Here is a 72,089-nt window from a genome sequence, read left to right as displayed (position 1 = left end):
GTCAATGACTGGATCAAAAAACTATGGTACATTTACACAATGGAATTCTATGCTGCAGAAAGGAAGAGGGAGCTCCTACCCTTTGCAACGTCATGGATGGAGCTGGAAAGCATTATGCTGAGTGAAATAAGCCAGGCGGTGAAAGACAAATATCATATGATCTCACCTTTAACAGGAACCTAAACAACAAAACAAGCAAGCAAGCAAAATATGACCAAAGACACTGAAATAGGAACAGGCTGACCGGGACCAGAGGGGAGAGGGGAGAGAATCATAGGGGAAAAGGGGTGGACTCACATGAACAAGAATAAAGGACACATGGACAATAACTAAGGTAGGGGGTGGAAATGGGAGGGAGGTGGGGAGCACTGGGGGGGGGTGGCAGGCAGGGCTGGGAATATAAGACAGAAAACTGTACTTGAACAAGAATTAAATTTAAAAAAATTTAAAAAATAACTACTTCTCAAAACAAAAATCCAATTATTTACAAAATTTTAAATGCATGCCATATATTTTTGTATCTAAATCATTAAGATACAAGATTTTCTCTTATTTAAAATAATAATACTATGTATTGTGGTCTTTCTACCTGTCAGTGAGTATGCTAAGGTCTGTAGCAATAGTCCCTTCACATGTCCTGAGACAGATGCAGGTTCTTTCTGCAGGGAGGAATCTAAGTATCCAACGTCTCTTGAGTATTGTATGGTGGCCCAAGATCGGTGCCTTGGGCTGCAAAGACCATACTCTTGCATTAGGAATTTTACCGCTCTGATTTGAATGTAGCATTGAGGCCAGAAAAGAAAGAATGATAGTTAAAAGAAGAAGCATCTAGAGCATTGTGCCTGGGTCAAAAAGGTTGAACTAATTGCAGATCAAGTTCAAGCAAAGGCAGTACTTACAAGCTGGTCAGTACTTACAGGCCCAGACAAAATCACTGAAATTAAATAAATGGTGAAGCGGAGTCAGTGAGGGAAAGGAACTTCAGGAGAGGGAGGGTTTATACTCATATATAACTTCTAAGCCAGTAAGAAATATAAGGTGACATTACTTTATTTCTAAAACACTTACTGACAGTATCCTGTGTGCCAGGGAGAACCAGATGCCATGGTTAGAGATGAGACTTACAGGGAAAGGCAGACAACATATCAGTTAGGGCTCCTTTGGTTACCAGTAATGGAATTCCTGACCGAAGCTAGTTCAAGTACGAAGAGATGACGCTGAGANGCAAAGGCAGTACTTACAAGCTGGTCAGTTCACCAAGCCCAGACAAAATCACTGAAATCAAATAAATGGTGAAGCGGAGTCAGTGAGGGAAAGGAACTTCAGGAGAGGGAGGGTTTATACTCATATATAACTTCTAAGCCAGTAAGAAATATAAGGTGACATTACTTTATTTCTAAAACACTTACTGACAGTATCCTGTGTGCCAGGGAGAACCAGATGCCATGGTTAGAGATGAGACTTACAGGGAAAGGCAGACAACATATCAGTTAGGGCTCCTTTGGTTGCCAGTAATGGAATTCCTGACCGATGCTAGTTCAAGTATGAAGAGATCACACTGAGACGTTAATTGAGATCATTAACATATTCAAGGGACCATTTGGTTACAGGTGTGGCTTGATTGGGGACTCAAACAATGTCACCAGGTACTCCCCTCCACCTGCCCCCACAGCAATTTCAGGCTTATGTTGGCCTTTATTTTGGCCTTCAGGTGAGAGGTTGAGAGAACTCGAACAACCTACCAGGAGGACAAAGTTCTGGAGTTGAGTCTTACTGGCTGTAATGTGCAGGACTAGTAGTAAATGTCTATGAAGCAGTCATGACGGCTAAAGGAACAGAACACAACCACTGGCTCAGTCCAAAGCAGGTGCTTCAGCCTGGAGCCTGCAGGCGGTGAGTTAGCACAGGAGACAAGAAAGTGGAGGCTAGACAACCAAAACCAGCATCTTAATGTCACAAGGAGAGGAAACGCACCATTCACCACCTGTACGCAAATAAATATTCCAACGTGATCACCCATGTAGTGAGGGAGTACAGTCGGAGAAGAGGAAGTTTCAGAGTTGATTAGACACCTTTATGCTGAGCCCTGGAGATCAGTGGCAATAAGTCAGACAAACAGGTAAAAAGGGGAATGTTACAGCAGTGGTAAAAACAAAAATGCAGGGTAGTTTTGGGGAATGATAAGGACTGTGTGCCTGGAGAACCAGGTGTTGAAACTGTGTGACACAGAGAGGAGGAGAAAGTAGAGAAGATAAGCAGGCTTATGATCACTTCATGGGAAAAGACCATGCATGGCTGGATTTTATTTATTGAGTAATGCGGTTCACTGAAGTTTTTCTTTTTCTTTTTTTTTTTCCAATTTTTTTATTTAATTATTTTTCACTGAAGTTTTTCTAACAGTGCTCTACGACAGGAGTCGGCAAACTTTTCCTATAGAGGGCCAGTTAGTAAATGTACTGTGTTTGCAGGCCATGTGGTTTCTCCTGCTCATCTCTGCCTCTGTAGCACAAAAGCAGCCATAGACACTGTGTAAATTCATGATCGTGGTTCTGTTTCAGCAACACTGCATTTATGGACACTGAAAACTGAGTTTCATGCCATTTTCATGTCTCATACAATGTTATTCTTTCAACCATTGAAAACATTTTCAACCATTGAAAAAATGTAAAACCAATCTTTAGCTTGAGGATGACAAAAAATTATAATTAATAAAAGAAGAGATGAGCCAGATTTTGTCTGTGCACCCCCTGTTCATCGTCTACAAACCCTGTTCTGTGTTTCCAGATTCCTTAGAGAAAATATGAAAGAAGTGTTGTCATGAAAAGGGAGGAGGCAATGAGAGCTATTCAGGAGACCATTGCACTAATCCGGGTTGGAGTTGGTGCGTTACAGATAAGTCATTGAAAGTCTTAAGAAAGGTGACAAGGTGGCCCTTGCTAGGCCCATCGGAAAATTAACGTGGAGTCATTAGAAAGAGGGTAGACGAAGGGTGATGATTCAAGCCAGGAAGAAGGGAATTATACAGCAGTGCCCCTTAGCCAGTTTTGCTTGCTGCAGTTGTGTTTCCTGCAGTTTCAGTACTCATGGTCAACTGGGGTCTGGAAATATTAAATGGAAATTTTCAGAAATGAACAATTCATCATTTTTTAATTGCACTGTTCTAAGTAGTCTATGAAATCTTGAGCCACCCTGCTCTGTCCTCCACAGGACCTGAGTGATGCGTTTGCCCAGCGGACCCACACGGCATACACCACCCAGCCTGGCGTCACCTCGTGGCCATCTTGATTATCAGAGCTATGGTTGCAGCATCACAGGGCTTGTGTCCAACTCACCCTTATTTTACTTAACACTGGCCCCAAAGCACAAGAGTAGTGATGTTGGCAATTTGTACAGAGTGGGGCAAAAGTAGGTTACAGTTGTGCATATGAAAAATAATATAATAATTAACAAATAGTAACAATATAAAAATATGTTTTACGTACTCACAAATGTAAACCTACTTTTGTCCCACCCTAATATGCTAAAGAAAAGCAGTAAAGTGTTTTCTTTAAGTGAAAATGTGAATACAATAAATAGTGCAATAAGTGCAATAAGATACTCAGAGAGATAGAGAGACACATGTTCACATACTTTTATTAGAGTATATTGTTATACTTGTTCTATTTCTTATTAATTATTGTTATCAATCTCTTAAACCTACCTTAATAATATACTAATAATATCTTAGTTAATATATTAATAATGCCTAATTTATAAGTTAAACTTTATGTTAGGTATATATGTATATGAAAATTATGGTATATATAGGTTCAATACTATATATGGTTTCAGGCATTCACTAGGGGTCTTGAAACATATTCCCTGCAGGTAACAGGGTAGGATATATTTCCTGAGACTTGAGGGATGTGGCCAGGGGAGAGGGTCTGTTCTGTGGTGAAAATATAGGAGACCGTAAGGTGAGGGAGGTTGTAGACAGCTGTGTAGATATTTAGAGTCAGTGATTGAGCTTGGTGCAGCGGGAATGGATGCTTTTAGGGGAAAAGATGATTTCAACTGCTCTTCAGTGGCTTGGGGAAGAAGAATCTCAACAGTGGCCATAACTGACTGAATACCAAACGTCTTTCCTCTTACCGTAGATTTCTATAAACCCCTGTGTTCTTTAATAGTTTTAAGAGAAGTGAAAGTATCTTTAGAAACACACTGACTTGGACTTTCACTATCTGGGTGGGTAGATTCTGAGCCAGATCAAATTTCTGGAGATGGGATATTTCTGAACTTTAGTGCTGTGGACAATTCATGTCAATGACGAATAGAATATTTGAATTTTTGCTAACAATATTTTAACTGAGAGACCACACTAAATTTCTGCTTATTGAATCTAGTTAGTTGGAATATACCACAGGATAAGCATATTCATCCTCAACCAGGTCAAAAATTCCAACTTTATATGGCAGCAAAGAAGCACCCCTGTCTCTTGAAAATGTAGTCACTTTGTGTAAAGTGAGAAAGTAAAGACCGCTTGATAGAATAATGGCCCATCCTGGAAAAAGAAACTCCAAGCAGGGGTCCTTCACCCTCCAAACTGAAACAGAACCCACCCATGTCACCTATAGTCTGGAACAGAAGTGTTCATATTTGAAGCACAACATGGTGCTACAATGAACATAGAATACCTTTGTAAGGTGATTTATCAAATAGAAAATAATTCATAGACATAATAAAAGAATGCTTACTATAATGCATTTGGAACTTCTTTATGATTCGTAATATTCATTATATTAAAGTTAAATTCAATAGGCTTTATACAAAAACATTTTTTCTGAGGTTTTTTTCCAAAGGGCCTATTCAATGAAGTACTGCTAATGCCCACTTAACCACCCAACTAAGGCCCAAATACAGTACGATGGGAAGTAAAACAGTTGTTCAAGGCTACTTTATTCATGTAAACCTTGAAAAGTAAATGGATGTCTTCAGATTCCCAACTTAACTCTCATCTCTACCATTATTATTGTCTCTGTGGGCGTCTCTCCCACAATGTATACAAACACATGCACCTTTATTCTTTGGGGTAATTTCTTCTTTCTTTCTCATTGAGATAAAAACCTTTTACCAAAAAATAAAAGCAAAATTTACCATATATAACATATTGACTCCAGTTTCACGTAATGAGCTCTTAATGCACTTTAGTTGTCTGTTCCATTGTAGGCAACAAATATCAAACTCAATATTTCCAGATAAAAAGGAAGAAGCTCAGCAGTTGAATTTTTGAGAAGGCAGTCTGCAGACATCTACAACTAAACACAGGCTTGAGAAGGATAGAGAGATTCTTAGAAAACCTTTCCCTGTTAAGTCTTTATGTACATTCTTACATTCAGACTTGGCGATGGAAGTTAATGTTACACAGACATTCTATGATAACTGTAAAAGAAAACATTAAGCAAAGGCTCAAAAATACATTCAATTCTTGTAAAGTGTTAAGGGTTTGTCAGCCATTAGATTCACCTCTACAGGCTGGTAAAGAGAGTTCCTCTAACTGCCAGTCATGTACCTACCATTGCCTGAGGTAGCTGCGTGAAGAAGTGCACTTGTGTCTCACAGAAACACGTGTAAGAATTTGGTACGCTCAGGGTCCTTGGTGGGTAGCTCTTTGCAGGAGGGTGCTGTCCATTCCTGGGGAGGAGCTGCGGGGACGAAGGCAGAGTGATGTGTGTGACAGCTGGCTGCAGGTCACACCAGACCTCAGAAGCTTAAAGGTGGCCCATGTGGGACTGCAGTTCAGACTGAAGTGGAAATTCAGGAGAAGGCATGCAGGGTCTTGATGAGAGACAGATGTGGGTAGCAACATGACACTATGGCAGGACTGTGCCCGGCGTGGCCACATGCTGCCCACGATCTGCAGCTCCATGGGGAAGCTGCAGGGGCAGCTGTGCAAGGATGCATTTGGCAAGTTCAAGCACATTCCCATGTTTGAGAGTGGCTTCATCTAGATCAGCAAAGGAGAAGTGATCAATGGGCACAGTGGTGTGCAGATGATCGCTGTGGGCATCACATACACCAGCTGTAACCTCACAACACCTGATGTCACACTGCTGGGATGACCAGCTGTCAGCTGTGTATTTGGTGCCAAATACAACCAATACATCTGGGCAAGGGGACTCAAGTCAGTGAAGAGCCTGGAGCTGACCAGGCTGCTTCCCTGGAAGTTTGCAAAGTCGCCCTCTACAATCGCGAGAAAAAACAGCGCCACTTGAAGCTGGACACCGGCAGCTCTTTTTACCTACAGTTATTCCCCCTTCAGATGCAAAAGATCTGTTTGTGCACTGGGAAGACCTGGTGTTCTCCCCAAGACTTCCGGGGTGGGGGGGTCTACAATGTCACACCAGCCAGACATACCAGTGTTGGAGGCAGGGGACAGGCAGGGCCCAGCAGAAAGCTTTTGCAGAGACTCTGAGAGACGGGGCCTGAATACCACAGGAGCACAACTGAAGGCTCTCAGGCTGCTCTCCTGGGCCAACAGGGAACAGGTTGCATATGGAAGAGCCGCTATGGGAAGGCCTTGCCACATTAGCAGAGGTCCCTTAAATCGGGGTCACACCCCATAACAACCCAATGTTGTTATGCTGTCAGCAGCATCCTGACGGTCCAGTCTGTTCTGGACACTTCCATCCTACTGTGGAGTCAGGCCTTTTTAACTATGAGAAAGCTCTTTCTTTATCTGAGCCATGAGCTGATTTTTGTATAAATCTGTGGCTTTGCAGCATGCTTTGCCTCCAGGTGCACAGCTTGTTAGTAGCTATTAGCGTGTAAAATCGACATAGCTCTTGACTAGCAGGCTCCCTTTAGAAATGTGTTTTGTAGAAATGCTAAGACTAGTGTATAAAATAAAAGTGTGAGAATGCTCCCTGGTGAATCACACGGTGTTCTCCTTGGCACTGGACTGTCCAAGCAAAGCGGCAGTGACCCTTGTGTGGGTGCTCGGTGGATTCCTCACCCACTGGGAAGCTAGACGTGACTTCAAAGGTTCTTCTAATGACAGGCTCCTGAAGACAAGTGACAGCCCCATCTTGTCTTACTTATTTTTTTCTCTCCTTACCTGCTTCTTTTCTCGGCACAGGCCAGGGAACTCCATGGAGAAGGTGACCAAGACTGGGCCAGCACCAAGAACTTTCCCACAGTTGCCAAGGTGTCTGGAGCCACCTCTCTGCTTATGCTGGTGGGGAAGGGGTCCAACCACGTGCCTCACACCAATGCTGTGCTTAGGGACACACTGTTTTCCTGCCTCAGCACTGGCGGGGCCTGACCACAGGCAGCACCAGGGGTGACAGCAGTAACACCCACAGGTGGTGTGAGTGTGGTGGCAGGAGGGGAGGTGACCAGCAGCCCTGATGCAGAGGCCTTGGAAGGCCCTGGAGCTGGACCTTGCATCTCAGTCTGGCTGAGTAAAGACCATACAAATGAACAGGATGGAGGCAGAGAGCCTGTCTCCCAGCGCCAGGCTGAAGCCCATAGGAAGAGAAAGGAAAAGGAGAAAACTCCCACGGAAAAGGCCTCTCATTCTGGTAGGAAGTGGGAGGACAAGTTAATCCTGAAGTCCCATGGAACCACACAGGGAGAGCAAAGGAGAAGGGCCAGAGCAGCGCAGAAGGCCACGGCCAGGGCTCCTTGCCCCGGAAGTACAACAGACTTAGTGACACCCAAACAGGGTCTAGAGTATCTCAGAAATCAAGGAGGAGCTGATCTAGAGCTAGTTTGGGGAGAGGGAGCACAACCTGGAGACCCATTTCCCTGTCCCACCCCCACGCTGCAGCTCCCCCAAGTCCAGGAGGGAGGCCTCTAACAAGACATGGGACTCGTGGGTATCTATTCCAGTGGGTCTCCAGTGTGATGATCCACCACCGTTTCAAGATGGGGAAGCTTAACTTTTCTGAAGTGGGTCAATTCTTTCATTCCTTGAAACAAATAAATACAGGCTACATCCATTTAAAAAACAAAGAATTTATAAATTGATCTGATACAGCTTCAAAAAATTCCCACCTGGCTCCTTTCTTCCTATCGAAGTTGAAGCAGGGAATGGAACTCCTACTATAAGCTTGGGTTATTTGCACAAGAAAATCAAGAAGTCCAAAGAGTTTGGTGTGTTTGGAGCTATTACTGTGCATCATATTTCCAATACGTTGAGCCTGCCAGTGTGTGAGAGGTGATCATGTCTGAAGTTTCAGGCACTGTGTGTCTGTGATAATTTGTGTCCAGAGATTTCCGTGGATTTGAAATGGTCTATTTGTCTAGAATACTTGCTTTTTTCAAAGTGTGGTTTGGAACAGCTGTGTATTTGAAAGGCTAAATCTGTCTTGGTTACTAGCCTGTACGGAGTGGTGCATTTGGGTGCATTTGGAGTAGGCCACACTATTGAATTTACCACCACTTCCCACATCCTAAAAGTTTTTCATTGCGGTCTTTTCTAGCTGGTGATGTGACCCAAGATAAACGTGGTAGATCCTGCCGGCATGCATTTCCTCAATGCTCCTGTGTGATTGCTGGCACAGATGTTCGGGCCACCAAAAGCATCCCAGCCACATGAGGTGGGGAGTCCATCACCCCCTGTCATAACTATACCCTGTTTGCCACAGTTGAGTCACACAGTATTTCCATAAGGGAAGACAGCCGTTAATTCTGCCCTTCGGAGTCTCATGTCCTTGACTCTCACCCACTCATTGCACCTCTACCCAAGACTGAAGGCATCCAAACAACAGTCATTCCAATAGCGCCTTCCTGCCTCTGCATGTGAGGGCTTGTATAAGGCTGAAAAACAGGTTCATCCTGAGGGAGTCCAGACACTGGCACAAGATAATGTGGGCTTTAATCCGGGCTTTCCAATTCAAAGGCTGTCTGACCTTGAAAGTGACATTGAACCTGTCCAAACTGTAGGAATAATGATACTACCTAACTAACAGGGTACTATAAAAATCTAATTAGTCTCAGTTTCCATGGTTCCATTCCTGGAACCATGCACAGGTCACAGTGCAGAGGTCCTGAGAGCCTGGGGTGTTTCCAGGAAGACAACTCCAGCACAGGGGCCATTCAGGCAGCAGATGAGCTGGTTTCAGGACAGAGTCAGGAGATCAGGTGGTTGCCTCAGAGACCTACGCCAGGTGCCATGGAATGTCAGCTGAAGGTCATTGGCAATTCAAAGGCCAGCAGGTATCCCTAGTTTGGGGTGCAGTGAAGAAGGAAAGTTTATTTAGAGTGACCAGTTGGACATCCGTGAGGCTGCCCTGGAGCCAGCTGGGCAGCTGCGCTGGGATGGACAGCCCCTCTCTGCGATGGTCACCTCCACTCCACAGACTGTTGGCTTCACTCTGCCCACTTCCATGCTGCTCCACTCTGTCCACAGTGCCAGTCTCTTTTACTCTGCTCCTGCAAGACACCTTGGCCAGATGCTTCTGGTGCTTCAGCTCCAGCTGGGGAAATGCACTGTTCATTCTTTCATTTTTGGTGGAAAATGAGCTCTGGGTAATTCTAAAGAAGGAGAAGTAGGATACAATCCCACCCTAAAACACCAATCCCAAAGAACCTATGCACCCCAATGTTCATAGCAGCACAATTTACAATAGCCAAGAGTTGGAAGCAACCTAGGTGCCCATCAGTAAATGAATGGATCAAAAAACTATGGTACATATACACAATGGAATTTTATGCTGCAGAAAGAAAGAAGGAGCTCCTACCTTTTGCAACAACATGGATGGAACTGGAAAGCATTATGCTGAGTGAAATAAGCCAGGTGTTGAAGGACAAATACCATATGATCTCACCTCTAACAGGAAGCTAAACAACAAAACAAACAAGCAAGCAAAATATAACCAAAGACACTGAAATAGAGAACAGGCTGACAGTGACCAGAGGGGAGAGGGGAGGGAATTTCAGGGGAAATAAGGGAGGAATTTAGAGGAACCTATATAAAGCATACATGGACAACAACTGAGAAGGGTGGAAATGGGAGGGAGGGGGGAGGATGGGGGTGGGATGGGATGGGAGTAATAGACAGAAAACTGTACTTGAAAAATAATTAAATAAAAAAATTGGGAAAAAAAAGAAGGAGAAGTAAAGTCATTCTGCTTAACATATGTATTTCCCCTCTACTTGGAATTTTTTCAGCCCTTAAGTTTTTTTATTTGAAATTTAGGTCACAAATACTTGCCCTATAACAGACATTGGACTAGATGTTTGAGAAACAAAATCAGTAATAAGTAAGACAAATCATAGTCTAAAGCAGTTACTCATTGTACAGACAAGGATAAGCTCCATCAGCATCAGCATGGAACTTGTCAGAAATGCAAACTCAGGCCCCAGACTTCACTCAGCAGTCTCTGTTTTAACCGCTGCTCCAGTGGTTCAGATTCACACCCAGGTTTGCGAACCACACTGGTCTGAGGAATGTAAGACAACCTAATAGATTTCCAAAACATTTTGATAAAATGAAAAAGAGTTATGTATAAATTCCTATTGAAAAAGTAAGGAGGAAGTTTCTAATCTCTTTTACTTTTTGTTTAAAATATACATGCTTTATCTAAAATACATATATATCCTTGGCATCTCTCCCTTGCACAAAACATTTCACTGCTCTTTGTTACTTTTAGTATAAAGTTCAAGATGCCTAGCATGTTATCTGAGGGGTTCCAGGGTTTGGCCTGTGTCTTCTCTCCCGTCTCACCTATTGCCACTCCATTAACATTGTACAGCTTGTCATAAGAATAAACACACACACACATACCATACTATTTTCATTTCCACTCTTCCCAGAATTTCTTTTCCTCATGCCCCACTACAACCCTGGATAAAATTAAGACTCCAATCAGGAGAAATTTCCTAAGGGAAGTCTTTTCTAAGTTTCCTATGGCCATCACAGCTGCTATGTATAACTGTCATTGAATTTATCATATTACTTTTTTCTCAGTTTATCTGTCCATATATTTTTTAAAGATTTTATTTATTTACTTTTAGAGAAGGTGACGGAGGGACAAAGAGAGTGAAAGAAACATCAATGTGCGGTTGTCTCTTGAGTGCCCCCTACTAGGGACCTGGCCTGCAACCCAGACATGTGCCCAGACTGGGAATCAAACTGGCGACCCTTTGGTTCATAGGCCGGCACTCAATCCACTGAGCAACACCAGCCACGGCTATCCATCCATCTCTGACACTAACTGTTAGTTCCTGCAAACAAGAAGCTTTTGTATTCATTTTTGTGGTTTAATGTCAACTTAGTGCTTAGGGTCTATGAAGCATGGGAGGTATTTAGAAATATAAAAAAGAAGTATAAAAGAAAGAAATATATGTATGTATACATTTGCAACAACTTTCTGTATTTACGTTTCATCACTTACGTAATTGTATTCTTCTCCTTCAACTCTGGAATTACTGGGGCAGTCCATGGATTTAAAAATTCCTCTGATTTTCAATTTTTTCCAGTGAAAGATTGTTGAAAAATCACAGGAAAACATTTAAAAATAAAGATCTCACGTATTCTCATTGATGTTAATGGCAAAAATATTTATAATCTGGTTGGAACGTTTTCTGTGGATGACTGATAAAATGCTCCCTTCCTGGTGAGCAGAAGGCCTTGCCCAGACCAGAGGATTGCCCCTGTCTGAAAGGGCATTGTCAAGCGACTCCCTCCTCACCCTGTCACGTTACACCAATTCTAGGGCTCTGTGAAAGTCAGCAACTTTGTCTCTGTCATCTTTACTTAATATTTATTCAAAGATTTAATGGGTACCCACTATGTGCTAGGTGCTAGGGGAAGAAGGTATACTGCTACAGTATAAATAACAAGTGTTGGGAACTTATTTGATCAGCATTGAGACTACTATATACACACTCAGGGTGTTAGTTCTACCCACAACCCATGAGGTTGGGATTGCAATATCCTTGTCAAAGTAAAGATTAAATAATTTGCTTAAGGTCACATAGACTCAGTTTGCTCTGATACTATTATTCTCTAATAATTATTTATTAATTTACTTGGCTCTCTTCTGAACTGCATGCAAACTGTGTTAGATATGTTTAATGCTATTTTTATCGATGCCTGTCATCATGCACAACGTTTGGAAGGCCTACCAATCAGATTGCACCCTAGAGTGGAAACTTGTAGGTGACCTCCTTCCCTAGGGACCTTGTACAAAGACTCTGCTCTGTCCTGTACGAGTAGCAACTGTTAAAGAATGTTTAGACGAATAGAGACCACAAATTGCTTCCATTCAACTTTTATACCATTCATTTATTCCACGGATGTTGATGAAGCATCTACTATACACTAGATAGGTCTAGGCCCTGAAACTACGTAGAGAAAGAAATAGGGTTTTTCTCCTCGGAGAGGTTATATCTAATAGGCAAAGACAGACAGATAAGCAGGTAATTGCTATACAGAGTGACACATGTCTTGGGAGCAATAAGGACAGAATACTGTGGGTACACAATGGAAGGACACATAGCCTAGATTTGAGGCTGGAGGATCGTTACAAATGTACTGCTAGAGAAATAACAAAGCTGATGACCTCCACTGAAGGGCCAATAGCTGATATGCTAAGGGAGAAGAAGGTTACTTCTGTGTAGTTGGAAGTGTGCAGATGAAAATCTGGATGCCAAAATTCACATTCTCTGTGCACGTGGGAAAAGGTGACATAAAAGGGTATGCTGGAGGTTATTATATTTTTCCATTACCATTTAGTCCCCTGGAGGTCTTTTATTTCACAAGTTGAGACCCTGTCCTAAGAAACATGGGAAACTGGTGAAGGGACTTCAGCGGAAGAACAGCAGAGGGTTATAAAAGTTCCTCTGGCTGCTCTGTGGAGAAATCAAAGGGAGAAAATAAACCCTTGAAAGCAAGGCAACCCATGAAGTGGCTGTGGCTCTAATCCAGCAGCAGGCGATGCTGACCTAGGGTAAGGCACTGGGATTAAGAGCAGTGGGTAGACTGAAAAGCTATCTAAGGACGAGAATCGACAGCACTTGGTGGTGGATGGTAGATGCGGAAGGAATTTGAGGGTGGAATTGGATGTAATGTCCAGATTTCTGCCTGAGACAGCTTTACCCACGTAAGGAATTCAAAGGATGAATGCTTTTCAGAGAGCATTTTGAAAATCTGGTGAGTCCACTTTGGAAAGGCTGAGCCTGTGAAGCCGATAGAACATTTCACTGTAAATTTGGGCCCTGCTGGTCACAAAGACATTTATGAATGAGGTAAGGAAGGTAATTATCAGGAATCAATAAAATGTCTAGAGTGGATCAAGTGGCTTTTTAAAGCTTAAATTATTATCAAAAGTTAATTCTTTGAGTTTAGTGGAAGCCTAAAGTCCAATATATTCTTCTTACACTTACAAATATTAAATGTATGCCTTGTTATGATGCTTATGTAGTGCCCACTTAAATTTAGCTTTGATTGTCAGGATTCCAGCAACTAAGATCATACAATTGAAAATAGATTCTTCATGTCTTTGACCATGAGCCATCCCACAGACACCCCAGAACAGATGTCCATACTGTAGAATTCCTGCATCCAAATTTAAAATTTCACTGGGGATCAGATCACTGGAATTAATCCTGAAATAGCCTAAATTTAAGATGAATATGTTGGGCAATTTTTATTAATAAAAATATAATTTATTGAGAAAAATAATAAACATGCTCACAATATTCCAAACATGTATGTGTATGTGTATATATATATATACATATATATGTGTGTGTGTATATATATATATGTATATATATATATATATATATATATATATATATATATGGAGAGATATCTTCACAAAGCCTTAATCTCAGTGGAATTCATTCTAATCATTTATTAACCTTGGTGAAAAAAAAATCAAGAAATAGGTCAACACCAGTTAATTGAAAAATGTCACTGAAGCATCAGTATTTACGTAATTTACTTAAGTCAACTCTAACATAATAGGCATTTTATTTTGTTAACTGGCTAATGGTAAATGCTGTTTTTAAATGCTGTAGTTATTCTCCATTTTGTACCATTTTGAGTACACAAGTGCTGTCCTGGGTGCGTCAAGGGCCTCCACCAGCTCACGTGGTGAATCAGCACACGGCGACGTGCACCCACACAGGTCTGCCATTGTTAGAATGTTCACGGAAGCTTCCAGGGCCGTACAGTGGCCCTCCTAGAGAACACATCAGCATGTCATAAAGACAGCTGGTCTTGTGAAAATGATTTGACTTAAATCCCTGAACAAAGACTGTACCACTAATAAATTCGATTGAAACGTATACTTTGCAGGTCTCAAATAAAATGTGATTCACTCCGTAGTAAAAAATAACCCTTGTGGAACTTTTATGTACATTGGGCAGAGTCATTTAAAATAAAGTAACCAAAGGTGAACAGTTCGACATCTAGCAAATGCCATTGAATTTGAAATCTTTCTGGATTTCGTCAGAATCTGTTAAAGTCCCTTTCCAGTGCTGTATCAACCCAATACTCAGAAATGCAGCAGAGAAACAAAATAACATAATCAGAGAGGATATTATAAGGTCTATTAACAAAGTAGTTCAGTCACATCAGCTGAAGAGAAACAGCTGCGGACGCTGAGACCCTTAATACATTAACCCTCCTGTTGCTTTTTACAAGAGCTCTCTGTCATCACGCCTGTCGTGGCTGTCGCCTGCACCTGGTCTGAGGGTCTTCGGGAGCAATCACATAGCACTCACTTACGTGTAGCCGGAGCCACTGCAGTGTAGGAGCATTATTTCTAAATGCCAACTCCTTTGAATTTAAAGAAAGAAGAGATTCAGAAACTGTACTTGAATAAGAATTAAATTTAAAAAGTAATTTAAAAAAAAGAAAGGAGAGATTCGAGTACATGTTTAGAAAGATTACACATTACATTGAATTGTATTTATTGGTTTATAGGTAACCCTAAATGTTTTGACTCCAATGTTAATTTAACCTTAAATGTTTTTTGACTGGTGATGTTTAATTAATTGTAACTATTCTCATATCTAACTGTGATTTAGGATATTACTCAAATGTGTGCCTCTGCTCAGAATAAATACTGTTCATCAACAGTATATATACATATAATACAGTGTTTAATTTATACATATATATATAGTTTATATGCATAATAATGTTTCTCTTTTCTTTCATTTTTTACTTTTCTCCGTGGTCTTAGTTTACTTCAGAAAAATAGATTCTTCTGTTCTTTTCTCAAATCTTTTTTTCTAGTAAGGCGATGATCTGGGTAAAGTGTTGCAAAACTCTTTGGACAATGTGGAACCTGTAAACTCAGGTATAGGTAATTGCAAGAAACAGACACTGACCAAACATATACTTTTTTACCTCACTATCCAAATTTCTCAAGCAAGAGGAAGCTCATGAAGAAAGATATTGGGAGAAAGCGGAGATAATGAGGGCCAGGGAGACAGAAAACGGCCAGCACACCCCAATAGAAATTTCCACACTCACGCTTCACCCAAATTTGTTGTCACCTTGGCTGGGCTCCCGAAGACATTTATTGATTTCCAATCATCCCCCAACTCAGCCCCTTCTTTGCAGACTTGTGCACCCACAAAAGTTCTTCACTTTATATTACACTCCTCTGATCTGCGAATAAAAGACATCGCTCAGCATTGTGGTGTCTGCCTTCTGCATGAGGTTCCTGCTGTTGGCAGCAAGCCTCTAAGGACCCCCTGCCTCTGGAAATCACCCCCTAAGTTCCTGATGCTGCATCCCTCAAACATGAATTTCGACGCAGTTTGAAGTCCTTCTGGATGACCGTTTCCGCTGAGAGAAACAGCAGGAATGTGTGTCGTAGATAAGGCGGCTTGGCCAGTAAATTCGGCCAAGGTCCTGCTGCCAGCGAAAGCCAAATAAATGGCTTTCACTGACATGCTTTACCTTCTCTTTTCCTAAGTTTTTGTTTATCATTGGCAACTGTCTGTTGTTGCTGGCACATAATGATTGGCTCTCAGAAGGCCCTGAGTCCCAGCCTGTCCTAACATTAGATTTGACATATCCAAAGCTCAACCAGATAAAATACTGAGAGGGAAAGACTATCACTGAAGTCACCAAACCCACATCACAAAGAGAGAACTTCACCCTCCACGACCTCCCATCTTATTAGCACATGCTAGAACAGTGTAACAAAAATTTTTACTATGTTCTTAGACTAAGACTCTCTCTCACTTAAATACAGTTACCCAAGGATTGCATCACGTAGAAATGGGTCCACTCAAATTCCAGTGCATGGTTGTAAGGGTTTTTTTGCACCTGTTTGTAACTAATTATGGAAAACTGAAGTGAGTTATATTAGGGTTCCCTAAAGAAATAGAACCAAACAGATGTATACGGAGATTTATTGTTGGAATTGGCTTATGTGATCATGGAGGCTGAGAAGTCCTCGGGTCTGCTGCCTACAAGCTGAAGACCCAGAAAAATCAGTGTGTAATTTGGTCTGAGTCTTAAGGCTTGAGAACCGGGGGCAGCCAGTGGTGTAATTCCCAACCCAGGTTCGAAGGCCTGAGGATCAGGAGACTGCTGTGGTAAGTCCCCGTCCAAGTTCTGTTATGTAAGTACATGCAGAGGCATGAAAAAGCCTCAAGACTGAAAATCTCTCTGCGAGTAGAGGGCAGGGAAAGACCCAAGAAAGAGGCTGCCACTCCAGTAGCGTTTGTTAAGGGAAACGGACACTCGAGGTGGGTCTTGGGCTGCACGGTGAGAGGATCCCTGTGCCACTTGGCAGGCACCATGGCATTGCAGAGGGTAAACAGGGGAGGAGACAGTCACAGGTACCAGTACACGAATGCCACCAGGCACAGAAAATTACTTTACATGTTTGACCAGGTCAGGACAATGGCCTGTTCCAGGAACCAGCACATAGTGGGAGGGAGGGAAGGGGTGCTGACTGACATCAGAATGAACACGGATTATAATCAGACAGTCTCTAAGGGGGGTTGCAGTGAGCAATCTGCATTCTGGCCCAGGTCCAGCACATCATGCAGTGGTCATGTATGAAACAGTTTCTCTTTCACAAGCACAAAGGCCTGAGAACTAGGAGCATCCATGTAAAAAGGCAGGTGAAGATGGATGTCCCAGCTCAAGCTGAAAGAGAAACCGTGCACTTCCTTCCTCTGCCTTTTTGTCCTGCTCAGACCCACAAAGAACTACATGATACCCCCCCCCCCATTGTGAAGGCGACCCTCTTTGCCATTCTACTGATTCAAGTACTAATCTTTTCTGGAAACACCTTCCCAGACGCACCCAGAAATATTATTTCACCAGCTACCTAGGCACCCCCTAGTGCAGTCAAGTTGACACACAGAGTAACCCTCTTACATGGGCAGTGGTGGAAGCTACAGACTGGCTCAGCTGGGACCATCTGCAACCCCTATGGGCATGCAGGAACACACGTTTCTCCGAGGGCCTGGCAGCAAGGGCTCCTGACAGGCCTCAACTTTCACCAACTAGATGCTCCCATGCGAGACTGAGTCAGAACTGAATTCTCTGGGAGGAGCAACAGGGTATGAGACAGCTAATTTGCAGGCATGGCTCTCGGCAGAGGTAGCTTGTTCTGGACCCAGTAGCTTTAGAGCAACACCCCAGGTCAGCAGGCAATAGGCCTCTGTTTCGGCCGTGCTGCCCAAGTGAGGGGCGCGTTCCTCAGTACGGCAGGTGGGTGGGTCTGCAGGCTGGGGGCGTGCCCAGGCGCTCCGCCGGTGGTGGGCTCCTCCAGCCCAGCTAAAGATTTTACAAGAGCGCAAATGCCTGAAATCAGTCCCTTTCTGTTTAAAATCGGTTGAGTTTTATCTATGATTGAAACCTGATGTAAAGATGTGCCAAGAGAACAGTAGACTAAATAAGACCGCCATTGATATTTGTTAACCGCTCATTTCCCATTCATTGCACTAATCTAATTTCTAGAACCACACTTTAGAGTAGGTACTCTAGTTTTACAGAAAAGACTAGTGGTTCACAGAGAGGTTTAGGGCGTCGCCTTGGGTCACACAGTGTACAAGCAGCAAAGCCGTGCTTTAGAGCCGGATCTGCCTTGTACGCAATCCCAGGGGCGTGACCACGATGTGATGGAGTCTTCCCAAGAAGCCTGAAAACTGAGTCACCCGCAGTAACTTAGACGTTGTGATTGAGGGCGATTTTCTCAAGACTAAGAAATAAAAATTTATTCTGGTGTTAAATACCATTTCAGATTCATCGTTACTGATCAATATTTAGATTTGTTAAGCATGACACATCTCCTTACTCGGGTAGGAAGCAACTGGTGACTTTTGGATGGACTATTTACGATTTTACACATTGGTAGCTCCTGGTATAAGTGCCGGGTTGGTGCATCATCTCTGTGCTCTGCTGTTGCATCTGGGTTCAGCATATGGTCTTTAGTTTGTCCAGTAAATAAGGCTTGGCTTGTACTTAAGGTGACCAACAACCCAATTTGCCCAGGACAGTCCTAGTGTTAAAATTGAACGTCCCACATCCCGGGAAACTCCTTAGTCCCCAGCAAATAGGGATGGTCTCTCACCCTATTTATTTGTACCCTCCCTTCTCCGTTGGCTGTTACCTCCCTCTCTTTCCTGCACTAACAGCTTTTATTACTAGAAATCTACCACAGCTGAGTTTTCCTATAGCTACTCCGGAGCAAACACCTGTCACCTCTGTCTACTAATGAGCCAGTCCCCCTGGGCAATCTATTCTTTGCTTCTTTTCCCAGAGGACCAAACAGCCCAGCCCAGCCACCACTGCCTGGTTCCTCCTGGAGGCACACAAGGCACAAAATATCCCCCAAAGCAGAGAGAACTGAAGACAAGCACACAGTTACCTTTTGGTAGCATGGCAACCACTGCTGGCTGCTTTTGAAGCTGCTGGTTAGTGTAGAAGTTATTTTGCATAAAGTTGTTTGTTAGCGGGGGTTAGAAACTTCCAGCTCCCTGCAAGTCCTGCTTCCTCACAGACGATTTTCCCTCAGAAACCTTTATGATTCAAACGAGATTTGAAGATATTTCACAAATAATAAGAAATACCTGCCAACACATACTTTCAAATGGTTGTGAGTACCCTTGCATCCTCAGTTTAAATTACTTTAGGTTATTTCTTATTCCTTGACTACTAAATTATAGAGAACAAACCTGCACTCAAATATTCTTTTCTATTCAACTCAAGATAATAGCTTACTCTCCATCTCATTCAGCCAGGTATATGCTTCACAATGACAACTTATTATTTGGGGAAATTATTTGGGGAATTTGCTTGGCGGTTTTACCCACCCATTCTCACCCCTAACAAAGAAAAAAATGACTGGTCCTAATAATTTGCAACCTATCCTTAATTTATTCATGCAGTTTTAATTCCCGCTACTCTTCTATCTGTTTTACATTTTATGTAATCTCACCAATCTAAAAATAAACCCTTATAGTCACTTCTTGTCTCTGTTCCGCTGCTACCATTGGTGAAGTTTCTCCTCTACTCTTTGCTGATATCCACACCTCAGCTCAAGTAATTACTGTAATGAATATTACTACCATTTCTCCTCTTTTTCCTCCTCTCCCTCTGCCTCCTCTGCCTCCTTCTCCTCCTCCTGCGACTGTGACTACAACAATAACTCCTTCCTCCACATCATCAATAAATGCCTTGGGTGAGCCTGACCCTGTACTGAGCACCTTGCAATCATTGCCTCGTCAGAAACATGATGCTTGAAAAAAATGCACAGGTTCCAAAATATGAAAAGACAAGTACAAAGCAAAAATAAATAAGTATTTAATTAACTATCTATAGAGCATGCCATCAGGTCACTATAGTTTAGTGATAAGCTCACAGTGTTTTGAAGAGCAATGCCCCGGGTTAAATCTTGGTTGTATTATCTATCAGTTATGCAATTCTGGGCAAGGTCATTGTTTTCCTCATTTGTGGAATATACATAATCATGTCACTTACCTATAAAGTGGTTATGACAAGTAAATAGGCATGAAATATTTCGGCTATACCTATCAATAAGTAAATTCTCCAAAAAGTAGCTATTGTGTTATTAAATCATGTCAACATTGCAGGGTGTGGTTTGGTTTTTTTTCTAAAGATTTTATTTATTTATCTTTAGAGAGGGGGGAAAGCAGGGAGAAAGTGGGAGAGAAGCATCATCTCACCCCCAACTGGGGACCCAGCCTGAAACCCAGGCGTGTGCCCTGACTGGGAATCAAACCAGCAACCCCTGGGTCTGCAGGCCAGCACTCAAGCCACTGAGCCAGGGCAGGATACGACTGTGTTCTAATGTTTGATACAATGTAGGCTGAGACCACCAAATGTAGGAGTGCCCAGGGCCTTGATGTTTGTAAAATGTTTCTTGGAAATTGTAGGGGGATGGACATCCTGTGCAAGAGGAACCTGGATGTGGGCTCTGCTTCGGGAGGTCAGAGGAGGAGTGAGAGGGAAGGAGAAAGTTAGGCTGAGTCGGTCTTCTCTCAGTTGCCTTTTGATATTAGTGTGATTCTTTGTTTCCAGGGTAGAAGAGTAAAATTGACAACAGAGCCCTGGATGAACTATTGCTTTTCCTTTTTTAAAAAAATGGGATCAATTTGCCTTTCCATTAGGCTTTTGGGCCTGTGTCTGCTTTATTACCTTAAAAAAAACTTTTTCCTAGGCTATTTGTTTTGTTTTGTTTCTCTTAAGTTTTTTGCTGCATTATTTTGTCTTGGGTTCTTTCTGAGAACGTAGGTTAATAACAACTGTTTTTCTTTTTTAAAAAATGAAGTTAATTTGCCTAAACTTAAAAAAACTGAAATATTCTTGTTTTTGCTTAAACAATTCAGTAAAATAAATTGGAAAACTTCTTGTAGAAGGGCAAATTCATGTAGCTAGGGTTAGCTATAGTTACCTTTACAATTTAATTTATTTCTTTTTCCTGTGGTGGGAAAAGTACAAAGCCTTGCTGTGACATTAATTCTCAAGTGATCCTTAAGACACAAATGCATTTTCAGAAAAGCATAGCGTATTCATTGTCACCTGTTAATGGCCATGGGAAATCTTGACAGCTAGAAATGAGTTCTATAAACTAGTATTTTGGTTGTCTAGAAACAGTAAGAATTTCGGAAATGTCACTTGTGTGCTCAGGCTCTTTGTTCGTGCTAAAGACTGAAAACTTCCCTATGTGCTTCATGGGCATGAGATTTTTATCTTTAGAACCTAAAAATAATTATGTAATATGTTAAGCCCAGATTCCTGCCTGCGGAAATAACCCCATGCAATGCAAGTTCCAGCTTTGTCAAAAGCTTATTTAACATTGCAGTTTGAGGACAGAGAAAGGAAAAGATGCTTCTCCTTTGTAGTGAATCCACTAGGGGATTTTATTTAATAGGGAAAAGGTCACACAAATACCTATGTTTAATGTCCCTATGTAAGATATAATAAAGTTTTGGAAATACAGGTTTGGAAGTCAAACAATATTAACTTCAATGTTTTATCTCTTATTAAGTTTTTCAATGTGGCCTGGTATATGATTCCCCACTTGCAAAATTAAGTTGATAATGCACAGTTTTATTGCAAATATGAAAGGAGAAGTTTTATGAAACACTTAATATTATTCGTGAAAAGTATTAGACCATGGAATACGTATTTGTGACTTGCCTCCCTTCTTTCTAAAGCATAATTCTGAGTTCATTTCTTCAATCCAGAAATTCTGACCCCTCATTCACTGTCAAATGTCTACAATTGACTTTACAGTCACTGATAGAGGAACAGATGGGAAGAACTGGAGACCCGAGATACCCCATCCTGTCTTTGCACAAGTCACCCTTGTCCTGTGGGTCACCAGGAAGGCGAGGCCGTGCCGAAGCCTGCCCCATATCACTCTGTGGCTTTGGCCCTAAACCACAGTGCAGTGCCTTGAAGGTGACCTGTGCTGAATACTGTGGGTAGCTTCTTTTCTTAGTCCCGGGGACTAAGGTAGCTTAGGTAGCTCCTTTGTTCCTAAACCCTATGTGAATCAAGCCTCCCTTTCGGCAATAATCAAATGATAAAGTCCTTAACAGGGAGAATATTCTGCTAGAAGGAAATGCTTCTTCCCCATGCCCGAAAGTACCATTAGCAGGACCCATCTGCCTCCCTCATCCCTAGCTCCCTCTTCCCCATGGGGTTTGGGGAAAAGGAACAAGCACAACTCAGTCCACTCCCACCAATCAGTCTTCCTTCTGGGATCCTGCTGCCTGCAGAAAGCTCTCCTCTGTTTCCTCATGCTGCCTGTCCAGGGGGGCGGCCCCCACGGGAAGCTCACTGGTGGCCTAGTGTCACCTTTGAGTGAGTCTGTCTAAACCTGAGGGTCACTGTGAAGGAGAGCATCGCTGCCAGGCACCTAAGCCGTATTTTCCAATTATCACCTTCGATATCAACATGGTGGTATTCTTTCCCCATCTGCTACTTTGTCTAATCTCTCTCTTGGTTCAGAGCTTTCCTGGTGAATCAGATGTGGTCAGCCTCCAGCCACCCTGTAGTAACCAGTTTTGTGTAAATGTACCCTGACAGCAGTTCACCTCGAATGTACTGATCTCTCACTCTCTGCTCCAGGGCTTTAGATGCTTAAGAAAACTTTCCTAGCACCTAGATTTGCGCAGCGCTCAGGTACGCCCAGCCCTCCTGAACGCACAACCCGGAATGTCCAGAGTCACCACTCCTTGACCAATGGGGTGGGGGTTGGAGCCGAGGAAGGAACACTTCCTTCTTTCCTGTGCACAGTTCTAAGGTGTATGTTACATGGATCCACAGGCGTCACAGTGAAATCAAGTCCCATTTGCTAATAGTCATGAACTTCTGAAGAATGCACTGGTGTATCAGCTTTCTTTCCGTTCTGGCTCCTGTCTCCATCCTTCAGTGCTAGTTACTGTCTGCAGTCACTTCCCGGAAATGAATCTCGTGCCTGCAGCCTGAGTCTCAGGCGCTCCTGTCAGGAAGCGGCTGGTCAGGAGCTCCTGTCAGGAGCTGGAGAAGCAGAATATCATAAAATTTGAGGATCAAAATAATACGGGTAATGAGAATTTTGATGAGGATTTTATCCCTGCCTTAGCTGGTCACTTAATTGGTTGCTTTATCCATGAGCAAAGGCAGTTTTAATAATGGCCCAGCCAGGCTTTGACAGTATACATGGCCAGAGAGTCTCGGGCTGCTTTGGTTTAATCTTAAAATATGCAGGTAGAAACTTCCAACCAAGATGGAGGCATAGGTGGAAATACTGTACCTCCTCACACAACCAAATTTAAGGACAACAAAGAGTTACAAACAAAAATACAGCCAAAACAGACAGAAAATTGAACAGTACAGAAGTCTGACAACAATGAAACATTCATCCAGACAGGTAAGAGGGGCAGAGTCAAGTTGGCAGATCCTAGGTGTGGGGTGGCAATAGGCAGACCCAGTGAGGGCTCAAGGGGGCTGGCTGACTGTGGTGACACATTCATGCACAGATAAACCAGGTGAAAAAATGGACAGTGAGACAGACTGCGCAATGTAGGGCCCCAGTGCCGGGAAATAAAGCCTAAAAGCACCAACTGGAAAAACTTTCGGGGGTTGAGGTGTGGGGAGAGTTCCCAGCTTCACAGGAGAGTTCATTGGAGAGACCCAAAGGATCCTAGAACGTACACAAGCCCTCCTACCCAGGAACCAGCACCAGAAGGGCCCAATTTGCTTGTGGGAAGTGGCAGATGGGACCAAAATCTGAGAGAGAGTGGAAAAAACGCCATTGCTTCCTCTTTGACCCCGCCCCCAGTCACAACCCAGTGACTGGGTTGACCTGCCCCGGTGAACACCTAAGCTTTTGCCCCTCCTATGTAACAGGCATGAACAGACCAAAACATTATGGCTCATGCAGAAGAACAACTCAAAGCCCCAGAGCCAATACATCTTAAGTGACTAAGAGATAGCCAACCTATTGGATGCACAGTTCAAAATACTGGTGATCAGGATGCTCACAGAACTGGTTGATTTTAACCACAAATTAGATGAAAAAATGAAGGCTACACTAAGTGAAATGAAGCAAAATGCACAGGGAACCAATAGTGATGGGGAGGAAACTGGGACTGAAATTAATGGAGTAGATCAGAAGGAAGAAAGAAACAACCAAACAAAAAACAATGAAGAAAGAAGAATTCAAAAAAATGAGGAGAGGCTTAGGAACCTCCAGGATATCTTTAAACATTCCAACATCCAAATTGGAGGGGTACCAGAGGAAAAGAGGAGGAGCAGAAAATTGAAAACTTAAAATAATAAAGGAGAACTTCCCCAGTCTGGCAAAGGAAATAGACTTCCAAGAAGTCCAGGAAGCTCAGAGAATCCCAAAGAAGGTGGACCCAAGAAGGAATGCACCAAGGCACATCATAATTACATTAGCCAAGACTAAAATGAAGGAGAGAATCCTAGAAGCAGCAAGGGATAAGGGGACAGTCACCTACAAAGGAGTACCCATCAGACTGTCAGCGGATTTCTCAAAAGAGACCTTACAGGCAAGAAGGGGCTGGAAAGAAGTATTCCAAGTCATGAAATCCAAAGACCTACAGCCAAGATTGCTTTATCCAGCAAAACTTTCATTTAGAATGGAAGGACAGATAAAGTGCTTCTCAGATAAGGTCAAGTTCAAGGAGTTCATCATCACCAAGCCCTTATTATATGAAATGTTAAAGGGACTTATCTAAGAAAAAGAAGATAAAAAATATGAACAGTGAAAGGACAGCAAACTCACAGTTATTAACAACTACACCTAAAACAAAAGCAAACTAAGTGGTCAACTAGATCAGGAATGGAACCATAGAAATGGAGATCACATGGAGGGGTAGCAACAAGGGAGTGGGAGGAGAGGAGGGGAGAAGGTACAGAGAATAAGTAGCACAGACAGTAGATAGAATATAGATGGGGGGAGGGCAAGAATAGTATGGGAAATGTAGAAGCTAAAGAACTTGTGACACAGGGACACGAATTAAAGAGGGGGGTGTGGGGGGAGAGGGAGTGCAGGGTGGAGGGGAATGACGGGGGAGAAATGGGACAAATGTAATAGCATAATCAATAAAATATATTTTAAAAAAGAAAATTATATTGAAATCAAAGTTAATAAAAACTCAAAACTCAAAAAAAATATGCAGGTAGATTTTCCTAAACAGGCCTGAACAGAATTTTGATGACTAACTTTTAGATAACAGAGGCTCAAAAAAATATTTTTCATTTAGTTATATTATTAAATAAATTAAAATATGCCAAGGCTTTAATCTACAACTAAATTTTCTGTGGGCTCAAGTATTTGATTGTGTAAGCTTCCAGCTTCAAGTCATTTGTGCCATTTCCGGGCAGAGAGAAGACCTGTGTGGGTTCTCTGCTCAGGGTCTCACAGGGCAGACCAAGGCGGGGGCTGATTTGGCCTCTTATCTGGAGGCTGTGGAGAAGAATATTCTCTCAGTCTCATTCAGATTATTGGCAGAACTCAGCTGCTCTGGTTGTAGGACTGAGGTCCCCATCTCCTCCCTGGCTTAAGCCAGAGTTCACTCTTGGCTTCTAGAGATCAATCCCTGGACCTTCTACATGGCCCCTTCATCTTTCAAGTCAGAAACAGCACATGGATTCTTCTTGTGTTTCAAATCTCTCTGACTTCCCCTTTTTCTACTGATTAGAAAAAAAAACACCCTGGTTTTTTTTTAAAGCTCATGGATTAAATTAGGCCTACCCAGATAATCTCCCTGTGGTCAACTGATTAGTAACCTTGAGTATATCTACATCCTCCATTGCATCATGTAATCTAACAGAATCGTGGTCATGGTGTCACAATCCTAGAAACTTTTTATCATGTCTACCTGTTGGATATTACAGGGTACCTTTATTGAAACCTCCCTGCTACATGGGCTAATCTTTGATAACACTGCTCTTCTTCTGAGTGTACAAGAGGGGAATGGAGCAGAGTCCAGTACCTGTGGGCACAGACAGCAGTGGTGTAACGTGTGGCCCCTGAGTCCCGTTATCGGGTGAAAGGTCATGCAGGCACGATTTTCTCATGAGATCCGTTTCTGTATATTTGTTACTTCTGGTTTCCAAGTCTGATTCTGTTTTCCTGGAGACTCTGTGAAGTATTCCACATCCTTTAATAAATTAATTTTCTGTTCAAATTTATGTTCTGTTTGTTTTTGTGTGCTTTCAGTGTAAAACACCTACACTAATGTAATTGGTTGGTTGTATTTTTCCCTTTTCAGCTTCCAGAGCTTTGTCCCTGTATTTTTTTCATGACTGAAATACAGTTTTTATCATATCCACCTGTTGGAAATTTCACTTCCCCATAAGGCCTTCTCTCATTTCCTCAAGAACTGTGCTTACCCTTTCACTCCAGTCCCAGTGACTTTTTTCTTTTTCTTTTTTCAGTGTTATTTAGCACCTATTATATTTTGCTTTGGTGTGTAGTTCTATGCTATGTTATATCATTCCGGGGATTGATTATATAGCTTCAAAAGTCTTTCAGGACAGTGTAGTAGGTTGAATGGTGGCCCCTAAGAGATAAGTCTATGTCCTAAACCTAGGAACCTGGGAATGTGACCTTATTTGTAAAAAGGCCTTTCTAGTGTAATGAAGTTAAGGATCTAGAGATGAGATCATTCCAGAATCAGGGTTTCCCTAAATCCAATTGAGTGTTGCTGTGAGGGAAAAGCAGAGGGACACTAGAAAGAGACTTGCACTGAGATGCAGGGGAGAAGGCCATGTGAAGAGGGAGCCAGAGATTGGGGTTACACAGCCTCAGGCCACGGACTGCCTGGAGCCACTAGGGGCTGGCAGAAGAAAGGAAGGAGGAGACTTCCGCCAAGATGGAGGCATAGGTGGAAACACTGTGCCTTCTCCCACAACCAAGTTTGAATACAACAAAGGTTTGGAGAACAAAGACACAACCACAAAATGGAAAATTGAATTATACGGAAGTCTGACAACCACTAACTGTTCAACGGGGACGGTAACAGGGGCAGAGCCAGCAGCGGAGCAGGGTCGGGCAGGACAGATCCTCAGACCTAGACGTGCAAGTGTCCCGGACCCAGTCAGGGTGTGGGGCAGACTGGCCGTGGTCGCACATTTGCGCACAGTGAGACGGACCACGCAGGCCCCAGGGGAGGCGAGGGCTGACAGTGGTGGCACATTCGCATACGTCCCCTAGAGCAAGGGATATAAAGGAAAGAATAAACAAATGGGACCTCATCAAAATTAAAAGCTTCTGCATGGCTAAGGAAAACAGTATCGAGATACAAAAGAGAAGCAACAGCTTGGGAAAACATATTTGCCAATGATACCTCAGACAAAGGTTTAATGTCCAAAATATACAAAGAACTCACTCGACTCCACTCAAAGAAGACAAGCAACCCGATTAAAAAATGGGCAGAGGACTTGAACAGACATTTCTCCAAGGAGGACATACAGAGAATCCAGAGACACATGAAAAGATGCTCGATATTGCTAGCTATCACAGAGATGCAAATTAAAACCACAATGAGATACCACTTAACACCAGTCAGAATGGCTATCATAAACAAAGAAACAAACAACAAGTGCTGGAGAGGTTGTGGGGAAAAGGGGACCCTAGTTCACTGTTGGTGGGATTGCAGACTGGTACAACCACTATGGAAAGCAGTATGGAATTTTCTAAGAAAACTAAAAATGAACGTGCCTTTTGACCCAGCAATTCCACTCTTGGGAGTATATCCTAAGAACCCTGAAACACCAATCCAAAAGAACCTATGCACCCCGATGTTCATAGCAGCACAATTTACGATAGCCAAGAGTTGGAAGCAACCTAGATGCCCATCGGTCAATGACTGGATCAAAAAACTATGGTACATTTACACAATGGAATTCTATGCTGCAGAAAGGAAGAAAGAACTCCTACCCTTTGCAACATCATGGATGGAACTGGAAAGCATTATGCTGAGCGAAATAAGCCAGGTGGTGAAAGACAAATACCATATGATATCACCATTAACAGGGATCTAAACAACAAAACAAACAAGCAAGCAAAATATGACCAATGACACTCAAATACGGAACAGGCTGACAGGGTCCAGAGGGGAGAGGGGAAAGAATCATAGGGGAAAAGGGGAGGGACTCACATGAACAAGTATAAAGGACACATGGACAATAACTAAGGGTGGGGGGCGGAAATGGGAGGGAGGTGGGGAGCATGGGGCGGGGGCGGGCAGGGTTGGGAATATAAAACAGAAAGCTGCACTTGAACAAGAATTAAATTAAAAAATATTTTTAAAAAAAGAAGAAGAAAAGAAGGATTCTACTGCAGACTCTTTAAAGGAAGTGTATTCTGATTTCAGACTTCAGGACTCCAGAACCGTGAGAGAGTAATTTCCCATTGTTTAAGTAACTGAGTCTGTGGTCATCTGCTACGGCAGTCCCAGGAAGCCAATACGAATATCATCACTGACTCTTGAATGGCAATTTTCTAATCATGTGGTTTTCATTACTGCATTGGAGTTACCTGGGGGCAATGATGGACAACTGTGGTTTTGCCCTCCTATCATCAAGTCTTTACTCTTCTAGTAACAGCCCCCACTACTGGGACCTACCTTCCCTCTTTGATGGGGCTGCCAGTCAAAATGTCTGGGGCTTCCCTGCCCAAATGGAGGATATAAGAGCCAAACTTGGTCTATCAGATGCTCTTCCTGGAGTCTGAATTTTCAAAAACTGAGGCAGAGACTGAATAGAATGTAACTTTTTTATAAAAGTACCCCAGAAAAACGTTTTACATTCTTCGGTTACATTCCTGTTACTTAGATCACCTGAATTTCCTAACCCCTGTCCTCTGCAAAGCTTGGTTCTTCATCATATTGTTGAATTCTATGAACTGCTCCAAAGTTGTCTAAAACTACTTTTGTGCTTAGATTGGCAAAATTGGTTCCTTTCTTTGCAAGAATTGCCACCTGAGGCAGCTGCTTGTTGATATGAATATTCTGAGACTCGTTCTCAACCAAAATCTGAATCTGAATCAGAATCTTTGCAAATGAATTCCAGAATCTGTATTTTTATAAGCTCCATAGGTGAGTCCTTATTCCTTTATTTCTTTCTCTTAAAAATGTCCAATATTTTCTGTAAAAATAGTATTTGTCTTGGATTCAGACTGAAATATTTAGAATGGACAAATTTCACTGTGGACTTCCTTTGGTCTTCAAATACTGATGGAAATATCAAAAGTGGATGGGAAGACTATTGTCCTAACAAGTATTTATGGGTCTATTAATATAGTTGTAGGAAAAAACTACAGCTCCATAGCAATTGATGAATTCCATAGACAAACTAACATTGTACTTTGGGTTTCTCAGACTCCAGGTTTTTTGTTAAGGAGACCTTGGGGCAGAAAAATGGGCCAAGGAATACAGGGGCTCTAAGTCCGAAATCCTGTGATCCCTCTTCCTGACTCTAAACTTAACTAGAAATTTTCACTGGGAAATATTTATAAAAATGATTTTGTTAAAATCTCAAGTGTGAAACTGGTAACTTTTAAAGTATCTCCACACAGAGCACAATGCGAATTTGTTCATAAGGCCTGTGTCATCTAAGTGTAGATTATAAAATGTTACCAATTCAGGAGAACTCAATCACTTCTGCTGTCACAGCTCACAATTGTCAAGGTGACAAGATAGTCACCTTGAGGATACAATTCAGACTTTGTTTCTCATCCCTTCTCTTTTTCCTGTTCTCTGTGGAGCCACGATAAGTCCCTGGAAGCTTATGTATAGAGACAGTGCCCATACTGGCAAGTTGGTACCTGGATTCAGCTACCATCTCCTATTCTTTCTGGCCTCTGCTGGGCTAGTTCAGTGTGGTGTTCAGTCCTGCAATAGTGTCTGGTTACTGTGAAAGCAGCTCCTGCATGCTGTTAGGCTTCTTCCAGTTAACAGGCCTGAGCATTTCCTCTCTTTCCCTTGGGGCTCAGGGAATCTACGAGGTCATCTCAGACCCAGGCACTGGTACATCCTTCTTGGTCATTCAACACAGCTCAGGGCTGTGTTGAAAACGTACATAGTACTTTTCAGAAGCTTGTGGTTCTTTATATTCTGGGAGACTCCTAAATATATGCTGGGTTTCTATCAGAACTGTGATAGTTCAGTTTGAGTTCAGTTTTAGTCATTATGCTGGTACACAACCACCCCCTATTCCAGAAATAGAAAAACCTTGAGCATCCTTCAGGAAGCCACAGTCTAAGGCCTGGCCGTGTCTTTAGTGATCCTCCCTTATTACCCATGAGTCTAGCTTTCCTATCTCTTTGAGATGGGAAATTGTTCTCACATTGTCATAAATCCGTCCTCATTCTCTGATTTGTGCATAAACACTGCTCTGGGAACTCTAAAGATCATCAAAACTTGTTATTACTCAAAAAACTCTGGCTTCTATAATAGAAAGGCTTACCTTTAAGATGAATGCTAATGCTTTAGATTCTTAAAAGCCTGATTGAAACCTTGAAGATGAGCCATGCCTTCTTCTCAGACGTGTTCTCACAGGCCCTGAGGGCATTCATGAGCAAAACTACTGTGGCTGCCTTGGTGGCAGGAGATAATCAGTAGGAGCACACATGAGGAAAAGAAACTGAAGTTAGTTTGTATAAAAATGTTAACCACGATACACAAGGAATCAGTAAAAAAGAAGTACTACTAAAGGCTTCTTACACATATTTTCTTTTTCTACTACCTTTAAAATTGTCCTGTGAGCCACAACAGCTAGCTGTGAGTTAGCATATGTATAATAGAGAGATAGAAAGATAGAGATAGATAACAATAAAGATATACACAAACTATAAAACAAGGCCATAGTACCCTAAACAGCATGGTACTGGTGTAAAAGAGACCCATAGATCAATAGAACAGAACAGAGAGCCCAGAAATAAACACACATTTATATGGTTTATTAATATTCGAAAAAGGAGACAAAAACATACAACAGGATAAAGAAAATCTATTCAATAAATGGTGCTGGGAAAATAGGACAGATACATGCAAAACTATGAAACTAGACCACCTTCTTAGGCTATATACAAGAATGGATAAAACCTTTCAATGTAAGATTCAAAACCATAAACCTCTTAGAAAAAATAGGCAGTAAAATCTCAGGCATTTCCCTTAGCAATATTTTTTGATACATCTCCTCAGGCAAGGAAAACAAATGAAAAAATAAACAAGTGGGACTACATTAAACTAAAGAGTTTTTGCACAGCAAAGGAAACCATCAACAAAAGCAATGGGAGAACATATTCCTAATGATAACATCTAATAAGAGATTAATATCCAAAATTTATAAAGAACTCTGACAACTTAACCAGAAAAACAAACAACTCAATTAAAAAGTGGACAGAAGACCTAAATAGACATTTCCCCAAAGAGGACATACAAGTGGCCAATAGACATATGAAAAGATGCTCAATGTCACTAATCATCAGAAAAACTCAAACCTTTTTTCTAGTTGAGTATTATGGCATTGTGCACCCATACTGCAGTGAGATAACACCTCACACCTGTCAAAAATGGCCATCCTCAATAAATCAACAAACAAGTATTTGGAGAGGACGATAAGAAAATAGAACCCTAGTGCACTGTTGATGGGAATGCAGATTGGTGCAATCATTGTGGAAAGCAGTGTGGAGGTTCCTCAAAGAATTTTAAAAAGAACTGCTTTTTGACCCAGTAATTTCACTTCTGGGCATACTGTGTTCAAGGAAATCCAAAACACTAATTTGAAAGAATATAGGCACCCCCATGTTCATTGCAGCAGTATTTACAATAGTGAAGAAATGGAAGCAATTCAAGCACCCTTAACAGACAGGCAAATAAACAGCCATGGTATGAATGCACAATGGCAAAATACTCAACTAGAAAAAAAGAATAAAGTCTTACCATTTGTGACAGCATGGATGGACTTAAAGAGTATTATGCTCAATGAAATAAGTCAGACAGAGAAAGATAAATACCATATAATTTCACTTATATGTGTAATCTAGAGGTCAAAATAAACAAACAAAACAGAAGCAGATTTATAGACACAGAGAAGTGACTGATGGCTGACAGAGGGGAGGGGTTTTGGCAGACTGGGTGACAAAGGTAAAGGAATTAACAAGTACAAATCGGTAGTTATGGAATAGTCACAGAGATATAAATTATAGCATGGAAAATATAGTCAATAATATCTTAATAACTATGTATGGGGCCATGTGGATACTTGAAATATTGAAGGGACCACTTGGAAAAGTACATAATTGTTCAGATGCTGAATATCTGAAATTGATACAGAGTAATACTGAATGTAAACAGTAATTGAAAAAAATAAAGATATATAATATTATATGTACATACATGTATATAATCTTCTTTGTGTAAATTTTATAGATGAAGATATAAAATAAATAAATTAACACATAATATAGTATATATAGAGGTATGTAATATATTAGTATGTATTAATATAAAGAGAAAGAGATTTGTTTTAAAGGCACTGAGCTACCACAAGTAATCCGAGGACAAGAACAAGGTTGCTGGACTTAAAAGGCAACCAAAACCAGGACCCCTAATGTGCAGGAACCAGTGCTACCAGCTCAGTAGCATCAGTTATAGCATCAATTATAGCATCAGTTATTAAATTCAGGAATATTGTAAGCTGGTTGTAAAGCACAGCAGTTATTAAAAATTAAATTAAACAAACTTATAGTTAAGTAAATTGTTTAGGTACTAACTAATCAGGTCTTAAACCTTTTCTATTTTTTTACTATTATCAACTTTAATATCTACTTGATATTTTCTATTATCTGTGCTCTTGAAATTATTTATATTTATCGTATCTGTATGTTGGAAATACTATGTGTTAGAAATGCGTGAGAGATGGAGGCAGGAGGAGCCAGAGGAGCTGATCTAAGTGCCTTTATTTGATGCTGCACTTACAGGCGGGCTGAGTTTGGACCAACTGCAGCCCAGGGAGCAGGGGTGGGGGTGGCAGGGGTGCAGGCAAAAATGGGTTTTTTTAAAGAAAAAGCATGGGGTCTGTGGTGGGAAAGGGGAGGGGTTAGCCTCTTGTCCTTCTGGGTGGGTGCCTCGGGGTTCCAGTATGTGAGCTGGGACAGTGGGTTAGGTAAAGGGCGGGCTCTTCCCAGGTACCGGAGGGTTAGTCTGACCATGGCCATTGTGGCTGGCACCAGATATCTATTGAGCAAGGTGGGAGAGAGTTTCGATTAAGCTGTGGGCTACCAAGCGAGTTGGGACAACTGAGTCATGGGCAATCCAGCGGGCTGGAAAGTGGCCTGATTGGGTCATTAGCCATCTGGCAGGTTGGGAAACTGGCCTGACCCTTTCACAATGTAATGGTATGCTATTGGGAATCACTTTCCAGCTCACATTCGGTGATATCTCATTATTAGTATGAAATCAGCCATGATGTAAAAAAAAAACAAAAAAAACTACACCACAGAAATTGGAAAATGCAGCAATGAGGTGTTTGTTTGTCTTTTGGGTTTCTTTTTTTAACTAGGGACCTGATTGTTGAACATTTTTCAGGATATTAGTGTTCAGGACTTTGTCCTCTATTTCTCATGCCTTTTCTCTTGTTTTAAAAATGTCTCTGCTTTATTATTCCTCCTTTCTCCTTATTGGCCAGTTACCTCTATTTCTTTGTATGTGGAGGAAGCATGGCTACCTGGGAGCTTTCAGAGTCACAATTTACAGTGAGTAATCAAAGTCAGCGCTGTGATGACAGTGCCTGTGACAACCAAGGGGGTGGACTGAGATTAAAGAAAATTCCCTGAACAGGGGGTCTGGGAGATAATCTCAAGATTATCCATCACATTACCCTAGTTACATCCCCTGTTTAGAGCATTCTCTCCCTCAGATGATTCTCCCATAATATAAATTGCTCAGAGTATCTTCAGTAAGTCCACCTTATGATGTCTCTTTTAAAAACTTTTAATCTTTATTGTGATTTTTTCCATCCCCATTTAGTCCCCTTGTACCTGAGCCCCCAGTAATCACTCTTGTCCCTGTCTGTGATGTCTTCTCTTTGTTTTAGCTTCTTGCCACTGTTTTCAATGCAAGTTAGAGCCATTTGGTCAGACTCCAATGGCTAGATTGGTCTCTTCCTCTGATAGTTGGACTTTGGCACAAATTCAAGTGCAGAGTAGACTTTCACGTTGCCCAGGGAGGGATCATATAAGAAAAGTCTACTTTTTGAAAGCTACTTAAATTCTCACCTAAGCCCAGGAAGTTCAGAGGACCTATTCTCCCCAATTCTCCTAACTCTAGTCAGTTTGTTTAAAAAAATGTACTATACAAAAAATGAAGAGTTATTTTTCAAAATCGTTTCAAAGACAAGGGACTCTCTTGAGCTTTCTTTCCAGCCAAGATAATAGAAAAGCACTTATTGGACAGAACCATGAAACTAAATTCTCTCTACTAAAATGATGTATTACTCCGATCACACGACAAAACTGCATATCATCTCTCGGCTTGGTACGGAAAAGCATTCACTGCAGGGGTCCTTGCTGGGCTCTGTCACATGAGACTGAGATTCCAGAGATTCTCCTCTTCTTTTAAAACCTTTAAGAACCAGCTGATTCTCCTAGAAGCCCATTTGTGACTAATGACATCTGGTGGACTTTCATCCTCAAATCATTTATCTGCAACAGTTTTTCTTTTTAATATCTATAAATGAAATACCTAGCAACCAATTCAAAAAGGTTCATGTTTAAACTCTCAATGTTTTCTGATTTTTCTTTTAATTTTAATCATTCTTTATACACTTGACTTTCAAATAAAAAACCGTAAACAAATTGAGAGTCAACCATGTTATGATAAAATACAAAAGTGTACATTTTAATTTCCAAAATTAGAACTCCCAACGTACTCACTAACATGGCCCCAGATCACATCTAATACTTACTTAACCAGTTATCAGATATTTAGATAACTAGGTCAGAGCTCTTTCTACCACGTTCTCCTAAATACCGCTGCACGGTTAATTTATGTATAGGCATGGAGGCCCAGCCTTCGAGGAAACTGCGATAAAATCTACGACAGAAATTCTAAGGCCATTTCTAAATCAATAGCTTTTAATGCAGTGCTGGACCTGTAGAAGATGGCCAATAAATCTTGAGAGAGTAAGTGAATGCAGGTCAGATACCCTTTTTGAGATCACTTTGGACTTCAATGACCGTATATTTGTAATCCTTGTGAATAATAACTATAGAGTTCCCATGGTAATTCAAACTAGCAGCGTATCCTCACGTTGAAAAGAAAACAGAAACGTGGAATGTCTGACTTGGGTGTGTCCCGTCATAGTGGTGCTTAATGTGTGGTTCTTTAAATGCTTTCTATAAACTAGCAGATTCAGGGGCTTCGTTAAATTCACATTAAAAAACTTACTGGGCAGTAATATTTCATGGATGGCACTGTGTGCTTGCTACAGCATCACCTTAGAACAAGGCACCAGGTCTGGCTGCCCCTCTTTGAGTGAGGGGCAGATCAGTCAGTGGGTTCGAGGAGTGTCAGTCTAATGCAACTGCCATAAAGTTCCCATCAACCTTTGCCCCGCGGTTTTAGCAGCTACTGATGGTCTTGTCACTGTTATCCTTTCACTAAGAATTGCAAACTGTTGATTTTCTTAATTTCCCCATGACTTTTCTTCCCATTAATTATCTATTCTATCAGAAAGAATTTTTCCACGTTTCCTGTTCGGCACTTTGAAACATAGTTTGCATAAGAAAGGCAGGATAGGGTTTGGTTTCTTTTCTTTATTTACCAATTTTTGGAATAATAAGGTGGTGCCCTGGCTAACCATTGAGGTCGCATTTTTTAAAATTTTAGTATGATGAAGAATTCATGGAGTTTAGAACAGCTGATCTATTTTATAGAAGTGCAGTCATTGTTATTTTGGGTGCTAATTTTTCCCATTTCAAGCCAGTGAGAACTTCAAGTTGGCCCCTGAGACGTTTTGATGTGACCTCTGCAGTCTTGGTTTCTTGCTTTTTAGTCCAATAAGATATCCCGGGATAACTTTGTGTATTATCTGTCATAGATCTAGAATCAGTTTTGGAAGGAGCCCCAGGCCTTTTTCGTGGGAAATTATATGTAGAGACCAAAATTTGGCACGGGGGTTGCTCATTTGTACCCATTTGGTATTGTTTTTAGGCCTTTTCAATACAGACAGGTATGAAATAAGGTGATGCCTTGGCTGGTGTGGTTCAGTGGATTGAGTGCCCACCTGCAAACCAGAAGGTCACCAGTTTGATTGCTGGTCAGGGCACATGCCTGGGTTGAGGGCCAGGTCCCAGTTGGGGGGCCTGTGAGAGGCAACCAATCAACGTCTCTCTCACACATCAATGTTTCTCTCCTTTTACTCCCTCCCTTCCCCTCTCTCTAAAAATAAATACATGAAAAAAATCTTTTAAAAATGAAATAAGGTGTTATGTTTTTTATTACTTTTAGCAAGATGGAGATAAACAAGCTGCATTCACATTCTAATAAAAACATAACATGACTTTTCCTTAATTTTCTTAATTTTGTATTTCTGTTTTTTATTTTGTAAATATTAGTTCTGAAAGACAGAAGAATTGTATATTTTCTTTGTCCTTCGACATATGATTAATAGATTTAATACAGTCATCCCGATATTATTATAAAAATATTATTACGTATGATCTCACCTTTAACAGGAACCTAAACAACAAAACAAACAAGCAAGCAAAATATAACCAAAGACACTAAAATAGAGAACAAGCTGACAGGGACCAGAGGGGAGAGGGAAGGAAATTTCAGGGGAAAATGGGAAGGATTCACAGGAACAAGTATAAAGGACACATGGACAAAAACTAAGGGAGGTGGAAATGGGAGGGAGGTGGGGAGCACTGGGGGGTGGGCTGGGTGGGATGGGAGTAAAAGACAGAAAACTGTACTTGAACAATAATTAAATTAATTAATTAATTACAAAGATATCATTATATAATACTGTTAAATTTTATGATTTTCTTTTGTTCTTAGGATAAATCCTGCTAGGAATATACAAATGACTATATTTTGAAGTCGTTTGAAATCATTCTTCTCAGGGCTCATTTTTTTAAATATTTTTGATCACCAGCATCTCAAATCCCTACTTTGTGAGGTGAAAGTATCTAGCTTTGTTGAGGTCTCTCTAGCTTTTCTTTCATCTCTAATTCTTTATCTTAGTCTAACTTTCAATAGCTTTACTTTTCACTTTTAGCTTTTCAAGTTTATTAGCATTGGCTCTACAACCAATTATCTGAATTTGTTTTGGGGTTAGTTTTGCTTTGGAGTTTCTAACTGCCTTTCTATGGAACAATTTGAGTGTATCGTATCTTAAACTGATTGTAAACATCAAATACATCACTTCTGGTTAACACGTTTCATACAAATGCTTCCATTTTTCTGCTCCAATATGCATTGCTTGCTCTCCTGCCTTGCTCCATAGCTGTCTTTCTCCCTGCCACGGATCCTCAGTTTGCCTCGTTATTTCCCGCCGCTCACATTTATTCCCTTGTTGTGCTAGGCGAAATTCCTGAAGCAGAGTGTTTGGGAGGTACCCTGGACTCTGTTAAATCTCTCTCCGGATCCGTGCAGTCTCTCCCTGTGAGCCTCAGTCACCTCCTTGACTTCCTGCCCAGAGCAACTCCCGCATGGCCCAGTCCATTCCCGCAGTCTTAGAGCCAGGTCTCCACTGCAGTGGCTACCACAACTACTGCACCAGAGAGGCTCAAACATGGTGCCAGCTGGCAAGAAGAACCTGACCAAGTGGCTTTATTGAACCTGCAGCAGTTTCAGAAGCTGCCCAGATAGGTGGGCCACCCGTCTCAAGGTGCTGTGGTGCACTTGCACAATGGAAGACTTGGGGGGGGGAAGAAGCTGACAGAATATTCCTTCTCTCTCCTTCCCTGACTATAGACTGGCCTGAGAGTTCACATGACACTGTGAAGACATCTCTGAAGCCACGAAACTAGCTGCTTAAGTTAAAAGGTTGTGGCTTGGCGATGCGCCCCTTTAATTCTCTACTCTCCTTCCCTACTTCTTTTTCTCTCATTCCTACTTTCATGGAATTCAACTTCCTAATAAAATATTGGTGCCTTACCTTTATTTCTATGAGTTTACTCCCATTGTGTTCCATATTTCCAGAATTGCACCTCAGTGACGTAAAACTGCAGAACTACAGGACAGCGGACAGGCAGAAGGCCCACTTGTATAAGCAGCTCACCATTCTGCACAGCACGTCAGTTTTAGAGGATGTGGGTGTGACTCTGGGCCAGTGCAGGCGTTCAGGCCAGGGCAAGAGTACATCTCATTCATTTATTTAGTCAACACGTATGTATTTGCGATAAACCTATGCTAGATGCATGGAATTCAGAAGTAAAAAATACATTCTCATCCTCAAATAATTTCTTTTTAATGAAAATACATATGTTTTCTGAACAAATACTCCAATTTCTCAGTCATGCTACACCTTTCTCGAAGTTTAATTCTCTTCCCAGAACCTCTGATCTGTTCTCCTTCCTAGGAGCTGCTTAGTGACCCTTTGAAGCTGGCCACAGTCTCCTTTCCTTTAGCTCTGTTTCTTTAGAACTTGCTTTGCCACGGCTGAGAAATAGCTGTTCCTAACAAAGGCTAGAAACGATGCCAGAGGGAAAGTAACATTTCTCTCTTAATCTTTTTTCTCAATTTACTAAGCTATGTCCTCCATTTTCTCGCGTGTTTCTCACAACTCAGGAGGAAAACAGAGCAGTGGTGTTTCTTCATTAGATAGAAGAGGAAATTGGGTTCCAGAGAGATGAACTGTCTGGCTCAGGGGTTCCAAAGGCAGAATCAGGCAAGAATTCCAGCCGCATCTCCTGGACCATTTTTTTCTAGTGACATTTTAATAGAGCTTCGGGGCCTGGGTAATAAATGGAAGGAATGCAATATTCTCATTGTATCTTCTGTTCCTAGTGCTACCTACGGATTCAACTGTGCCCCATAGTCATGGATCAATTTCAGAATTTCCAGAATCAAAGAAAGAGCGTAAGAACCAAGCTCAGGAGGAGTAAGAATAAAGTGACTCCAGGGATCCAAGTAGCTCAGTGTTCTTGCAGGTCCTGTGCCGACAGCTCTGTACCCCAATTCGTTAGTCCTTACTCGTGGGTCCCACTTTCTCCCCTGGCTGTCCTGTTGAATCCCTGGCACATGTTACAGGATCTCTTTACTCCTCTTCATTTGATGCCCACTGGTTGTTTTCTCAGCCTGTCCGCCACAGAATAGATACTTAGTGCATATTAAGTCAGAATATGAAGGAGTAGATGCACACCCCTACACTGCAATTCTGCTTCAGTCTTATTTTATAAATCTTCGGTCTGTCATTACCTTTCCTTTTTTACTGCTTCTTTAATTTTTTTTGTCCCGACATGTTTTATTCCCCAAAACGGAAGCAGAGCAGCAATTAGCATTTTTCAGTTGTAAGCAAAAGAAATAACGCTTCGTACTGAGCAAAAAGATTAGAAATATAACAACAACAAAAAGAAATGAGAATAACGTAAGGAAAAATGAAAGATCTGGGCTCATAAAGAGTGAGAATGAGGTGGCGCTTGGAATCCAGGCAGCTGGGTTTGCGGCAGGCTCCACAGCTTGCTCTTGTCCTGATGACTCAGCCCCGCCAGTTTCCCTCCCCCACCATCAGTGGGCTCAGGACTCGAAGCCTCAGAGGGTGAGTCAGTCAGATCTTTCAAGCATTTGGTCACAGACTCAAGCTGTAGATGGGGGCAGGGGAGACCTGACCAACAGTCCCCCAAGAATGCAGAAAATTGACACGAATTAACCACCCACCCCTACAAGATGTAGAGCGCTATGACAGAAAGAGGGGGGAAAATGTAATCATCCTGGTTGTGGAGCATATTGCCAAAAGCAATAAACTGGAATTAGAAAATCTGGGTTCAAATTTCAGTGTTTCTATGACTTAGCTGTGAGACCTCAGCATGCTGTTTCATATTTCTGCAGTTCAACTGCCTCATGTGTAAAATACAAACATTGGGTAGATAACTAATGCTCCTGTGTCTTTGTTTGCTCTGAAACTGTTTTTCTAACTTCAGAGAGTTCTGCCAGGTAAGTAAACCCATGCAACAAGTTTGTATCTTACTGGTTAGAAGATCTGGATCGCTTGCCCTGTTTAGAAGCATTGTTCAAGGATTAACAGGCCTTGTGGTGTGTCCCTTTGCGTCTTCCTTCTCATCCCCACTCACCATTCTGTGCTGGCTACTGCCTCCCCTTAGTTCTGTCTTTCCTTCGTACAGTTTGCTCTCTTCTGATATGTGATATGCTGTTGTGTAGTTTCAACACTGCCCATGAAGTGCTTTCTTGAATTTTTTGCACCAACAAACAATGCAGAAGCTATTTGCTTCTTGTTCTTTTTTTCCTGCTAAGGAATTTTAATTTTCAGTTAAACTGACAGCAATGTTTTCAACCTTATTATTCCCACCCAGACTAATTAAACCCATAAAAAATTTTAAAACAGTTCTATTTTCTCTATTTCATGCAGAACAGACATTGAATTGGTCTTGAATAAAGTTGAGACATCTTTTTCTCCACCTTCTTTAAACTTTGTTAATGTCAATACCAACAGCCATTTATTTTTAACTCTTTCAACACTTAGGTTGGCTATAGATTAATTGACTCTATGTATTGCCACTGGGCAAAATAAATTCTTACTCCTTCATCATATAATTTTAATTTTGTATTAACTGCTGAGTTAAACTCATTACAAATGTAAAGATATATAAGATATAGCCCTTACTCTATAGGATCTCACATCCTAAGACTTTTTAAAATTTTTTTAAATTTAATTATTGTTCAAGTACAGTTTTCTGTCTTTTATTCCCATTCCAGCCCACCCCCCTCACATCCTAAGACTTTTGAGGGGAGATGAAACATAAGAGCTTCCTGAAACACAAGACTAAATATAACAAATATCCTAAAAAGTAGCAACACAGTGTCTCCAGTGTAAAGAAGAAAGAAATTATCTCCTTTCAGGTGAGCCTAGAAAGGTTCATGGAGCAAGGGAGTGGCAGTGTTTTAACGAGGATCCAGGTGAGGAAAGAACAGGTTTCATATTCCACTTTTCTTCCAAACAATCTATTTCTTATATAGGAACCATGGTTAACAAGTCAATTGGTTCCTGACCCTTTTCTGTCCAACCCTCCAATGACTTCTCACTGTACTGGGAATAAAATGCGCACATCTTACTATAGCTTACAAGGCTCTACACCAATGGGTTTGTTCTCCTACCATTCTGACACTTAACCATTTTCCCGCATGCTGGACTCCTTTCCAAGCCTCAGATATAGCAAAGAACATGTGCTGTAGGACACCTGTTTTTGCTTTTTTATCCCCCAGAACTCTTTGCCACAGATCTTTACATGACTGATGTTATTTATTTAACTTTTTAAGGTTTTGTTTATTGTTTATGCTGTTACAGCTGTTCCCACTTTTTCTCCCTTTCCTCACCTCCATCCAGCCCCACCTGCTCCCCACACCAAGCCAATCCCCCGTTGTTGTTTATATCCAGGGTTGCACATTCTAATGTTCTTTGGTTAAACCCTTCACCAACTTTCATCCCATCTCCCCACCCATCCTTGCTGGCAGCTGTCAGTCTGTTTTATGTACCTTAACTTCTATTACTATTTTGTTTGTTGCTTTATTGTGTTCATTAGATTCCAGACATAAGCAAGATCTGTGGTATTTTTCTTTCACTGACTGACTTAATTCACTTAGCATAATTTTCTCCAGGTCCATCTATTCTGGTATAACATGTAAGAGCTTCTTCTTTTTTACTGCTGTGTAGTATTCCATTACGTAAATGGACCACAGCTTTTTTATTCATTCATCTACTGACAGGCACTAGGCTGTTTCCAAATCTTGGCTTCTGTAAATAGCACTGCTATACACATATTCTTTGTACTGGTGTTTGGGGATCCTTGGGTTATGTTCCCAAGAAGTGAAATCACTGGGTCAAAAGGCAGTTCCATTTTCAGTTTTCTGAGAAAATTCCATACTTTTTCTCACAGTGGCTGCACCAGTCTGCATTCCCATCAACAGTGCACTGGTTCTCAGATGACATGATACTGTACATAGAAAACCCTAAAGACTCCACCAAAAAACTACTAGCTCCAATAAATGGATTTTGCTAAGTTTCAGGATGCAAAATTAATATTCAGAAATCAATGGCATCTTTATGCACCAATAACAAGCTATTGGAAATAGAATCCGAGAAAACAATTCCATTTACTACTGCAATAACAACAACAACAAAAATAAGATACCTGGAAATAAATTTAACTAAGGAGGTAAAAGACCTGTGCTCTGAAGACTTTAGGCCACCAAAGAAAGAAATTGAGGAAGTGGAAGCATATATTATGCTCATGGATTAGAAGAATTAATCTCATTAAAATGGCTATTCTACCCAAAGCAATCTACACATGCAACACAATTCCTATTAAATCATGAATGGCATACTTCACAGAATTAGAACACATACTCCAAAAATTTATATGGAACCAAGACAAGGCCCCAGATAGCCTCAGCAATCTTGAGAAAGAAGAACAAAGCTGAAGGGATCACATCTCCTGATGTCAAACTATACTATAAAGCCACTGTAATAAAAACAGCCTGGTGCTGGCACAAGGACAGGCATACAGATCAATGGAACAGGACAGAGAACCTAGGAATGACTGATGTCTTCTTGTCATTTAGGTCTCACCCCAAACATCACAGCTTCAGTGCAGCCTTCCATGACCCCAGTCCAAACGAACGTATCTCCAAGGGTTTACTGCATCACTCTAGTACGCTTCTTTCAAACTACCAATCTTATTCTTTACTTATTTGTTTGCTTTTCAAATTTTTGCTTTCCTCTACCACTCTGACACTTATACATTTTATTAATAGTAGAACTAATAAATAGAATTTATTAATAGTTTTTATTATATAATGGGTTTTGTGTGATAGAGTCATACTAATATTTGACTTTATCTTATGATTTTAATAAATAACTTGTTAAAAAATTCCTCTAGCTACCACTTACAGAAATTAATAAAACAAATGCATGAATTTAACAAAGTGAATTCCCTTCAAATTTTAAATATTGTTTGCATAAAAAAACACTTTTAAACACTTTATATTTTAGTTTGATTTTAATATTGTATACGCTTTTAAGAAATAAGCAAGACATTATTACAATGATTACAAAATGAATGAATACATTTATTCTAAAACCAAAATAAGAATGCCCTATATTATTCTTCTGCTATTTTTATCATTTTTTGTCTTGTCTCCCTAGGTTTCCTCTAAAACCCCTACCTAGTGAGTTTAATTCTTGGCTGGGGCATGGCCCCGGTGGAGCTATCTCCTGTGATTTGAGTCTGCTAATCAATAGTAAATTCCTTTTTATTGTGAAATTCTCATTATTATGTCCTGAGATTTCTAATTTTCTTCTTTATAAAAGCCTTAATTTTTGAGACTTGGTAGCTTTCCAAGGAGAAAGGAATTCTCCTAACTTTTACTCTGCCCATCGCCCTGTCATGTTGATGAATTAGCCTGGTTTGTTAGTACTATTAAAATCTTTTGTATTTCTTATTAGTATTTCATTATAATTAGTTGGACCATCAAGAACCGCCACCTCCTAGGAGATGAGGGATTGCGTCTGCACAGTCAGCTTTACTCTTCTGTACATTCGGTCAATTTATCATTTTTACGGTGCTCTGTCAAACCCTCCCTTTACTCAGTTATTGTGTGTGCCTCCTGAAGCTGAGTGGCTGTGGATGCCTTTAAAACTGGTTGCCGTGTTTTTCAGACCATAAGACGCACTTACGTTTTAGAGGAAAATCGGGGGGAAATTTTGAAGCAAAAAAATGTGGTAAGGTATTTAATAACATAAATAACATAATATTTCACCAATGTAAATGTAAACAGAACTCAACAGCAGCATTAACAATCATTATTCCTCCCAAATTTAGTGGTGGGGGGGGGGTGTTTTGCAGTCCAAAAAATCCAGTAATTGTAAGTGCTGGTCAAGCTTTCCTTTGCTTGTTACTGAATCAACTTTTGCTCATATAACTTGGCTTCTAATGTACTCTGTGTTGATTGAAGAAAGTGCAGACCTAAACTTTATGGAAAGACATTTAGTCAATACTTTTGTAAATGAACAATTTCTTATATATTCAGATAAATAAAACATTAAGCATATTCTTTTATATTCACTCACTTTTCTTGTATATAACAATACTTTTTGGTAATCTTATATAAACTTTTCTTATTTAGCATTAGGAACTTAGACTTTCTTAGATTCAATCCGTTTAGTTAACTACTATAATTGTCAAAATAATTATTATCATTAATCTTATTTCGATGCTCAAACTGTATACATTTAGCTAATAAGGGCCCCTGTAATTTGTCTTCCTTCACATCAGTACTTTTGCTGACTTTTTAAAAAAAGTCAGTACTCTTAAAAGGATGCTTATGTCTGGCAACACCATTTGAAGTTCAGTTTCTTCATCTATAACATCAGTAGCAACAAACAGATGTTCCCGGGTCCATACTGATGTTTTTCTGTCTGAAATTTGGAATCATCTCCCTCTGAAGGTGTCTTCCCCTCATTGTGTGTGCAGTACATGTGTGCATATAAATGAGGGATCGGAACATGGATGCTACAGGGTTGCAGGGAGGTCCAAGTCACTTACAGTAGTTACGAAGTTGAGATTTACAGTTCTTTTCCCACTCAACATGCTGTATGGCTGTACTGTTACATGCATGTGCACACACGCTAACATAATATGAATAAAACTGTATATGATAAAGTATATACTTAAGAAGGAATAAAAATATATAAAAGGGGGCCCTAGCTGGTGTAGCTCAGTGGATTGAGCGCGGGCCTGCGAACCAGACGATCGCGGTTCGATTCCCAGTCAGGGCACATGCTTGGGTTGCAGGCCAGTTTCCGGCAGGGGTCAGTTCCCTGCAGGGGATGCACCAGAAGCAACCATACATTGATGTTTCCTTCCTCTCTCCTTCCCTTCCCCTCTAAAGATAAATAAATAAAATATTTAAAAAAAAAAGAAAGAAAAGTAAATGCTGGGAGCGTCTACTTTTTTTATCTTAAAAATAAAAATATATATATATAAAAGCACAAAACCATGAAAGATTTTAAAACTTTCAGTGGTAGGTGACTCTGGGAAGATAGTGGCAAGAGTTTGTAAATATCTCTAAATCTCCCCATACAAACAGGTACAGGAACTGGCATAGTAAAGTGTAAAACACGCGACAACATCTATCACTAAACTAAAAACAGGTTAACTCTAAACCCCAAGGTATAAGCGGGTGAAGACCAACCATCACAACCAAGAAGAATGACATAGTGACAACAATGCTGTGAGAGAAAGCAGAGGAAAGACAAGGAAGTTTCTGATGCTCCCAGAGCTGGAGGACACCCAGGTTACCAGGGGGTACTCACTGGTAAACTCATCAGGGCAATTAGAGGTTAGCTGCTGGAACTGGGAGGATTTACAGACCTTAATTCAGAGTGAGTTAAGAGACCACAGTATTCAGGATGGTGCTGGAGATCCGGGTTGTATAAACACTTAAGAGTGATCAGCTACAGTCCTTTCCAGTATTAAATCCCATATCAAGTAAAAAGTACTGAGACTAGAATCCCAACAGGGAAACAAAAATGGTAAAGAGAAATACTGGGGAAATGGAACCAGAGTTAGCAGATCTTGGGAAAATGTCTGATTTGTTTTTGAACACATTTTGAAAATAACAGAAGGATGAGTTCTAGAGCCACAAAGTTAAGAAATCTATCTTGATTCCTCTCTTCCTAATACAGGAAAATGTGTAATATGTAAAAAGTACAACAAAATAGAGTTTTATGATAAGAAGGAAAATGAACAAAAGAATGTCCTTACAGACAATGAGTGCATGCCAGTACAATCTGCATACAAAAATAGATAAAAACTGTAACCACATTTTTCCAAGTGAGAACAAAATAATTTAAGCAAATGTTAATAGCTATGAAATAATAAAATCTTAATTCTACAAATTTGGAAATGAAATAATTGGAGAAGTGACAAAGGAACAGGAAAATTAAAATTTAAGCTCACAGATTTAGAAAATTATTAATGAAACAAAAGTTATTTTATTTTTTTATTTTTATTTTTTTAATATATTTTATTGATTATAACATTACAGTTGTTCTATTCCCCCCCTTCATTCCCCTCCACCCGCACACTCCCTCCCCCACCATTCTCCCCCCCTTAGTTTACAACCACGTGTCTCAAGTTCTTTAGGTTCTATATTTCCCCCACTATTCTCACCCTCCCCCCTATTTTCTACCTACCATCTATGCTATTTTCTGTGCCTTCTCCCCCCTTCTCCTCCTCCCGCTCCCCTGTTTCTAACCCTCCATGTGTTCTTCATTTCTATGGTTCCACTCCTGATCTAGCTGTCCTCTTGGTTTGCTTTTGTTTTAGGTGTGGTTGTTAATAACTGTGTGTTTGCTGTCCTTTCACTGTTCATATTTTTCATCTTCTTTTTCTTATATAAGTCCCTTTAGCATTTCATATAATAAGGGCTTGGTGATGATGAACTCCTTGAACTTGACCTTGTCTGAGAAGCACTTTATCTGTCCTTCCATTCTAAATGAAAGTTTTGCTGGATAAAGCAATCTTGGCTGTAGGTCTTTGGATTTCATGACTTGGAATACTTCTTTCCAGCCCCTTCTTGCCTGTAAGGTCTCTTTTGAGAAATCCGCTGACAGTCTGATGGGTACTCCTTTGTAGGTGACTGTCCCCTTATCTCTTGCTGCTTCTAGGATTCTCTCCTTCATTTTAGTCTTGGCTAATGTAATTATGATGTGCCTTGGTGTGTTCCTTCTTGGGTCCAACTTCTTTGGCACTCTCTGAGCTTCCTGGATTTCCTGGAAGTCTATTTCCTTTGCCAGACTGGGGAAGTTCTCCTTTATTATTTGTTCAAATACATTTTCCACTCGTGGCTGTTTCCTTCCCCCTTCTGGTACCCCTATAATCCGGATGTTGGAACGTTTAAAGATGTCCTGGAGGTTCCTAAGCCTCTCCTCATTTTTTTGAATTCTCATTTCTTCATTCCTTTCTGGTCGGATGTTTCATTCTTCCTTCTGGTCCATTCCATTGATTTGAGTCCCAGTTTCCTTTCCATCACTATTGGTTTCCTGGACATCTCCCTTCATTTCAATTAGTTTATCCTTCATATGTTTCTCTAATTTGTGACTGTACTCTACCAATTCTGTGAGCATCCTGATAAATAGTGTTTTAAATTGGGCTTCTGAGAGCCTGGCAATCTGTTGGTCGCTTAGGGTTATTGGTTCTGGGACTTTGAGTTCTTCTTGAGCCATCATTTGGGCTATTTGTGCCTGTTAAGTAGCAGGAACAGAGCCCTAGGTTTTCACCAGAGCAGGGCAGCTCAGTCGCTGGGTTGTGACGTTGTATGTGGGGGCGGGGTCAAAGAGGGACAATGGCTTCCCTCCGGTGCCCGCCGCCGCCGCCACCGCAACCCCCACCAGCACCGCAGCCACCACCGTCACCAGGGCCACGCGCCCTGCTCCTTGGCACTCGGGTGTGCCACCGCTGTCAGCCCTCCACCACTGGGTTTGCCCCCTGGGGCCTGTGTGGTCCGTCTCACTGTGCGCGAATGTGCGACCTTGGTCAGTCTGTTCCGCACCCCGACTAGTTCTGGGCTGCCTATGCTCCTAGATCTGCCCTGCCCAACCCAGCTCTGCTGCTGGCTCCACCTCTTACCGTCCTCGTTGAACGGTTCGTAGCTGTCGGACTTCCGTATAATTCAGTTTTCTGGCCTCTAGGTGTGTGGTAGTTCACCAAAACTTTTGTTGTATCCAAACTTGGTTGTGGGAGAAGGCAGTGTTTCCACCTATGCCTCCATCTTGGCGGAAGTCAACAAAAGTTATTTTAGAATTTAAGAATAGTCCAGAAAGAAAACAAGAGGGAAGCAATGAACAATGTAATGAATGCTTTAAGAGAAACATAAAGTAAAAAGTAAAAAATCAAAAAGAAATAAGATGTTAAAGGTATCTGAGAAACCATGATAGTTACAGGTGATAGGCCAAAAAAAAAAATGTCAACATTACATAAAAGGAGATCCTGGGGTCAAAAACTAAAGCAAAAGATGAAGACAAATACTAGAAAATATAAATGAGGAGAACTTTTCTGAAGCAGAAGATGGCTTGAAACTACGGATGGAAAGGGCAGCTACATTTCTGCTTACAAAACAGCTAATTCTATCCTTGGCTGTTGTCTTTTCTGTAACTCTTTGCCAAATGCAGTCGACAGAAACTAGCTCTTGCTACTAACATTTTTGTCTTACAACTTCTTCCCCTGAGGCTTTAACTCTAATAGGTACACTAACTGCCTTTTAATTTTGTTTCTGGGGACAGTGGTAGCATAGGTTTTGCTGTTGCACTATATGGATCTCCATCCACATAGCCTCAAATTAAAGCCTTCTCAGTGACCGCCACACAGCCCCAAACCTGATGCCACATATTCTTTGTTATTGTAGCACCCCAATTCCAGTACTAATGCTGTGTTAGCCAGGATTATTGTTAGGTTATGCTGTGGTTATGATAATCCCATAATCTCACTGGTTTAAATAATAAGAAATGTTGCATCTCCATTGCAGGTTGGCTGGAGACTTCACTTATGGTTTTCTCATTCTAGGACCTGGATTTCCAACTGGGTAATTGCCAGTAGCCATGACAAAAAAAATATATATATAGTTACTGAGACCCCTGGCCAATAATTAACTGCTACAATGCAGAATGGACTCTTGCTTATTGGTAACTCATTTACAAGAATGAGTGACACATCCCAGTCACAACACAAAGGGGTCAGGAAGTATGTTCCTATCCTGGAGCTGGAAAGGGCCTGGAGGAGAAGTATTTATCAAGCACCACTAATGACATTTTTCCCCCAGAGTGTATCTATGTATTTATTTTTTAAATTTAAATATTTTATTGCTTATGCTATAACAGTTGTCCCAATTTCTCCCCTTTGCCTTCCTCCACCCAGCCTGTCCCCCACTCCCACAGTCAGTCCCCACACCATTGTCCTTGTCCACGTGTTATTCACACATGTTCTTTGACTAATTCCTTCCTCTTCTTTCAACCAGTTCCCAGATCCTTGTTCCCTTCTTACAGCTGTGTGTCAGTTCTGTGTTTCTATGCCTCTGGTTCTGTTTTGCTTGTCAGTGTATTTTGTTCCTTAAATTCCACTTATAAGTGAGATAACATGGCATTTGTCTTTCATGGATGGCTTATTCCACTTAGCATAATACTCTCCAGTTCCAACCATGCTGTTGTAAAAGGTAAGAATGCTTTCTTTTTCTACTGCTGCATAGTATTCCATTGTATAAATGTAGCACAGCCTTTTTAACCACACACCTACCCATGGGCACTTAGGCTATTTCCAACTCCTGGCTATTGTAAATTGTGCTGCTGTGTATATTGAGGTGCATAGGTTCTTTTGGATTGGTGTTTCAGGATTCTTAGTATATATTCCCCTAGTGGGATTGCCAGGTCAAAAGGCAGTTCTGTTTTTAGTTTTATGAGGAAAGTCCATACCGTTCTCCACAGTGGCTTCACCAGACTGCATTCCCACAAACAGTGAATTAGGGTTCCCTTTTCTCCACATTCTCTCCAGAGCTTGTTTGTTGATATTTTAATGACGATCATTCTGACTGGTGTGAGGCAGTATTTCACTGTGGTTTTAATTTGCTTCCCTCTGATGACTAGAGATATTGCGCATCTTTTCATGTGTCTATGGGCCTTCAGTATGTCCTCTTTGGAGAACTGTCTATTCAACTCCTTTGCTCAATTTTTAATTGGATTGTTGTTCTTCCTAGTGTTGAGTTGTATATATTCTTTACATATTTTTGAGATTAAGCCCTTGTCTGATGCAGCATTGGCAAATATATTCTCCCATACAGTGGGTTCTTTTTTCATTTTGATGATGGTTTCTTTAGCTGTGCAGAAGCTTTTCACGTGATGTAGTCCCATTTGTTTATTCTTTCCTTTGTTTCCCTTGTCCTGGGAGATTTATCAGCAAACATATTGCAACACAACGTACCTGGAATTTTGTTGCCTATGTCTTCCTCCAAGGTTGGTATGGTATTGTGACTTATACTTAAGTCTTTTATCCATTTTGAGTTTACTCTGGTGTATGGCATAAGTTGGTGGTCTAGTTTAATTTTTTGCCTGTACCAGTCCAGTTCTCCCAGCACCATCTATTGAAGAGGCCGTCTTTACTCTATTGCGTGCTCTTGCCTCCTTTGTCAAGCACTAATGGCTTTCAACACAAATGGGAACAAATGCTATTTCATACCTTGCTTTTGTCAGCTAACAATACCCTAGAATTCTTCCTATCTATCAGCACGTGTTCACATCATTTTCACAACTGCATAATGGTCTGTTGTACAGGTACAATCATAATTTATTTAATCTTTCTGCTACTGGTGAATATTTTGCTATTAATAATGCTATAGTGCACATCTTTGTACATAAATATCTTTGAGTAAGTGGAAGCATCTCTTTAAGATACAAGAAGGAAGAGGACAGACCCTGACATCACTAACAGCTAGGCTTTAGTGTTATTTGAAGCTGGTGTGGCACTCACAACTAGATTGTATTGCTCTGGGTCCCACAAAGCCACTTTGAATCTATGGTAAAATTAGTCAACAACAAGATTGCTTGTTGTTGTAAATAAGGTAAACAACAAAATACCAAGTGTCCCTTCTTCTTCCTCTTAACAAGACTGTTTTTTACTGATTACAGCTTTAGCCTCATGCTGGTCTGCTCTCCCTCTAGAAAAGATTGAGATAACCAACCCTGACTGGTGTGATTCAGTGGACTGGGTGCTGGGCTGCAGATCCAAAGGTTGCCAATTCATTTCTCCGTTAGGGCACCTTCCTGGGTTGCAGGCCAATCCCCAGCTGGGGGCATGTGAGAGGCCACCAACTGATATATCTTTTACGCATGGATGTTTTTCTCCCTCTCTTCCCTTCTCTCTAAAAATAAAATTTTTTAAATCTTAAAAAAAACGAGATAACCATAGATTTATCCCAAGTTTCTGACGCTGTCCAACTCAGACCAAAGCCCCAATTCCTTGGCCTCTCCCCTGAATCATTCAATTGAAGCTACATTCCCTTAACAAGAAATTAGAAATGACTCCCTCTTGCTAAGACACCTGACAGTTCCCTGTGGTACATAATCTCCCTCCCTCACTGTAATAACTAGTAAGTCCAATTAGCTCAACTATAGGTGAAGTTCTGGTGCTATTTGACTGAGGGCCTTCATTGACAGATGCACTATTTGAAGTCCAATTGCTTAGTCATAAGGTAGTACATTTTAATTTTGAGTGATACTACTAAATGTTCTTCAAAAAAGATTGGACAATTTATACTACTCCTATCAAGGGTTCATGAAAGGATCTGGTTCCTCACAGCTTTGCCTCCTTGCATAACACCAACCTTTTCACTCTTTGGTACATGAAAAATAATGAGAAAAATAATTATGACTGAAGTTAAGCATTTTAAAATATTCTAAGCTATTTTTTCCTGTTAATAACTTATATTAAATTTCCCAGTGGGCTAATCTTTTCTTTCAATTTGTAAGAACTCTTTAAAGATTAAGAATATTATTTCTTTATGTGGCAATGAGTTGCAAATATGTATGAGTTTCAAATGTTACCAGTTTGTTCCTTCTCTTATATTTAATAAAATTATGTTACTGTAGACATGTAGAATTTTAAATTTTAATGTCGTCAAATTTCTTTAGCTTCTCCTTTATGGCTTCTGAATTTTGTGTGGGAACTGGAAAGACCTTCCTCACTTTCATATGTAATTCTTCTATGTTTTTTGTAATTCTTCTAGTAGTAATATAGTAATTCTTCTATGTTTTCTTCTAGTTCTTTCACAGTGGGTGCTTTCTGTCCTCACATTTCAGGTCCCTGCAATGATTGTCTTTGATCCCCACACTCTCACACCGAAAATTTCACCTTTATTGGCTCTCTCTTTTCTTGCATTTCCCCCCAAATCAGGTAGTTAACTTTCAGTTTCCTTGGTGGTTTTCTTCTAATTTGGCGGGTAATAAAGGTGACTCTGAGTCTATGACACTTTCCCTGCAGCAGTAATCCTTAAAGAAAATATTATGAAACTACCCTTTGCCAGTGTCAGCTATATATTGTTAAGCAGGATTGTGCAAGGAGAGCCCCCGAAACTCTGAATAGCTTCAGCTGAATGGTGATTCTATCTCTTGGCCACAGTGGTCCAAGATAGGGCCCACAATCTCACTGGAGGTAGTTACAGAGAGACATGTTTTAAGCTTCTTTGGGGGAAAGAGAAATGTACTGTGTGTTCTGCAGAAGCTAAAGAACTTCCTTCTTTTCTTTATAGGTATGTGTGAAGGTGTGACATCTGGAACATGGCAGCTATTGATACTTTAACTTCAATGGACAAGTCTGCATCTATTGAGCGTCATCACATGCAGCCTGAGGATGAAGCAGGCGCCTCAAGGCTGGAGAGACATGCGCTGACATCGTTTGTGTGGCTAATCCAGCACTGCCTGGATCTCGCCCACATCTGGATTTTTCACTTACATAAGACAGTAAATATCTCCCCCTGTGAAAAGCCAATGGGAGTTGAATTTTATGTCACTTGCAGCCAAAGGATTGCTGACATTTATTGTACTATTTTTTTCTTTCTCTCTGTTACCTTTGTCTTCTAATTTTATTTTACTTCAAGTCAGATATTGCACTTAGTGGGCTATGACCTGAGTCTGGGTCATAGCTACTTTCCTTTTGGCCTGCACAGAATAATCTATAGAAGATATTTTCCCTTTAATTTGAATTAGTTGTCAACATTTAAAAATTATAAAGAATTTCATAGATATGCAGGCTTGTCAACATGGGGCCTACAATTCCAATTGGCTGCAACTAAATCGCGACTGTGACGCCGAGGTGAGCCGCAGCAGCTGCAGTTCTCCGTCCAGGTGCCTCTGTCGCCTTCCACTGGGCCACGCCCCTTGTTTATTTCCTGTCTGGCCTCCCTGGACTTGTGAGTTTGTGACCCTGATCTACAGCAGGGGAGCTAATCAGGTTAAAGAAAAGGAGTAAATCCTGGCTTGCTTCTGTGCAGATTTTTTTTTAATTTTTTTAAAAATTTTATTTATTTATCTTTAGAGGGGAAGGGAAGGAGAGAGGGAGAGAAATATCAGTGTATGGTTGCCTCTGCCAGGGGCACACAATGTATCGTCTGTCCCCTGCCAGGAACTGGCCTGCAACCCAGGCATGTGCCCTGACTGGGAATCAAACTGCGATCCTCTGGTCGAAGGCCCGTGCTCAATCCACTGAGCTATACCAGCCAGGGTATGCAAAATGTTTTAAATGACCCCTATAGAACATCTTTACAACGTTGATTAATCTCTACTTGCCTTTCCCAAAGTATCCAGGTAATTACCATTCCTACAAAGAGTATTTAATAAAAAAATAATTGAAAAATTAAAAATTACTTTCTTAAAACCTGTGAAATCGAAAGGCACTTAATTAAGAAGGCTTAAAGTTATTTTATTCAGCTTAATTTGATACCATATATATAAAAACCCATCTCATAATTAAATGCTACTTTAATGAATGTGCTAATGGTGGCAATAAAGCTTCTTAAATTTGAAAAGATCTAAAATTATCACTTCATTTTATATAAATCCAGTGTGACTGAGTCTAAATGACAAGCAGAGGCACATTCTAGCTCTTTGTAAAAAGCTGCACTAACAAGCGAATGTAATTGCTAGATGTTATCAGCCCTTTCAATCAAGAGAATGAAATCAGTCCTAGGCTGGTGACGCATCTGGGAGAATTGGTTGCCCCAAGTCGGGGGGACAATGGGGTTTTCTAAGAAAGTCTGAATTCTGTGCTGGTAAAGACCAGGCACGCTGAGTTCTGGTTGATTGCAACCGGCAGTTGTGAGGAACAGTGTTATACAGGTAAGGGCTTTCTTTTTAAAAAAATCTCTCACACTTAAAACTTTGTTTTTGCATGGTATGGGCATTTGAATAACATGTAAATCTAGTAAGTATCTTTAATATATACACTCTAACATAAAATGTTAAAATGCGCTTTTTTTGCATTTCTTTATTTCTATTTATTCTGTTACAGTTGTACCAATAATTCACCCTTTGTCCTCCTCCTTCGAGCCTACCCCTCGCTCCCACAGTCCATCCCCACACTGTTGTCCATGTCCGTGGGTCACTCATACATGTGCTTTGACTAGTCCCTTCCCTTCTTTCCATCATTCCCCCTTCCCCACTTTCCTCTAGCAACTCTCAGTCTGTTCCCTGTTTCCATGTCTCTGGTTCTGTTTTGCTTGTTAGTTTATTTTGTTCATTAGATTCCTCTTATAAGTGAGATTATATGGTATTTGTCAAACATATTCAATAAATCATTTATAAATGTCATTCATGGATTATTTTCTCAGAAGAAAGCTAGATATTCATTTCCTTGGATTAGTATTCAAATGAAAGACCTACAAATTCTGTTTAATGCTCAAAATATAATCCTCCCATTGATGAGTTTGAATATGGGGTTGAAAATTATGAAGAGAAAAAATGAAATCAAATGCTGCTAAATCATAATCATAGCCACCAATACTAAGTACATACAAAGTGACAGCATGCAATAAAAACTACATGCACATCCTTGTTGTTCCTAAGTTACTTGCCAGAGGACCCTTGAAGGACTTAGAATGGTTCTTAGGTTGTGGGGGCAGGCAGTCCCTGTCTCAGAGGTCCTGGCCCAGAGAGCAACAGGAAGATATTTATGGGAGGAATGCAAGGAGGAGATACATTTATGAACTAGATGATTCAGTAGCAAGTTACTTTCTCTAGAATTTCCCTTTGTTCATTCATTTAATTAAGTTGCTCAAAAGACCTAGATAACCGCCTAAATAACCTGCTGATTATCAAAGCTGATTCATTACTTACTATTATTATCATATCCCCACTTTCAGAAGGAATATCAATCACCTTGATAGAGTCAGAATAGTGGACTTGAGAGAAGTCAAGGGTAAATTTTTTAGGGCTTGAGGTAAGGGCCTCAGTGGTTTAATCCTTGCTCTTCAGGGTTGGGATCTGTGTGGGTCTGGGAACATTCATGACCCAAATAGTCTAAGGTGGGTGGGTATCGAGAGGTGAGGATTTTGAAGAGTTACGTGATGAGGAAACAACTATTTCATCAGTAAGCAGCTTGCCCAGATGAACAATCTATTGTTCTAAGAGTTGTTGAATGATTTATTTTTGTGTGTGTGAATACATTTTCTGGAAATCCCCCAAATAAATTGAAGAGTAGTAGAATGTGCCCCCTCCAAAAAAAAATATGTCTCTTTGGTATAAGAATGCTTCGAGATGATTGTGTTAGAGTGGGCAGTTAGAGAATCAACAAAAGAGGAGAAAAGAAGGAACAGTCAGCCTGGGGAGTAACTGGCATCGCTCTGTCAAACAGAGCAGAACATGCTGCCTAGGTGACCAGCCAGTGAAAATATCTTTACAGATGCCCCGCAGGGAGGGGTAACTGACATTGTTCTTCTGGATTAACAGATGGAAGGAGAAAAGAGTGACGGGAAATTCCTTTTCCTGAACACATGTACAGTAGAAACCAAGATGTCTTGGCGGGGGGGGGGGGGGGGGGGNGCGGGGGGGGGGGGTTGTAATTTTCCTGAGCACATGCACAACAGACGCCAAATTATGAAGCAGAACTGTGAGGCATACATAGTAGGAGGCAAAATGGAGACCAGGAATTGGGGTGGGTCAAGCCTGGGGAAAGTGTCAGAGAAGTAAGGGCATAAGACCCTGGAGAATCTAGGAAAGAGATTGGATGGGGGTGGGGGTGGGGCAGGGCACAAGCACACACCTTGGAAAAGCCAGGAAAGAGATTGGGTAGTGTGAAAGAAGACTGCTCTTTCCCAAACCCAAGGAATTGTATGGAAACTAGACAAAGAACCCAGAGCACACCCTCCTTGGAACACGCCTGCGCCCTCCCTTCACTTGGGTACATAATTTTTGCCTTCTCTTCTGTATGCTACGGGTTCCCATGAGACTCCCAACCAGGAAAGCAGTGAGCGCTGGCAAGGGACTCTCCTTTTGCTAGTGTAACTTCCTTTCTTGGGTCCACGTAGCCATTACCTGTCCTGCCCACTCTCTGTCTCTCTAAAAGTGCATTACTGATTTTTGCTCTAATCTTGCCACTATCGCTTAAAACTCCTCCTATGTAAGTGTCCCTGAAATTCTCTCCCCATGACACTGCTGAGGATCCTATTTCCTCCAGTAATGATTCTTTTTAAGAAACTGCAGACAGAGGAGAAGCTCTGAAAACGGAGTAGAAGTGACACTTTTGTGAGGAAAATCTACATTTATCAAAGAAACATATCAGAAGAGGGCCTGGACCAGGAAGAGAGCTATTACCAGAAATAACCTTTTTGCTGAGACTTACCTGCATCACAGGACAACCTGTGTTTACCCAGCATTTTCCCTTCTCCCTCTTCTGAATTGCCTTTTCCCATTTGAATCCTCAGCCCACTGTTCCTTTCCTTAGCCCAGGATGGTATTTAAACCCCAGTCATCTGGCTGCTTTTGAGTTTCGTGTCTTTGTGGGGCTCCCTTATGTGTATAGAAATTTAAAATGTCTTTTTTTGTGTTGGTCTGTTTTTATTACAGATGGTTCTCAGCCAAGAACTCAGAAGGGTAGAGGGAAAATTAATTTTCCTCCCCTAAAAGCAGTGAAGTAATTTACTAGTCTATACTCTTATCTTCCTGGAAAAAAATAATAAAGTTCTATTGACGTAGGCAACCTCGTTCTGTTGAAATAACTTTCTAGGCCCACGGTGCAGCTGCTCCTGCCTGGGGTGCCACACTAGGAAACCACAATTGAGATAACTTTCATGTCCCTGTAAATGCTCTGCTTGGCCAGAAATGCAGTAGATACAGCAGGCCAGTCCCCAAGTGCTAAGCCAACTCTGGGCTCTGTACTTATTTCTTTGTCCCCTCTTCAACTTTCTATTTTTCTCTTCCTTGTTTCTTGTCTTTTCCTTTATGAAAGCCTGCCACTTTCTGCCTTGCCTTGGTGTTCTCTGAGTGGAGACTATCCACTTCATAAAGTGTTAAATAAAGTTGGTTGGTAGGTGTGACATAAATTGTTTTCTTTCATCGTGTTTTCACAGTTCTTGTTGTGGTAGTAAAATCATGGGGCTACATGTAGTCTTCTGTTTCAGGGATGTATAAAGATATTTGGAGAGAAAGACTGGTGCTGTAGAATAAGCCAGTACTTTGGTGCTACTGAGTTCTAGATATAGTTTTTGGAAAATCACTAGATTTCCTCATTTTGAGAATTCAGGTAAACCGTGCCAATATTACTTGGTTCAGGTAATTCTTCCTCAGGAAGATAGGAATGTCACTAATATAAAATTTCACTTTTGCTTCAGGAAATTCTTGCCAACTAGTTTTTTTCTGTGCAAAGATTTGCTTATTCCAGCCAACATTCTGTCAGAACAATAGATTATTCATCTGGGCAATCAACTCATCAAAAACATTTACTATCAAGACCTTCTTTAACTTGCACCGTGCCTGTCCTCCAATTCACAACTATTATGTCACAGACTTTGCTCAGTCCTAGTTGTTTCCTGACAGGGAAGACCACCCTAAAGCCCTTCATCTCAGACTCCAAACTCTACAAACACTCTTGTGGATGCTTTTAGGATGGTCTTGAAGACTATGTTGAAGTGGCATTCTCCCTTACTTACTACAGTAAGTCTGCTAAGCTTAGTTTTCCTTGATCAACGGGTGTTTATGGAGGTCTGTCTTTAGAGTTAATAACACACAACCACAGAAAGGGAATGGTGATGAATACCTTCCAGTTCAATTATAAAGATTAGAATATGTACTGAGCATTTTGTCTTGCATAAGGCAGTGATTCCTTAAATAGTAGTCACTATTACAGGTAAGTTTCAGAAAGATTGTATTCTGCTCTGCAGGCTAAGACCAGCAAAGATGGCTTTTTACAAATATAAGGCTCATGTTTCTGCAAATCCCTTAGGTAAAATTAAAGACTTAAAAATACAAGACATCAGCCCTGGCTAGCGTAGCTCAGTAGATTGAGCGCAGGCCTGCAAACCAAAGGATCATGGTTTGATTCCTAGTCAGGGCACATGCCTGGGTTGCAGGCCATTTCCCAGCACAGGATGCACGAGAGGCAACCATACATCAATATTTCTCTCCCTCTCCTTCCCTTCCCCTCTAAAGATAAATAAATTTTAAAATATTTTAAAAATATATAAGTCATCAATAAAAGGAGGGTAGAGTCTTGGAGATTACATGGGAACATATGAAGGTCCTTAAAAACACTTTACATTTGTCAAAATAAAACAATAATAATATACAGTACATGCACTAAATTTAGAGAATAATAATTGTTTTTGCATTTCCAGTTGTCTAGAAGAAAACCCAGATTTTATTTCTCAGTTTTAAGGAGGCAGTATTCACTTTACTTGGCTAGATATAATATGCTATCCAGAGTCAGCCAAACTCAAGGTTATGGTCATAACCTCCAGACGGTGAAGTCCAAGAATTCAGACACCAAATGCAAGTTTGCAGGTTTCCCAAAACTACCATCAGTTTTGATAGTTCACTAGAATGACTACACTTAAGATTATAGTTTTATCATAGGCAAAGGATACAAGTAAAAAATCAGTCAAAGGAGAAAATGCATAAAGCAGAATCTGCAGTTGGGTGGTCACCAAATGTGAAGCTTCTATGTCTACAAAGACATGACACCCTTCTGGCACTGAATGTGGCAATATGTGCATGAAATTTCACCAACCCAGGAAGCTCACCTGAGCTTCGGTTTCCAAATTTTTCATTAAGCCTTCATTACATAGGCACAATGGAATAAATCATTGATAACGTGGTTGAATGCACTGCCCACCCCCAACCCCTCCCCAGAAGTAAGGCTGATGACATCTGTCTCAAAAGCTCAATTTTCTAATCATGTGGTTGCTGTTTTTGATGTGGTGCGCCCCCATCTGGAGCCATCTTGCTACTGCCATCTATATAGGGGCCCGCTATGAGTCGTATCATCACTGTAAAATATTTGGTGTAGTCTGGGGGACCCACCGTGAACAACAGACATGCTCCTGCCACTTGGAAAGTTCCAAAGTTGAGCGATTACATTCCAGGAGAAGGGACAAAGTCCAGATCTTTCTTTGGATATAGTTAATTCTTCACTATTTCTAGGCAATAATAATATTTATCAATTATTGAGCATCTACAATGTGGCGAGTACTTTATATATTATCTCTTAATTTTCACTATGGTTGCTATGATAAAGTGTTCCAAATCACATTTTAATGGGTAAGAAATTGATCGCTTTAGCCAGGACTATAGTACACAGCTAACCTATAATTAGAATCCCGATCTACCTAGCTTCAAAGATCGCAGCCTTTTCACTATCTCTAGGCTCTTTTTACTGTCAATAGATACAGACAAATACTCTGTTTCATCATGATCCCCACTCCAAAACCTCCTGCAGCTAGTCATCCATCCAAACACTCAATCTTTTGAGTCCTTTTTTGTTTGTAAAGTAAAACCACATAAGTTATTGGTAATGTAATACATTCTGTAAATTTTTGTGGATAAGGGAAGTATACATATTGCACAATTAAAAGGATACATCTTTCCATGTTTTCTGATCGTAAGGATCAGAAAACACTTCTGGATAAGAAGTGCAAAAAAAAAGAAATTTGTTGGAAGGATACGTGATCATTCATAGAATAAAGGAGAAGCCAAAGAACCAAGTATTGACATTTCCTGGGAAGAGGGGCCATTGACCTAGCTTGTGTCCCTAAATTTTGACATGGAAGGCTTCATGGAAAGGAGGAAGGAAAAGTCCCAATAAAAAATCAGCTGCTACTGTTATAAGAAGAAAAATGTATGCTTATGAGAAGAGAGAGAGAGAGTTTCCACACCATGGGGATGAGTGACAGGGGAAATAGCAAATAGCCTAAGAGGGACATAAGTCGCAACCTCCATGGAAGGTTAAAAACAAAAAAGCCTGTGGTTTTATGTACACAAAATAATTTGAGGGACGATGTCTATTAGATTAGTGGTATTGGAGAAATTTACTTAGATAAATAAGCTCTGAATCATTGAAATATGCCCAAAAGTTGAGCTGGTTTAGCTGATGCTTTCACTGTGCTTTACAATGTAAAACAATGTTAGTAGTCACAGTACTAAAGCAGAGATAGCATCCCCCCTCCCTCAAATACAATCTACACGAGAGTGCTGTGGAAAATGCAGCCTTAAGATATAGCCCCCTAGTTCCAAGTTCCACCAAGACCGTTGTGCTATGTGGTGAATTTATTGCAAAAATGTCCCAGCTTCCACTCCCCTCTGTGTTCACCCTGTTTGAGATGCGACTCTCCAGTTTTTTCCATAAAGGCCTGAAGTCCACTCTCCAGCCTTGTGACTTGCTTTAGCCTTGAGAATGTGACATAAGGAAAATAGTTCCAATTCTGAGCCTTGGCCTCAGTGGTCTTACATACTTCAGCTTGCTCTCTTGGATCCCTGCCACCACGGCGAGAACAAGTCCCATTAGTGGGTTAAAATGAAGTGAGGAAAACTTGGAGGTGAACAACATGGTCCCCACTGAGGCCATCCTAGAACAGGCAGTCACTAGCTTGTCCTCGAGCTGGCTGCAGAGCGCAAGCAAGCCAGGCTGAGATGAGCCCAGCCCAGCCCAGATCTGCAGTGCACCAGCTGACCCACGTACTCACAAGTAAAAACAAATGTTTATTGTGATAGGGTCCTCTGAAGCGTTATGTGTATTCTGTGTACAACATCGTTGTGGCAATGGCTAACTGGTTTGCTCTCCCACTGCGTAACAGCCCTGGAGAGGAAGAACCCAGAGGCCTGCTCCAGTTTTGCCAAATTTCCTCTTGCAAATATCCACAAATAAACAGAAAATGAGAATTGAGTGATACTTTTTGACTATTCAGTTTTCAGGGAGCATTAAGAGGAATACAAGCAAACAAGAGCAACTAAATTTTATGAAACCAACTTTCCTATACAAACAAAACCACAGCCTATATTTATTTGATAATCATCAACTTTTCTCTTTAGCTTGTAGCTTCTTAGACACAGACATAATGTCCACTTAAAAATACTTATTCATGGTTTCTTAAAACATAGCTATATGCAAATTTTACAAAAGATGTTATTAAAAATTATTTCTTTATATGCTAAGTATATAGGGAGATTGGCAAGGATAGTCCTGTGTATGGGTGAGTCACAGAGGCATAGAAGAGAAGTCAGTTGGAGATGCACCTGTGGCCCTATCGGCGCAGGATCGGAGCTCCTATAGAAACCTTAATTCAGGCTAAGAAGTCATTACCTGGGCCCAGAGTAGGAATTAGAAGCTAAATGGAGCACCCCAAAACCCCATAACTGCACCTGAAGAGTAAAGGGGGGCAGATGCATAGTATATGAAATGATCTATTTATGTGTCAAGAGACATGGCGCTAACCAGCCCTATGGCCTTTCTTAACCCTTTGGGTGTAGGTTCTTCCCTTATAAAATGAAAGGTTGCATTAACTCATCCCTTACATTTCAGCTTTCAGACTTGAAGAATCTGACATTAGTACAGAATCCGGGTTGCATTTAATCAGTAGACCCATTTCACGGTAGGAGAGGAGCTATATTGCTGCCCCCTCCCACCTGGAGGAATATTTACCAATATCTGGAGCAATTTTTGGTTGTCACAACTCAGGAGATGCTACTGGTACATAGTGGGCACAGGCCAGAGATGCTGCTAAATATTCTACAATGAACAAGGCTGCCCCGGCCCCCTCAGCAGAGTTATCTAGCCCACAGTGTCAACAGCACTGAGGTTGAGAACTCTGCCATAGGCCAAAATTCCTTAGGCCTCCAGCTCTTATTTACTGACCAGTTGGTTTACAGCTTTTCTATGTAGAGATGTTGGTTAAGTATTCAGTAAGAGAGAACAGGCATACTGGGAATCAGAGATTTCTGAAAGAAGAAAGCTTACCCTTAAAATACTTTTCTAATGGGATATGAATGTTATGACCATATTTTTCACAGAAGATCAACGGAAAGGAGTTGTGTCCTTAATTCTCTAACGAAGTCTCAGTCAGCACTGGGGGCAGCTTTTGGGAGCAAGGAGGTACGGCTTCCTGTGTGTTTGCTCTTGTTCTGTCTTCAACCAGTTGTAATGGGAATAAGTTACTTAATCACTGAAAATTCTTAGTCAGTAATACAGAGTTAATATCTTTTATCTTCCATTAGGGTTGCAGTAAAAATCAAATGAAAGGAGCTCTTAAAGTGATTTGAGAAGTTAAGTGCTATAACTATATAAAAAGTGATTTGTGCTCATGTTTGACATTACTTCAAGTATTTTCTCTAGCTAAATCTTGCTACATAACAAATTAAGCCCCACAAAAATTTGAAGTCCACTTTGGGAATGCACATATTAGATATTATGCAGATGAAAATGAAACAAAGTAAGTCTCTGTTCACTGAGGTTGATAGTTTGGGAAATGTATTAGTTATCTATTATCATAATAAGGCTGCATAATAAATAATTACAAAAGCCTAGGTGTCGTGCAGCATTAAGCATTTATTGCTCATGTGTCTAGGATCACCTGGGGTTTAGCCAGGTGGCTCTGTCTTGGCTTAGCTCACTCATATATCCGGAGGTTGGCTAGTTGTCAACTAATCTAGGATGCCTTGACTGGGCAGTTGGCTCTCCTCCATGTGTTTCTCATTCCTGTGGAAACTAGGCTTGAGCTTGCTTTTGTGTTGATAGGTGAGGGCGAGCTTATAATTTCATCTTGTCTGCTGATATCCTACTGGTCAAAGCAAGTCACATGTCAGGGCTCAGAGAAAAAGTGTAGGCACAACATTTCATCCACAGTGAGCAGATGCAAAGGTATATGGCAAAGGATGCAGGTACAAGGAGTGGTCAAGCTTTGGGCCAATTGTGCAATCTGCTTCAGGAAACAAACATAGTCACCGGACTCTGAGATGTCACATCCATACCTGATGGGGATGATTATGCACCCCCCTGATTTTCTGGACTTTGGGTTGGATGGAATTACTAAATACAACCCAGAGTTGACTTCCTTGAAGAGGTGATGAGTTTGTTTAATGTGTAAGAGGAAGGATATTCACATGTGGTTAGAGAGATGGACTGGGCAAAAGACAGCTAACTGTACATCAAAGTTTGTACTTCCCTTTCTCCCTAAAGCTGTATGGGATCATATGATTAATTCTTTCCAGTGTAATATAAGCAGAAGTAATTGTGCCATTTCCAGGATTAGGTAGGAAAGAATAGGTGCCTTAAGGCCCCAGGAGATGGTGGAGCCACAAGATGGATAGAAGCTGAGTCCCTGAATCCCACATAGAGGAAAACCACCCTTCAAACAGCAACAGCAGCAGGAAACCAGTTCCTGACTTTATAATAAATGTTAAGCCACCAAAGTGCTTACACTTATGATCATATCAGCTAGCATTATCCTAATGTGACATAATTTTAATATAATGCTGTTACTGATTTAAAGTGAAATATAAGGCCATAGCTGGTGTAGCTCAGTGGATTGAGCACGGGCTGCGAACCAAAGGGTCACCAGTTCGATTCCCAGTCAGGGCACATACCTGGGTTGCAGGCCAGATCCCCAGTAGGGGATGCATGAGAGGCAACCACACATTGATATTTCTCTAACTCTCTTTCTCCTTCCCTTTCCCTCTCTCTAAAAATAAATAAACAAATAAAATCTTTAAAAAATAAAATAAAATATAACACTTATAACTGGTCTGTCTTAGAAGCTTAGCAGTTTCTCACCCAACCCTGATAATTCAAATCTCTAACATATTCTCACCAAGTGAGCATCTAATCTATTTGAGTATTTCCAGTGACGGTTAAGTTCACTAACTTCTGAAGTAACCATTTCTGTTTAAGAAAATTCTGTTTACAGAAAAAGCTTTCCTGAGTTTGAGTTGCATATCAATCAATATATGTCTACCCATTTGCCCATTCTACAATTACCAAGCTTAAGCTTATTTCATCTTCTAAAGGGCAGATCTTTTATTATTTCAAAATATATGGACATTCTACCTCCAAACTACAATATCATTTCTCCTCAATTCAGTCATGCCTTAAAAAAAATAAATTAAACTCTAACCTATCTCTGAGAAACCCAGCAGTAGGAATTACATATCAAAGCTCCAATATTCTTCGTGAGTCGTGGTAGCCACTAGCAACACTAACACTGTGGCAAGTTCGCTTTCATTGTGCAGTTGAGAAAACAAATGCCTTTAAAAATTGAATATATAGAATGAAAGCCACAGAATGAGTTGGTGCAAAACAAAACCTTTGAGATTTTTAAGGTTCCAAACACAGTGGTAGAAAGAAACCACGAAATACACAGGTTTACAAATTCACAGATTTTACAAGCACACAGATTTTATTATGTTGAGACTTGATAACTTTTTGAGACTTTCATTCCAACATTTTAGCATAAAGAAAGATTTGTATTAACTAAGTCAACCAGAAGAATTTTTATGTAATTTCTAAGAAATTCTGTTTTTTGAAGTTCTACAACACCAACATCTTGTATCCATTATTTTTATTTATGCTTTCCTCTGACTTGAGTATTGATTCAATTATGCAACGCTTCCAAGAGGAAAGCTTCATATTGAAAACTTCTGACCTCTGTGCATTTTTACTAACCAAGCAAACACTCAGGATTTTTTTCCCTTTTTCTAAAATGCTAGAAGCTGGTAGATGGTGACATCTACTGGTTCTCGGATAATGTCGCCGAAGTCACAGGCAATTTTGTCAAAAAGTGGCTGCATTCTGATGATGCAAGGGAAAAAATTACCAGCATCAACTGAAAAGTAAATGGTTAAGAAAGATAACAGATATCTGCTGTTTTTAGTGCAGTTTACGGTTCTATATTCAATAATTTCTTTAGTTTAAGAATGAGTTTGGGTTTTTCTACCTCCCATCGGTATTTTATTTTCCAAGAATAAAAGCTAGAGAGAGAAGTAAAACACATATTTCAGACTTCAAAAAAGTGCTTGATAGATACTTACTTATTAAAAAGGAACACAATCTTGATGTAAAAAAATCAAACACAACTGAAGTGATACCAGTACAAAAGTGAAATCTCTTCATCAGCATGTCCCCTCTTCCTACTTTCCAAATTTAACTTACTACAAAAAAGATTATTTTTGCATGTAGATTATCTGGTTTGGGATTTTAGGCTAAGTTTGGGAGGACAGAATATAAGCATGCATTGGCTTGTGGGGTAACAGGGTAAGGAGGAAAATAAAGATACTCTCCTTCCATGCCCTTAAAGAATTTAATGTTCAAGAAGATTGCCAGCTGGTGGTGTCAGGGGGAGTAGTTCGGTTCTTTCTCTGAAGTGTCTGTGCTAATATCAGTTCTCAGGCAGATAAGGAGAAGAACAAAATGTGCTGCAATGTAGGTGCCCAAATCTAGGTTTTCATATTTTTAGTACAGAATGCAACTCCACTTTTAGACTTGCCTTCACTTTTAGTAGAAAGCTATTCCACCAGTATTAATAAAATGTTCTTTTTTTAATATTAGGTCATCCCTGATTTAAAATATTACACAAAAAATGTTTGAGTAATAAGGATTCTCATTTCTCCTCTTATACACCAATCATCACTAAATTTTCAACTCTAGACAAAACCCCCAAGCAAAACAAAACAAAAAACAAACAAGTAATCTTAGTAGTTGCTTGGAGTTCATGGTTTTATTTAACCTGTAAAAAAAGAATGGTGTTTAAAGAACTTTCTTATTCATGATGAAAAAAAGAAAGGCAAATTAAAAGCTGATTGGCACATGTAAATGAGAAGTTTGCTAGTATTTCAAGATATGGTAGTAGTTTCAATAGAAAATATTCAAAGATGGATAAATTCCTAGCTATATCAGTCCTTAAAAATGGGTGTTAAAAAAAGAAGGAAATTGCATTCTGATCAATTTATTGAACACAGAATAAAACACCATTCTGCAATAAATGTAAATATCAATTAGAAGATTTCATTATTTTGTCCTAAATTATAGGAGTCTGCTTTCTAGTTAGACGTTTTTGAATAAGATTCTAACGGTATGGGGACGCACGGCACAGCATAGGAATGTAGTCAATAAGACTGTAATAACTATGTGTGGTGTCAGGTGGGTACTAGAACTCTGAGGACTTTGTAAAGTGTGTGTTTGTCTAAGCACTATGCTGTACCCCTGAAACTACTATGAAGTAATACTGAATGTAAACTGTGATTGAGAAAAATAAAGAGATTTAAAAAACAAAAAAGATTTTAATGGTCACGTAGGGTAGAGGACTAACTGACGCTAATGAAGTGAGTCAGGCCAGTGGTTTTCAACGGGGCATCTGCAGAGCAGCTCTGGTTTGCCACAGCCTTTGCACTGGTCCACTGTGATGCGAGCAAACCCAGAAAAACCAAGAACAGGTTCTCCATGAAGCTAAGTACATTAAACTTCAAGACGTACTCATGTGCTTTAAACTGTGTTTGTGCTATCAATTATCTTTTGTTAAAAAAGAGATAATAGAAGAAAATTAAAGTTAAAGAAAAAATTATCTTACTTGGCAAAAGAAAAGTTGACAATGCTCTGGCTCCCTCCCTCAATACTTTGGAAATTTCACTTATCTGTAAAATACCAGAGACTGTGACCGCCTTGTTAGTCTTCTGCTGTGAGTTCTTCACAACAGCCATCTAACCCTAACATCTCAGGGGTGAAACCTCTGAACCAAGTTTTCCTGGGTCAGAGTCAGCACAGTCCTTACAAAATCCCCTGTTCCACAGTGAGAATTCTGCCGAAATAACATGTGACATCACCATCCCCAAAAAGTTATACAACTTGCATTTTGTGGAAAGGATTTTTCTTGTCTCACAGTTTTGGGGAAACACTTGTGAAATCTACACGTATATCTTTCAGAATTGGGAAAGTGTGTTTCGCCAGTCATAAATGAACTGTAATCCCTGTAGACTCAAGTTTAATTCAAAAATATTCTCTCCAGAGCTGCTAAAATTGGCAATCCACATTCTCTCCTCCACATGCTCCCTTAGGGGATTCTACATACATTGTCCATAATGATTTCTACTTAGGATGTCTGGAAAAGTAGATATTACGGTCACAGAAGGGCCATTAAAGGAGATTTGAAAACAGATCCATTAAGTTAAAGTATTCAATTGTGAGAGTCTTCAGTTAGATGGACTATACTAATTGATATTCAAGGAATATCCCCATCTACCCACTGCTTATATCATGGTGTCTAACTAACTACTCCTGCCTGTGTTGCTTACCAACCTGGTGTGGTGTTCTCCCTGGAGAAAGAAACATTAGCAGAACACGGTGTGCATAAAAAGTACAGCAGATAAGTAACGAATTGTTCCTAAATGTGGACCTCGTTTCTATTCCATTCTGTTGTTCAGTGCCTTCACTGATTCAAATAGCCATCTTTTTTTCATTAATTGCATCAGCTCTGCTTTTGTTGTGTCTTGTTGGAAAAGAGAAAAGAAAGTTTCCATTATTTCTCTTCTAAACCGTGGAATGCAGCAGCTATTGTGTTTTGCAAACATCCATCCAGTTGTGTCTTAGAATCTTCTCGAGTGGATTTAAACATATTTTTCTGTATTGTTATGCTAGTTTTCCCTGACTTTACGACTTTGCTTCTTTTTTCTCTCTGCTCATCTTTTGTGGCCTTATTCTCTTTTCCTCTACCTGGCTCTCATTTTTGAGCCTCATAATAGTGCTCAAGAGCAACAAAAGTATCCCAAAGGTTTCCCGACTTGGCCCTACCTCAGAAATACAACACTAGTGTGGAGGGGTAGGCTTTTTTTTTCTGTTTAGGTTCTTTTTGGTTTTTAATTTTAAGTTTCCTTTCCCTCTGTTTAACTGATTTTCAGGACACAGGCTCTCTTCTGCCATGCATGCGAGCTGCTCTCTGTCAGACATTTTTTAGTCCTTGTCAACTGACACTTGGTTGGGGATGAACTTTCAATATTTCCCGATGCAGCTGCCTTTCCAAGATGGGAATAGCATAGTCTTATGATTCCCTGCACGTGGACAGTGCTTTGTGAGTTCTAAAAGGTCTTGCTCATCTGTTGTCTCTTTGAACCTCAAAGTCCCTGTGAAGCAAATAGGGTAGATGGTATTATTTTCACTTGATAGACGAGGAGAAATACGGCCATAAGGAATAATGGAATTAGTTCAGCAAACCCCAAGAACTAGTAAATGATGGAACAGGAACTGGAAGGCTGGTCTTCAGTCTTCAGTGTTTTTCCCCATGTTTTCCCTGGGTCTTTCTTTCTTCAACTGTAAAATGGGATAAATACTAATTTTGCATTATTATGATGAAAGAATGAAAGAATCTGGGTAAAATTCCCAGCATAGTGCCTGGCACTTAGTAAGTGCTCAGTAAATGTTTATTTTTAATTTATCTTTGTCATATATGTTACAGATAAACTGGCAGAATAACATACATGTGCAGCTGCTACCTTTCTGCACACATCAGGGTATACGGGTCTATAAAAGAGCTTTTGAGTTGCCATTGACTGAAATACGATGATGGGAAATGCACGTTTGGTTCCAGCTGCTCAGCAGCAACAAGCTTTCTTCCTGCTCCAAGGACTAGTACACGTAAAGGTTGGTTCTCCTATCTGTGTTTTATCCAGCTAATCCAAACACAGTGCACATGTGGATAACAAATTCTGGAATCATAACCTGTCTCCCAACTGACAGGATGTGCCATCATGTCTTGGACAAATGACTTAATCTCTCTGTGCCTCAGTTTTCCTATCTGTAAAATGTGGGTATCAGAGCCTACATGATAGGTTTCTTCTGGGAACTAAATGAGTATACTGGGGATTTTTAATTGGACTTTTTTACTCAGGTACAAGGATACGATATATACAATAGGCTTTCAAACACAAATTGACAAAGAAAATGTAAGACCTTCACTCAGAGCATGAATGGAAAAGGACCAGAAGAGAGACGGCCTAGGGAGAATGTGTCAGGAGGCTCTCTCGGGGGAGAGCTGCTCTTTCCTCCTCCTGGGGAGGGGTGTGGTGGTGCTGCCTCCCAACACCAGGTCAGGGCAAAGAGGCTACAATGTGACCACTCAGAGAGCGTGATAGGTGTTCCTAGGTCCCACCCGACTGTGGACTATCTCATGCCTGAGCAAGGGAAAGCAGTTGATAACAGGAGAAGACAAGAGCTGCCCCTGGGAAGTAAATACACCACCCCATCCTGTAGTAAGTGAAAAGTTTATGGACCCCTGAGAAGTAAGTGTACCTACTCTGTCCTGTAGAAGTTACAGGTGTATGGACTCTAAGAACGAGATGTGAAAGCAATGGTTGTGATGTTGTCTGAGGCTGTTTTGAAAGGGACCCCACTCAAGTACATGGTCTGTGAGGAAAAGGAGACAGTAGGCACATGTGACTCTAGTAGCTGGGGAAGGGATGAAGGGGAAGATGGTGGAGCCCACCCAAAGCAGGGACCCAGCCCACAATGAGGGAGTTGCAGTTGGAGGGTTTTGAGAGGGAGTCCTCAAAAATTCTCATGAGCAAACTGGTTAGCGTCAACCCCCACGTCCACCACCGTGTGAGAACGAGCAGCCATTTACAGAAGTGCCGGAGGAGCAGAGCTTCCCTCTACTCCCTGTCTTTCCTTCTGTGAGCCTTCTTGCACTGCAAGCAGCCAACCAAAGGCAGACTCAGGCCAAAGGGAGTGTGGGGGGAAGGAGTTTTCTCACCTTAAATCAAGTCAAACTTTGATTATAACACAATGGATGTTTTATATTACAAATTAGATTGTGTTTGTGATATGAAGTGACTATGGGACTATTATATGAATATAACCTGTGAAATCATAGGCTGGCCAGGACCTCATCTGAACATGGAAATGAATAGCACCATTGAGTAGAAATCAAAAAAGTAAGAGAGGCACAGATAAGGTTATTTTGTAAACATATCCATGGCTTCTGACTACAGTCAGTTAGGTATAGAATCTTGAATACTGTATGTCCTCAAAACTTTTAGTATTCTTTATTTTCTGCTCTGTAGGCCAGTTTTCTTATATGAAAAATAAAAATATCTGAATGCAAAATATAAAGAAGGAAATTTTAAATATGTAAAACCTGGACTTCTGGCCAAGATGGAGGCGTAGGTGGAAACACTGTACCTCTTTCCACAACCAAGTTTATGAACAACAAAGATTTAGAAACCAGAATGCAACCAAAACAGAGACAGAATTGAACCATGCCAAAGCCCAACAACAACGAACCATTCATCCAGACCAGTTACAGGGGTGGTGTCAGCGGCCAGCAGAGATGGGTCCTGGCAGGAAAAAGTGGCTTGACTGACCCAGGCACAGGGTGGCAATGGGCAGGCCCAGTGAGGGCACAAGAGAGCTGGCTAACCACGGTCACACATCTGTGTGTAGATAAACCAGGCAAAGGAACGAGCAGTGAGATAGACCGCACAAACCAGGGTCCCAGCGCTGGGAAATAAAACCTAAAAGCACCAATTGGAAAAACTTTCAGGGGTTGAGGTGCTGGGAGAGGCTCTCAGGTCCACAGAGAGTTCATTGCAGAGACCCACAGGGTCCTGGAGGGTGCACAAGCCTACACATCCAGGAACCAGCACCCTAAGGGCCGATTTGCTTGTGGGAAGCGGCAGAGGGGACCAAAATCCTAGAGAGAGCAGAAAAAATGCCACTGCCCCTCTCATACCCTGCCCCCACTTATAGCATCATAGCCCAGCAACTGTGTTGCCCCACCCTGATGAACACCTAAGGCTCCACCCCTCATATGTAACAGGTGCAAACAGACCAAAACATTATGGCTCAAGAAGAACAGCTCAAAGCCCCAGAGCCAATACTTCTAAGCAACCAAGTGATAGCCAACCTGTTGGATGAACAGTTCAAAATACTGGTGATCAGGATGCTCACAGAACTGGTTGATTTTAGTCATAAATTAGATGAAAAAATGAAGGCTACACTGAGTGAAATGAAGGAAAATACACAGGGAACCAAAAGTGATAGGAAGAAAACTGGGACTCAAATCAATGGAGTGGACCAGAAGGAAGAAAAAAATGACCAAACAGAAAAGAATGAAGAAACAAGAATTCAAAAGAAAATGAGGAGAGGCTTAGGAACCTCCAGGACATCTTTAGACATTCCAACATCTGAATTATAGGGGTAACAGAAAGGGAAAAGAAACAGCAAGAAGTGGAAAACTTATTTGAACAAATAATAAAGGAGAACTTCCCCAATCTGGCAAAGGAAGTAGACTTCCAGGAAATCCAGGAAGCTCAGAGAGTCCCAAAGAAGGTGGACCCAAGAAGGAATGCACCAAGGCACATCATAATTACATTAGCCAAGATGAAAATGAGGGAGAGAATCCTAGAAGCAGCAAGAGATAAGGAGACAGTCACCTACAAAGGAGTTCCCATCAGACTGTCAGCTGATTTCTCCAAAGAGACCTTACAGGCAAGAAGGGGCTGGAAAGAAGTATTCCAAGTCATGAAATCCAAAGACCTACAGCCAAAATTGCTCTATCCAGCAAAGCTTTCATTTAGCATGGAAGGGTAGATGAAATGCTTCTCAGATAAGGTCAAGTTCAAGGAGTTCATCATCACCCAGCCCTTATTATATGAAATGCTAAAGGGACCTATCTAAGAAAAAGAAGATAAAAAATATGAACAGTAAAAGGACAGCAAACTCACAGTTATTAATAACCACGCCTAAAACAAAAGCAAACCAAGAGGACAGCTAGATCAGGAGTGGAACCATAGAAATGAAGAACACATGGAGGGTTAGCAACAGGGGAGTGGGAGGAGGAGAAGGGGGGAGAAGGCACAGAAAATAGCATAGACAGTAGGTAGA

This window comes from Sturnira hondurensis, unplaced genomic scaffold (assembly GCF_014824575.4).
Source record: "Sturnira hondurensis isolate 20B ecotype Veracruz unplaced genomic scaffold, ASM1482457v3 Scaffold0022305, whole genome shotgun sequence".
NCBI classification, from domain to species: Eukaryota; Metazoa; Chordata; class Mammalia; order Chiroptera; family Phyllostomidae; genus Sturnira; species Sturnira hondurensis.
This window is presented reverse-complemented; position numbering follows the sequence as displayed.